The 72,089-nt window shown below is 38.6% G+C and overlaps 1 long non-coding RNA gene and 1 other non-coding gene across 2 annotated transcripts; both read left to right on the forward strand.

Annotated features, from left to right (window-relative positions):
• The first annotated feature begins 3,636 nt into the window (after positions 1 to 3,636).
• LOC113781817 lies at positions 3,637 to 3,743 on the forward strand. Its single transcript, XR_003469721.1, has one exon. It is a non-coding gene; the product is annotated as a small nucleolar RNA R71 (small nucleolar RNA).
• Positions 3,744 to 19,124: 15,381 nt separating this feature from the next.
• LOC113781096 lies at positions 19,125 to 35,918 on the forward strand. The gene is made up of 2 exons (XR_003469553.1): positions 19,125 to 19,264; positions 35,707 to 35,918. It is a non-coding gene; the product is annotated as an uncharacterized LOC113781096 (long non-coding RNA).
• The last annotated feature ends 36,171 nt before the right edge of the window (positions 35,919 to 72,089 follow it).

Below are 72,089 nucleotides of genomic sequence, written 5' to 3' on the forward strand. Positions count from 1 at the left end.
TAAATTGCATATTGTTGACAGCTACGGAATTTTTCACAGCCACTGCCACCACCACCTCGTCTGAATCCAGCACTGCCGCTTGCAGATGCCGTAAGTCATCCTTTTTCATTTGCATTTCAGTTTTCCCTAAAGTGCAGGCTCTTTGGAACTCTTCAGAAAACATGGCTTCCGTGCCTTTGTTCAGTGTTATTTTCTTGTTGATTGTTCATGGATTTCAGAATATACATGCTTTGTGTGTCGATTGGGTTGACTTACTTGTTGTTTCTGATGATTTTTGGGCTGATCATTACACCATTTGAGCAGAGAAATTGCTGAATTTGTAATGCCCAGTAGCTGTTCGATTAAGTGCCTAATTGAAAGTTCTATTTGAAAGACGATTCATCTGCAATTTAACGTGTGAAGGAAAATGAACATTCAGTTTGCTCAGTTGCTCATCCGAACGTAATAACCAATTTTTTCATGGGAAAAGATAGTGTTGGTCCGTTTGTACCTTTTCTGTTTCTTTTTTTTTATATATTTCCTTATGCTTGAATCCGAATTGATGTGATAAGAGGAAGTGTTATGAGTTTCAATGTTTTGTTGGGAATGATGTGATTTGAAACCAATTTCTGGTGCTGCTAACCGAAGAGGGAGCTGAAATGGCAGCGAACGTTGAGCCAATTTGGAGAAGAAGATTACTTGATTAAATTCATGATTCCAGTCCCTCAATTTCCCTTTCCATTATGATTTAACCCCAAAATTTTAGGACTTCATAATTTTGCCTCCAACACCTTCATAAGTCCTTCAATTAGGTCCCTGCTCTTGTTGCATTTGAACCCCTCAAGCTTCCCCAAATTCACCGTGGCCCAAAATCTGAAAAAATCGAACTAATTTCACCCTTTTAAGCTTAATCCTCTGTTTGCGTATTTTCCGTGACTTTTTGGATAGATTAATTCTGGAATTTAGTCCATAGTTGTGGCTTAATATTTTTTGTTAATTTGTTTATGTTGTTGGGTTTAGTATTATGGTTTAAGCTTTTGGGTAATTATATTTGGTTGGGTTTGTCAATGTGGATTTGGTTTATATTCTTTTGGGGTTTTGGTTTGGGTTATAAAGTCAAGGCCCATCAGTTTGGTTGGCAAATTTTGGATTAAAAAACAATCAGGCTAGCCCATCTGTTTTCTTGGGTTTCGATTGGGCTGGGGAAGGTCTTGGCCCAAGTAAATAAATAAAATAGCCCAGTGGCTTGATCCATTAAGAAATCAGAGAACGAATTTGCAGATCAGTCCCTGCACTTTTCTTTAATTTCACTGTGGCCCTACAAACTTTCAATGCTTTCAATTGGGTCCCTAGCTTAATTGCAAATAGGTCCCTAAATTTTATTTCTCTTTAATTTTGACCCCAGAGCTTTGTTAATTTTTGCAATCAAGTCCTTTTTTCTTTTGACTTCTTGCTTATATGATTTAATTGATTCAATTTCACAATTCATTTTTATCTTTTATGAATATTTGTTAATTAAAGTGATGCCTTGACCTTTTCTTTGTATTTTGGAGGGTAAATAAGTGATTTCATTTCATTGGGCCCCAATTCAAGGGAGGTACACCCTAATCCCTTATTTTTACTTTATTTGACCCTACGTGCTCCTATGTGTTATGTGTGAATATGCATGCTTTAATTTGCTTTCCATTTTTGATTTAATTGCCTATTTTGCTTTCTTTTCATTTAGCCTTTTTAATTGGCAAGTCATTTGAAAGGCACTTGAATGCCAAATTTGTAATAGTTAGGTATTTATTATTTATTTCCCCTTTTTAGATTGTAGTAGGCTTTCCCCAAATGTAATAGTTAGGGCTTTATTTGCTTTATTTGTCTTATGTGCGTTTTACATGCCTACGTGTTATGTGTTACTTGCTTTCCTAGGGCCTTGCATCTAGATACCATGCTTATGTGTTATGTGTTATATGTGATTTATGTGTTTATTTGCTTTATTAGGTTTTACATGAGTTTATTTGATTGTAATGAATGTGTGACGTTACCACACTAGTCCAACGCTAGTCGTGGCCCCCCTTTCCCGTCACCACACTAGTCCAACGCTAGTTGTGGCCCTTCATTCCGATTTTCCACTAGTCCAATGCTAGTAGGAATTCATAGATATGGGCTAGTCCAATACTAGACCCTTAGGGATCTCCCTCGCTAGTTCATAATCGCATGTCTCACTACATTTCATGCATTTTTCTTAGTTTTCTAGCATTTGGCATGCTCCTCCAATCCTTTCCCCTTCATCCTAGGTTTTTGCATCTTCATGCTAGTTATAGGGTACATTTGCTTGAGAGTCCCCTTTCGATAAGGGAAACGAGCGAGTGTGGCTCCAAAATAGCCTTAGCACGCTAGTTCTTCCTTCTAATCAAAGGGAAAATTAAAGTCGTGAAGTTAGGAGTCATTCCCGTACCCGACTTGATGCATTCCTCTAGGTTCATACACTCATTTTTATCATATCACTTCCTTACCTCTTTTATCCACATTTTTTCACTACTTATATTTTTCTCACTTCACATGCCATGTTTGCACATTTTATTTCTTTTTCTATCACTTATTTATTTTTCTACCTCACAAATTGCACCCAATTGCATTTTTACATTTACTACCATTATACCTTATTTTCATCCACTTGCACACAAACACCTTTATTTTGTCAATTTGCACACATGCACTTGTCTTACGTTTGCACACATGCACGTTTTCATACATTTTCACACTTGCACTCATACTTGAGTCTTCATTTGCATCATTCGCGACCTCTAAATGGACTTTCCTTATTGGCCACCACAACTCATGTGGTTGGGACCAAAAAGCCTCATAAGAGACATTTTAGATTTAGGATTGCATTTCTTTTCCATGTCCATTAGTCGCATCCAACATGCAACGCATATTTTGGGTAGAAGAGTTAGGAAAAGTGGGGCTAAGTCACGCAACTAGCTTTGGCTAGGGTAAGGGAGTGCCTTAGGCTTTGCCTTTGCCTTCTCCCTTATCAAATGTGACTCCCGATCCCTTTCTTTGGTTACGTAGACCTAAAAGTTCTTTAAAAGGGTTTGTTTACTTTTTTCTTTCAAAAACAAAAATCATTTTTGGGTGACTTGGTACACCCTAACTCTATACCAAGTGGCGACTCCATTTTCCATTCAAAAAACCCTTTTTTGAACTATATTTTGGCCAAACCGTCGCATTTTACAATCCCACAGCCTTTTATTTTCACTTTCACACACGTTCACATACATATCTCACACACTACTCTCGCACCATTCAAAAAGTGGGGCGCAACAACTAATAAATTGAGTTTGCTCAAGATCAACACACTTATTAAGTTACATGTACATTAGATGAACTTGAACCACATTCGACTTGTCTACTTAACACTTCATTATATTACTTATTTGGGCACTAAATATATTGATAGTATCCATTTCGATCATACCTGCTTGGTACCTTGGATTACCTCTTTCATTAGTCCATTGATAATTATTTGTCGCCATTTCCTCTATCAAACTTTGAGATTCTTGGAGTGATTTTGCCATCAAAACTCCACTTGCAGCTGCATCAATAGTCATTTTAGTAGAAAAGGATAAACTATTATAGAAGATTTGTATGATTAACCAATCGGGAAGTCCATGGTGTGGATATTTTCGAAACAAATCTCTAAACCTTTCACATGTTTCATATAATGATTCTCTCTCCAGTTGACTAAAACTAATAATGTCCATTCTAAACTTAGCCATTTTATCCGGTGAAAAATACTTATTCAAGAATGCTCTAGACAAATCATCCCAAATAGTGAAAATATTAGGAGCATGAAAGTGTAGCCAAATTTTAGCTTTATTTCTTAAAGAAAATGGGAACAACCTTAGCCTTATAACATCCTCACTAATTCTATTCATTTTAATAGTAGCACATATCTTCAAAAATATGGCTAAGTGGCATTTGGATCCTCTACGGCATTAAATCCAAATTGAGATTGTTGAACCATTTGAATTAATGATGATTTAATCTCAAAATTCTTAGCATTTACTGTCGGCCATACTATACTTGTTTGAGATCCTTAGGTTCTCGGTAAAGCAAAATTTCTAAGAGCTCGCTTATTTGCTTCGTTTTCTACTATTTCGTCTTCAAAAGGTAGTTTTATAGCGATTTCCTCTATTTGTTGTTGCACCTCTTCTTTCTCTTGTTGTGGTGTACGCTTTCCTTGTCTACGCAATGTCCTTTCAATTTTCAGATCAAATGGTGCGACTACCCGTAAAATTCGGTGCATACACACTACAAACAAAAAGAAAATAAGAAAGTTAGTAATTTTACACTAAAAAGTGACTCAAACAAAAATCTATACAAAGACCATACAAAAATTTTAACTACAATTAAAAGAAAGTGTCTAAATTAATAAAACTTGCTTGGTCCTAATATTGCCGCTCCCCGACATTGGCGCCAAAAATTTGCTGAATTTTTTATATAAGTACAAGTTTAATGTCACGCCCCATTTTTGGAAAAAAAAAAAATTGTTTTGAAATCATAATGTGTAGTGTGTGTGAAATATGTGAAGGGTGTGAATGTGAGAAATAAAGGAAAAGGCCATGGGACTTTTAAATGCGACAGTTTGGCCAAAATAATAATCTAAAAAGGTTTTTAAACGGAAAAGCAGGAGTCGCCACTTGGTATTGAGTTGGGGTGTACCAAGTCACCCAAAAAGTGGTTTTTGAAAAAGTGAAGTAAAAAAACCTTTTTAGATGACTCCTAGCCTACAAAAATCAGAGAGACGAGTTCGGGGGTCATGGTTGATAAAAGGGAAGGCAAAGACAAAGTCTAAGGCACCCTTTTACCCTAGCCTAAGCTAGTTGCATGATTTAGTCATAATTTTCCTTAATTTCACCAAAAGATGTATTGCATTTGGATGCGTCTAACATTAATGCGAACCTAAATCTAATGAGTGGTTCGAATGGGACAAAATGTCTCTTTTGAGGCTCGATTGGTCCTAATCACATGAATTGTGATAGCCAATGGTGAACCCTCAAAGAGGTCACGAATAAATGCAAATGAATGCTCGAGTCAATAATGAGAAAAAGAGAGTGTGCGGCAATGTCTTTGAGTGTAAAAATGAGTGCCAGATGTAAGTGTGCAAAGTGCAAGTGCGCCAATGGGTGTGTAAAGTGCAAGGGTGCAAATGAGTATGTAAAAGTGCACGTGTACAAATGTGAGAGAGTATAAAGTGATAGTGTGAAGAGTGAGAATGTATAAAGTGATAGTGTGTGAAGTGAGAATGTGTAGGATGAGAGTGTGTAAGGTGAGAGTGTAAAGTGATAGTGGGTAAGGTGATAGTGCACAAATGGTAACGTGCCTTAGAAATGCATGAGGCCTAGAGGAATGCGAGCAAGACGGGTACGGGGAGACCCTAAATCGTGACTTTTGATTTGCCTTTTGGTTAGAAAGAAAACAAGCGTGCTAAGGTTATGTGTAGCCAAACTCGTCTGTTTCCCTTACCAGAAGGGTGACTCCCTAACCTAATCAAGCAGATGACCCTAATAACTAGAATGAAATGCAAAGTTCTAAAGATAGTGTTCCAAATGCGGAAAAAGGGTAAGGGTTCATGCAAAGTGTAAAATACTAAAAGGAAAAATAAATGTAGTGAAGGCATGCAAGTATGTACTAGCGAAGGACGGCCCTATTGGGTCTAGCATTGGACTAGCCGTCTACTAACGCTCTCTCACAAGCATTGGACTTGTGAGCAATCGGGAATAAATAGCCATGATTAGCATTGGACTAGCCACGGCCATATCGTGCATCTACATCCACCATATACATAACCAATAGGCATAGTTAAAACAAGTAGGCATGTGAGCACGTAATTCACATAACACGTAAGCATGTATATCTAGATGCCAAATCCTAGGAAAGCAATTAAACACATAGGCACACACAAGCACATAGCACATAAGCCCTATCTATTATATTTGGGGGGACCTACTACAATCCAAGGGGTAAGGAATAAGTAAAATGAATACCAAACTATTACATCTTGACATTTGAATGCCCCTTAAATAATCAAATTTGAACAAATTAAAACAAATAAAGCGAATAAATAAATAAATGAAATGAAAACATTCAAAAAGGCATACAATTAAGCACATAAAGTCACGTAGGGGCATATAAAGTCAAGTAGAATCAAGATAAGGGGTAGAGTGTACCTCCCTGGAGTTGAAGCTCTAATGAGGAAAAATTAGTTTCAAAACAATAAAAAGGTCAAGACGCCACTTTAATTAACAAATAATCATATGAAATGAGAATAAGCATGAAATTGCATCAATCAAAGGCACTTAAAAGAAGGCAAACAACCCATGCCTAAGAAATTAAAACAAGTAGGGGCTTAATTTGCAAAAATTGAAGAAATTTGGGGATCCATTTGATTGATTTTTCCAATTGTTTTGGCCATAGCAGTATAAGAGGAAACTTGTGAGGCCAAAGTGCAGTTTTCAGGAATTATTTTCATGCATGCTACGAAGCAATCTTTCAGCTGCAACATGCCTTCGCAATTTGCTGCAACTTTACAAGCTTCTCTAACAAGATCATTCGCAAACTCAAATAGAAAAAGCTATACATTTGTCAACCCAAATACCACAAGAACTTCATCCCATTTTGATTAACGTAATCTAAACAAATCGTTTGAGTATCCAAACAGAAATCTCACAGCAGCAGAAAATAAAACAAAAGCCAGCATCTGGTAGCTTACGATGGAAACGTTAAGGGCCAACATTCACTTAACCCAACCCCAGAACCATTGAACATTGATCCATCCTAATCTTTTGACGAATTCAAGCCACAAAAGACAGCTTTTCCGCAATATCAGAAGCCAATAAAACCCAAGGGAAACAATTCATTCAAGGAAAAGAGAAAAGCTCACGCAATAATTCTGAAACTTCATGAAAGATTCAGCCAAAGGAAACTATCTCCATCTATAAACAATAAGGGACGTAATCTAGTATAGGAGAAGCTCAGAAACGATCACCAGAATTGCTGGGGCCAAAGCAAGAGTTTCTGCTGCGTTTTCGTTCGAAGACGAAACTGGTGCAGTAGAGGCAGAGCAGCTCCTTCACGGCCAGATTCGGCGATCTTCCAGTTGTTTTTCCTTCAAGATATCTGAACAAAAATCCCTCCTTTCACTTTGTAGATTGAGTAGAAATCAAGATCTTCTTGAAAGAAGCTAAGCTGGCAGAGAAAAACCCCTTGAAATGGAGCCCGGAAGTCAGCTTTGTCCCAGAAATTGCAACCAGCAATTCTTCTTTTTCTCGTCGATTTTCTTCTTTCTTTTCTCTATTTCTGATCTCTCGCTTGTCCCTTAGCTTTCTTACAACTCCAGCCGCAAAGCTCCCCCTTTTTCTCTTAGTTTCTTCCCCAGCTCTCTTCGTTTTCCTTGCTCCTTGCCTGTTCCCAGAACCTTCTTTCTTTTTCGTCGAGAACTCCCCTTCTCCTTTCAACCCCGTAGCTGTCTTTTTCTTTTCCGCCGTCAAACTTCACTCTAAGCTGCCCCTCTCACTTTTCACTCTTGCTTTCTAACCCTAGCCGCCATCCCGATTCTATGCTTCCTCCTCCTTCCGCTGTTATCTCCTCCTACTCCGCCGCCAACTCTATTTTCCTCTTGTTTTTTGTCTCTCATTCTCTCCCCCAACCCTAGCCGCCACTCCAATCTTCCCCTCTGTCTTTTTTCTCTCGCGAAGCTCCTTCGACCTTCCCCGAAACTTCCCCAGCCTTCCCCCGCGCTTTTTTTTTTCCTTTTCCTTGGTCAGTTTTTCCTTTTATCCCAAGCCCTCTTTTTTTTCCGTGGCTTTTTCTTCTTTTTTTTTTTTCAGCCGGCCATCCCCATTTCCTTTTGAGCGAATTGCGCGAAATGTCACTAAACTATTTCAAAGTGCCGGTTCTGGTCACTAAACTTTTTTATTAGCGCGAAATGTCACTGAACTAGTAAATCTGTACCGTTTTGGTCACTCCGTGTATTTGTGCCGTTAGGAGAGACGGAAATCAACTTTTTGAGGGGCAAATTCATCTGCACAGCCTTTTCTTTGAAGCTTTTACATAATCAATGGTTCCGTATTCGGCAAAGACATAAAGGAGATGGCCAATCTGAATGGCGGCACTGTCAAACTTCAACCAAAAAATGCAGGCACTATTTTTCAATTGGAAATTGGTCTCTGACTCTCTGCCTCTTTCAGTTACCCACTGCCCAGCTTTGATTTCTGTATTCTTTCACCATTTGTAACAAAACCACAAAGCACCAGCTCCAAACGGTAAAAATTGGAAATTGGGATCTGGGATATGGGGACTGGCTTCTTTTAGATTTTAGATACTCTTGATTCATTTTCCTTTTTTTCCCCTTTTTAACGTTTGGGAAGGGGATTGCCTTCCTCGTGTCTTTATTTTCCCTTTTGTCATACACCAGAACTTATTCAACCTAATTACTTCTTGGGAAATAATTTTTATCCCATTATGCAGAAAAGAAGAAAACCCTTTTTCTTATTTAAGGGTTTAACATGGTGGGTTTGAAGTTTAACTTCGGAATCTGCTTCTATGCGGAAGTACAAAAGCTCCCTAGATGCATTTGCTCAGATCTTGAAGAATGAGGGTGCAAGGTCTCTCTTCAAGGAAGCTGGTGCAAACATCTTACTGATTTTGAAGAATGAGAGTTCAAGAGTTGGTTTTCTACCTCAAGATTTCAAAGATTAGGCAATGAGAAAATCTCCCATCTCAGAGAAGTTTCAACCTATCCAACAAATCAGAGATTCCAAAATAGTTGGTAAACCCATCTCAGATTTGGGCACAAAATCACAAGAGTCTGATGGAAAGTTCAACTTTGAACATGAAATATGCATCTGTTAGAATATTGAGTACCTTCTACAGCAGTTGTGTCAATCCTGAATCTGTTAGGTGAAATGCTAACTGGACTTATTTATTGCATTGGTCAACACGGGAAAGACGAGAAGGAGACCTTTGTTAGTGGAAGCATAGTTTACTCGTATGGAAATGCCCAGGCAGTCATTTTCCAGATTATGCCAAGGTCCCCACCATGAAGACTGGCTTTCCATCTCATGCTTTATTTACGGTTGGGAAAGGTAAGTAATGATAAAGGGTGTTCTTTGTTACAAATGGTGGAAGAGGGAGGAGGAGGAAGAAGAAAGAAAAAGGGAGAGGAAGGAGAGTGGAGGTGGAGGTGATGGCGGTGGGTGGCAATGTAGGTGATGGGTGGTTGTGGGTGAAGAAAAATGAGGGCATAAATTTTTTAACAGTTGTGTAGACAAAATTACCCCTTAAAAAGTGATTTTCCGTCTCTTCTAACGACACAAATACACGGAGTGACCAAAACGGTACATATTTACTAGTTCAGTGACATTTCGCGCTAATAAAAAAGTTTAGTGACCAGAACCGGCACTTTGAAATAGTTTAGTGACATTTCGCGCAATTCGTTCTTTCCTTTTTGTTATTTTTTTCTTCAAATCTTGGGCCTCCAAGTGTCTAACACCTAACCCCTTAGGTGCCTTATTGTCCAATACACAAAGGGATACTTGTCCCCATTACATGCCCCCACTTGTCATTTTTATTTTTTTCCTCTTTTTTTTCTTTTTTTCTTTTTTTCTTTTCTTCTTTTTTCTTTTCTGAAATTTAGTAGATAAAAAAATGCTTTTAACCCTAAATAAAATAAAATTGAAAACTAATAAAGCCAAAATTAAATTAATTAAACAACTAAAGTTTAAAATAAAAAATTTGGTGTCTACATTTAATTCTAAATTACACTCGTTTTACTGCAAGTATATAGGCAAGTTAGTAGTTTAGGGCATATATAGGGTCAATCCCACAGGGAACAACTTAACAAGTACTAAGACCTTACTTACTCTATTATTTAGACTAATAATCAATTAAAGCAGGAAAAGTTATAATTACTAGTATCTAACTAGTCTTAACTAGATAACTTGCAAGGTAACAATGGAGTCAATTCACTAAATACTTGAGTCGGGAGATGTAGAGTCCACTTATGGCATAAAAGATACAAGTAAATAGATTTACCTCTTATTACAACTCTTGTTTAATTAGAGATTCATTTCCAATATTACCAATTCCCATTTTCATGTGGAAATGGCCTAAACTAGACTAGTTTTCCCTATTCTCATGGTGAATAACTAGATTTACTCTTGTTTCCTTCATGAAATGCAAGAGTAATCCACTTAAGTGTATCTCCATTCTCACGAGTCTACTATTTAACCTCTATTATGTTGTTCCATAATTATTGCCAACCTTCATTGAATAATAACAACTAATAACTTGTTATTGGCAATCAAGCAACAACAAGTGATAAGCATGCATAATAGACAAGTTAATACAAGGTGTAACAAGTGTAAATTATATTCAATTCATATCAAATAATCATAAGTTTCATCTACTCCTTAGATTTAGAAATTTAGCTACTCATATGATATATGACAAAAAAGAATATTGTTTCATTCCATGAACACATATTGGATCACAAATAAAAGATAGATAAAGAAAATTTAGCCAAAATGTGAAGAAGCTCCCAATGATCTTCTATTTTTTCAACAAAATGAGTTGTACAATGAAGTTTCTAATTGTTCTCACAATATTCTAACTAGAGAGAACAAGACAAAACTAAAACTAAGTTTCAATGCTAAAATCTGATGATAACTCCTCGAAAATCTCCTTTCTCCCTTTTTAATGATTTTTATATTCTCTAGTGTTAAGAGAGTCAAAAAGTTGTTAATGACAAAACATAAAACTCCTATTCTCTTCCCAAAATGTCCCTTGAACATGTGCAGTCGAAATTCTTGTCTGGAGTAGAGTTTGAAAGTAGTGTAAAAACATAGCAAGTGACTGAGTAAGTTGCAAAATTTTGACTACAATATGCGACCTCAGGAATACTCGACTTAAGGTCACTATTGACAGCTCGCGTATTCACCTCTGCGAATTTAGTACCACTTCAACTGATATTTTCTCAGTAATGGAAGCTAAACTAGCTCTTGTGCAAAACATGAAAGTTGTATCCCTTCGTGTTAGCTTTCCAATGCTTTAATAATCATCCAATTTGGAGTTCTATGGACCGAGAAATAACTAAAATAATGCACTTCTGTATTTTGCCTTTTTGACAATGAAAACGACTGAACTGGACTTTGATATCTTCATACCAAATGTAGATTTATCTCTTAACTTCAAAATAGTATAAGAATCACCTCAATCCAATGCGTGTAGCTCAAGCTATAACCAAAACACCAAAAGGTATCAAAACTATTTACCTTGCATTTCATCCTTTGAGTATTTTGCACTTCATGTTTTCTTTATATCACTTCAAATCATCATCAATCATCCAATTATCTTTTCAAATCATGCCATTTGATGATTGAATCATTAAACTTATAAAAATATGAAATTTTCATCATTAAAATCCATAGAAATGCAATTTTTATCACTTAAACCACAAAATGTATATTTTCACTAAAAACTTAGTTAATTAGCTAAAAGCATGACTAAAACACACTAAAAACACGTAAACTATGCACTTATCAAGTCTCATCCCCAAAATTGAGTCTCCTACTGGAGTGAGTCAGTATAGGCCTATCAGACTCTGTAATGTGGTGTATAAGATAATTGCAAAAATCCTTATTAACAGATTTAAACCTATACTGAGTGTTTGTACAAGCTAGAACCAGTCCGCTTTTGACCCTCAAAGACAAATCCTTGACAATGTTCTAATAGCTCATGAAAGTATTCATTTCCTAAATTGTAAAAGATTTGGAAAGGAAAGATTCATGGCTATTAAGTTAGATATGCCAAAGGCATATGATCGTATAGAATGGAGCTATCTTATAAGTATTATGAGAAGAATGGGATTTAGTGAGCTATGGCTAACTTGGGCGTTACAATGTATCTCCACTATTTCATATTCTGTAAATTTCAATGGAGAAAAAGTGGGTTTCATTAGACCTACTAGGGATATTAAACAAAGGGACCCACTATCCCCACATTTGCTCGTTTTGTGTACAGAAGGATTGTCAAATTTGTTGAAATAAGCTATATCCTAAGGAAGGTTGTCTAGCTTCAAAATTGCAAAGGATTGCCCGGTGGTCTCCCATTTGTTTTTAGTAGATGATGTTTTAATCTTTTGCAAAGCACAGGGGCAAGAAGCTGAAGAACTTTGGATAATATTGGAGATTTATGGGAAAACATCACGGCAGATGATCAACACTAATAAATCATCCGTGTTTTTTAGCAAGAATGTGGGGGAAGATCACAAAAACATGATGCTTCAGAAGCTGAATCATATGAGGAGTGTAACTCAAAGTAAATATCTGGGACTACCAGTGGTTATTGGAAGATCAAAATTACAAGTGTTCCAGTATATAAAAGATATATTATGCGGAAAGTTGAATGATTGGAAAGGTAAGCTATTGAGCAAAAAAAGGAAGGAAGGAATTAATGTTGAAGTCTATGGCTATGGCACTTCCATCCTATGCCATGTCAGTATGTAAGCTGCCAAAGAAGCTATGCCAGGAAATAAGTAAAGAGATGGCAAGATACTGGTGGGGAGCTACAAAGGAGGAAAAAAAGATTCATTGGACAAGGTAGGATGACTTGGCAGAAGTAAAGGAAAAGGGAGGGCTAGGCTTCAGGGATTTACAAGATTTCAATCAGGCATATTTGCTAATCAGCTATGGAGAGTAATCACAAAGCCTAATTTGTTGATGAGTAAGGTATGAAAGCAAGGTACTTTTCAAGAGCACCAATATGGACCATGAGAAAGAAACCAAATGATTCATGGATGTGGCAAAGTATCTTGCAATCAAGGGAACTACTGAAGAAAGGATTGAGGGAAAGGATAGGAGATGGTAAAACAGTACATATGTGGAAGGACAAATGGTTGCTTGGGAAGGGTAGTGGGCTGATAAGACCAAGGAGAGATAACGAGGAAATTGTGGAGAGGGTAAGTGAAGTCATTGTAGATGGGAAATGGAATAAGGAGCTACTAGAAAAGGTATGCAATGAAGAGGATGTGAAAGAAATTTTGAAGATACCTTTGAGCCTTGAAGGGGGCAAAGATAGAATATATTGGTGTCACTCATCCACAGAAGTATACACAGTTAAGTTAGGGTATATGGTAGCTAGAGGGCAAAATAAGGAAAAGAAGAGAAGGAATAAGGAGAAGGCAAGTAACAGCAGCCGAAACGAAGAGCAAACAAGAATATGGAGAATGTTGTGAGGCATGAATATTAAACATAAGCTAAAGCATTTCATATGGAAGAGCCTGAAGAGGATACTACCTGTAAATGAGGTCATTAGAAGGAGGACAGAAATAGGAGATCCAATGTGCAAAGTGTGTGGAAATCAAGTGCAAATGCTAGAACACATGATGTTTTTCTGTGAAAATGCCAAAGAAATATGGAGGAGAGCTCCAATAAGTTGGTATGGCTTGGAATGTTTTCAGGAGAATTTCTGGTTGTGGTAGGAGGAGCTGATAAAAGTGACCAAAAAAGCTGAAGGAAAGGAGCATATAGACTTAACTGTGAACATACTATGGCAAATTTGGAAGTCAAGGAATGAAACATAGTTCTAAAACAGTAGAAAGAGTCCAATGAGGGCAATCAACAAGACTCTTATGGAATGGAATGAGTACCAACAAGCCCAAGAAGAAATTGAAAAGCAGCCAGAGAATGAGGAGAAGAAGGAGAAAGACAAAAAATGGTGCCTATGAGAGGACAACAAATTAAAATCAACACCAATGCAGCTTTATAGGGGTACTACAGGCGAGCAGGGTGGGGAATTGTGGCAAGGAACAATGAAGGCAAGCTAGTCCAATCATGGGCTTTACCACAAAAAAGTTGCACGGAACCAAAACTGGAGGAAGCATTAGCAATTTAAAGAGCACTCTAGGTAGCAATACAGGAGGGATGGTAGGAAATTGAAGTACAATCGGATTGCCAAAATATCATAAAGAAGCTACAGCAGGAAGATGTTGAGGGCAGCACATGTTCGACTGTGTTGGAGGATATATGAAGATTGAAGAAGCAGTTTAAGTCCTGTACTTTTTCATTTATTAGAAAAGCAGGCAATGTAGTGGGCCACAAGTTGCAAAATTTGCCTTAAATTGTTTGCTTAGATGTAATCTGGAAAGGTGACTTTCCCCCTGGCTAGTCAATGCTGCAAGGGATGATTTAACAGAGCAGTTGCTCTGAGTGGAAATATTGACAGTTAATGAAATGCAATTATCGTTTGGGAAAAAAAGGCATTGTCAAGCACAGGATTTGAATTTTGAATCTAACCATAAACGTAACGGCGAGGAAACTATAAGAGCTATCTCATAGCTATTAGGCCGATAACAATGGTTTAAGTAATACAATGTTTTTATACCCCAACAATTGATAAATAAGTCTAGTCCCTTGGCATAATCACAGATTCCATATACAACTATACTTGTTCTTTATGTCTTCCCCATTATAGTAACTTTCTAAACTCAAAAAAAAAAGAAGCCTTGCTAGCGAATGTAATGCGTCTTTATTTGTGCGGACAAAATACATTAATTTAAGGTTGTTGAGCAAAGCATGAAACTGGTCCTATTACATTTGAAGACAGTGTAAAGACTAAAGCACGTTCAAAATTATTTTTGAAACAAGAAAGAAAATAAGTTATTCTGATAACTAGAACGATAATTGGAAACTCAAACAAGCCTTTTTCTTTTCTTTTTTTTTTTGAAAGTACACAAGTCTATATTCGAACATACTACTAGCATGCAACATTAAGATAGTGGTCTCTCAAATTGATTTTCTTTAGTTCACCCCATTTGATATTGTGACGACCCCACCTCCCCCTAGGGCGTACCCTAGGGTTTAGCGGTCCGCCTGTCCAACTCTCGCCAGGACTCACTCACTCACTTCAAATAAAATAGGTTACAACCTCAAGAGTAAAGGAACTAACAGTTCCCAAACTTGGAACGTATATGTACATTCATTTCTATTCCAAACATTCGTATAATCCCAATTATAACAAAAGATATGAATCCCAAATACATTCAACCCTAACCGAGCACTAGCGCGAGTACAATCGCAAAATTTTCAAAAACTAGACTATGCTAGCCTATACCAGTCTCACGCCCTCGCTCGTATCCCCTGTAAGGAAAACAAATTTAACGGAATAGGGTGAACTAAAGTTCAATAAGGTTCCAAATAGCAAGTTGACCATTATTTAAAAGTGCACGTATCAAAGTAGCAAAGTAGTGAGCATAACAAGTTCATAAAAGTGAGCAATCACACTTCAAGTAGCAAATCTCAAAATGAGCGAGTGTAAAATTCTTTTTCTAAAAAAAACAATAACACTACGAATAACAATCAAAGTGTAAGAATACAGATGGCTCTCAGGAGCCAAATTCCCGTTGTTACACCAGAACATGATCCAGTATTAGTTGACACTCCGTCAACTTTTAAGTAAAGTAACCAATCTAGTAGTGCTTCGCTTCACACCAATCTGTCCACCATTCAACCCCCTTACCGGGCCCGAACACCAACTAAACACTGGTGGTAATACTCGAGCATATCGATTAGTCGAGGAGGTATCACTCCACTCGACAAAACAAGAGACCCATGGTTCGTTATCTAATCTACCAAATCTTTGCCAGCTCGACTCAATTAACTAGCCAGTGGGGTTTGGGTTCCCAAGTAGTCACTATAGTCAATGACCAATCGACTTAGTCAAGAGAAAAGTACAGAGACGGGAATGAGAGGTACCTCCCACTCGTATCGAGTGTGGTACATACTGCCGCTCAACACTTACAAATCAAGCACAATTACAAATACAAGTATATGTCAATGCAAATCAAGTCACTTGTACAAGCATGAATAAGATATCAAGTGATTAGTTGAGTTAGGTCAAGTGAGATAAAGTACACACTTGCCCGATCAAACCAAGCAAATCTTATCCGATCACGTTGGTAAAGAATTTAATCAAGTATCAAGTTCAATCATGTATTTAGAAGCACTCACCAAAGGTCTAGTGCTTTTCAAAATCACGTTCAGGTCCAACTCCTTGGTTGGAGTCCAAATCTACGATAAAATATCATTTAAGAATATAAAACTCTCTAGAGTTTGAAACATAGGAGTTTCGCTTCAAAAAGTCAAATAAATAAAACTCATTTAAGTAGGACTCATTTTGCTTATCACACCCTAAAAAAACTCATGCTCGCTCTATTGGTGTTGCTAAAGAAGCAACTAAAACTTTGGAATTCGCATTTGAGTCTAGAAGACGAGAAAAACATATTCCGAGTGGTCACTACTTTCAGTTTTTCAAGGGTACGAGTTTCGACCAAATTTCAGCTTATATACCTCTACGAAAGAAGACTCGAATACCATAGACAATCTAAGTTCAATTTGACCTCAAATCTTCGCTCAAGTCACGAGTACACACGCTTAACACTCGAGTAAAAATTTGGGCGGCATGCCCTTTGTATTTAGCTATTTTTCCAGCCATTTATGGCTTCATTATATTTCTCAATTCATCCCCAAAGTCACACACAAATAACCTTATCACAATAGCTTTTCACTAGACTCAATGTGATTCAATTACAGAATAATGCTTGCAATGCGACCGAAACTAATGTTCAAGACAAATATCACAATAATAGGTTTGACGTCTCTTGGCGTTTCGATCACAACCGAAGCTACGCCTATCGGTTTGGGGTACACTTTATACCATTTCAAAGATAAGACAGAGAACTACAAGTCTTATGAATATATTGATAGCCATTTCATTCATTTTCAAGGTCAAAAGGTGCAATCTCAGAGAAAACAGAAAACTGTCTGTGAAACAGTACATTTGGCGGTCAAGGGTATTTTTATAATTTCACATATTACCGTTCTCCGATTGAGTTGAAATTTTTTAGTAAACTTTCTAACACCATTTTCTACAACTTTCATGTTTTGACCTAAGCCTGATTCGGCCTCTAACATGGACGAATTAAACAGGTCAGAAGCAGGACAGATTTCTCTCTAAAGCTGAAAATTTAATGATTCACTGCTTACTAGTCACATTCATGTCTTGCATCACTATCCAAGTCCCTATCCAAGCTCCTCCACATCACATACTATATAAATAACAATAAACACACTGAAAATTCCAAACCCTAGTTCAACAATCCAACATATCATGCCAAACTAACAAATTAACCGTCTCAAACCAAGAATATAAGATTCTATCCAACTTAAACAAGATTAAGGAATAGAAAAAGGATAGGCAGCCATAATACCTTCCAAAAAGTGCTTGTAAGTGAGAACCAAACACCTTTCTTCCAAAAATTTTTCCACACAAAGCTTGCGAAACATCACAAGGTAAGTTTAATCGGTTTAGTTTGTTTGATTTCACTCAAACAAGCTTGATTCAAAGTTGGAAATGAAGTTGGTTTTCTCTCTTTTTTCCTCTCCAAGCCATGGCCAGGACAAGCAAGAAATGAGGAAAAATCAGCCAAGAAGAAAGATAAGAAGGTAGGAATTTGTTTGGTCAAAGTTGACTAATGTTCCAACAAATGTCACACTTTGATTTGAGGTCAATTTTTTTCTTTTCTCTCTTGTTTTTTAGTCCAAAATTTTGACTGCTTTAGAAGATATTTTAGGGCTGATTTTGCTCAATTAATAACAAGGAGGTTAAGGTAATAAAGTAGTGGTCAAGCGGTATATTCAATCGGTAGCGAACGGTGCACGTCGGTTCAAGCCGATTTTCCTTAACTCGCGCGTACTAGGGTTTTAACTTATGATTCACTAACTTATTATTATCACTTCTAATCACACACTTTCTCTTATCTAAAACTCACTCTTAATCATCAAATTGAGTGCACACTCCACACCGATTTATCACACTACCAAAAGACGTAAAAACCCTAGTTTACCTTAACGATGAAAGTAAAGGGAAAATCCTTGGTTCTATGATTAATTGTAACTATTGAGGAAGTGAATGAGTAGTAAAGTTATTGTAAAATAATGGATTCCAAATAAAAGGAAATTTTTAAGAAAATATGAGGGATTTTACAAGTCTTCACAATCACACTACCAAAATGCACACAAAAACACACACCAAAACCCTAGTATGCACAAAACCCTAACTTATGCCCTTCCTTTAGAAAAATCATAACTTGAGTTATAAATATAAAAAATTCATACAACTTAGCTTGTTAAAAACTAGACTTCAAATACTAATAATCTTTAGAAGACCCCTCAAAGAGATTTAGTTCATAAGCTGGTCCAAATTGAGTTATAAACTACTACAACATTCCTATGTTTACTTGTGCAAGGCAGAATTTTCAGTCAACTTTGCCAATTTTCTGGAATTTATAGAGATTGAATCAAACCCTAAATTTTTCACTGTAGGAAGCCCTATGAGTCTAGTTTCAAAAGCAACAAATGGAACTCAATTCCGACTTTCCTATACGAAGTTATAGCCAATTTCCCGAAACTGTGCAACGCCTCCCGTGAAAATTTCTAGATTTTCTAACAACTTGAGATTATGAAATTTTTCTTAGTAAAATTCACTCCTTTGGCTCATATTCAACCAAGAATCTAAGACAAGTAAGTTCAAATAAGAGTTATAAAGATAAGTGAAATTTCGGGGTCTCACAGATACAATTCTTACAATTGTTGGTGTAAACTAATATAACTTTGATGTAATTATGATTTTTCTTTAACATCCATACAATATATAAGAGGCACTTCTTCTTTACTGTACAAGCCATTTTCATCTGCTCGCTTGGGGGTTTTTTCACCATTTTACCTTGCATTGTATTGCTTGTCTTGCTTGCTGTACTACAGTCTTTTGCATGTGTGTTGGTTCAGATTACGGTTTGGCCCATTTGCTTGAGCTTCAATCTTTTCATCTGCCTTCAAGCAGGATATTTTGGTAATTAGGCGACTCTCGTAAAAAGTGTATTGACAATAATAACCCAAAAGATGCCTTTTGTCTGGTGTCTAGACAACCATCTCTAGGCTAGGATCGTCCTTTTAGTCCAAAAGGAAGTTTCCAGCTCTCCAAGGATAATTCTACGCCTCCATATTAGCCTCCACCCCTACATTCTTCTTGTTATTTTCTCTTTCTTCCTTCCCATTTCGTCTTTTCCTTAGCCTCTTTGTTCATCTTTTCTTTTTCCGTTTGAGGGCTATTTAAGATCGTGAAACTTCAATTATGCCAGAAGATTGTTGTGTGCTTCAATGGTGACTTTTTTTTTGTAAGTATCAGCTCTGATGGTGATGTTATGATGTGAGACACGGAAGCTACTTAGGATCTTAGAGGGCACGTTGACGATTTGATGGAGTTGAACCCAAACTTGGACCACTCAAGAGCGAATTCAACGGTAAAGGACGCCACAATCAAGTGTGATCGCTTGATTGATAAGTCAATAAACAACCTAGGATCAACTCTAGGACGTTCAAACTAGCTTTCACAAGCTAAAGGAATTTGCCACAATTAATGGACGAAATTCTGGAATTTTATTGAATAATATCGGAAAACTGAATGTAAAACATCACTTAGAGCTATTTATAGTCTTAACTAAACCCTAATAAAGTTTGGAAAAACAATAAGGAAATTCGGCCAGCCCATGTCTTCTACTTGGCCGAAGTTGGTCCAACAATACATAGACCGTAAGCCTCGGGGGCGTTGCCCCTGAACCCCCACCGGAGGCATCGCTGCCCCCCGGACCCCCCCAGCCGGGGCGCGTCGCCCCCTAGATCCCCGACTCGCTGACCGGTCAGCGAGACCCCCGTACAGCTCAGCGCCCCAATCCGTCGTTTGGAGTTTGAACACTTGCAACTTCAATAGTCAGCAATACTTTAGTAGTCTTGCAAGGATCTTCCAACTCAATTCCTTCAATAGGCGATTTCTGTGAGGCCCCAGTCCGTTCTATGTTAATATATTCATTAGTTGGGCGGTAACGTTTGGTTTCGGGAGTAGTTCGAAAACCCTAAGTAGGGATTTAAGATTTAAACCCTAGTTATGTATTGGTTACAAGTTCGAGTGGTGATTAAAGTTAGTAAGGTTAATGTGTGTCTTAGTGTGGGTAAGAATAGGATTTAATCCATTTGGTATAGATTAATTAAGTTTAAGAAGGTTAGAAACCCTAAGTGAGCAAAATCCCTAATGTTATGATTTATTAGAAGTTTTAAGTGGGTTTAAACCTAATTTTGCCCTTGACAAAAAGGTTATTGTTTAAGTACTTTTATGTGGGATAGAGCATGCTTAAGTGTAAGTGATTAAGATGAGAAAGTGATTAGTGAAATAATTAAGCGTGATTATATGTTTTAGATTAGATTAAGTTATGACTTATGGAGTAAATTGAAAGGTTATCAAATGTTTGAGGGAAAATGTATATGAAAGAGAAAGTTGAAGTGCAAGGGTGAAAACAACAAATAAAGCATTTATGTGATTGGCTAGCCATAAGAAATATCTTCCAAAGCTTTGACTGATATGTTGTCTTACAACTATAAGAGAGACAAGAGAAATAAAACAAAACAAAAACTAAGAGAATAAGAGAGAGTGAGAGCCGTGAGAAGAGAAAGAAAAAAAGAAAAGGAAAGCTTGCTTTGGTGCATCATTTTTGCTCTTCAATCTTGAGTTTGGATCTTGGAGAAACAACTTGAGCACTTGATTGTTGTGGGTGATCATCTACAAAGCTTGAATCAAAGGTAAGAAAGTCTATTTGAAGACTTAAGTTGATTATTGTTTGATGAACTAGTGGTTATTTTGGCATAGGACCTTAGTTGTGCTTGATTGTGGTACCTCTTATGCCTATCACTTGTTTTTATGGAGTACTTTGGTTAATTTTTGGTGATTTATGCTGCTGGAAATTTCGGTCAAGAGAAAGAGAATTAGGGCTTTTTAATGTAATGCTTTCCTTACTTGTTTAGTTGAGAAATGGACTTGTAGTGGTTATGTTTGATGAATTGCCTCACTTGATTTGGTTGGTTACTTGCAAAAATCGGATTTGGGTTAAGAAACCCTAAACTCTATTAGGCTACTTTAGCTTAGCTTATGGTTAGTGAGATAGAGTTTGGTTAGTGAGAGGTTGGATTAAGTTCATTGGTGCAAATGAAATTTGGTTAGGGATTGTGGTTGATGATTGTTAAATTTGGACTGTTTTGGGAAGGGAATTTCGGACCAATTAAGAACTAAGTTACATAAGGTTATTTGGTATCAAAATGGCTGGAAATCTGGTATAAAAATCGTAGGAACGGACCGTGCGACTTCGGCGTGCGATAACGGCAAAACTGGGAAAACAGGACAGTTTAACGACTGAACTTCGGCTTCATTTTTCTTAATGCTATGTACGGATTTATGAATTCCTCAAAACATGAAAGTCGTAGCCCCTTGAGTCCTGAGTATGCCTGCAAAATTTCAGGTCAATCGGATTAGCGTAGCCTGAGTTATCGACGAAATGCTCAAGCCTGTTTTGACCCTCTGATTCTGCGCGTTTTTCTAGTTTCGCTTCTGCCCATGACTTTTCGGTTTTGATTCCCTTCGATCTGGGTGTCGGCTCCTTCATAAGAAGTTTAGATTTTGGTCTCAGCTTCGAAACGGTATAAAGTACGTCAAAAACCGAGTTCCGTAGCTCCGGTTATGATCGAAACGATATCGATCGTCAGAACTGCCCGGTTTTTGGACAGTTCTGACGGGTACTTTGGCACTCGATTTTAGTTCTGTTCTGAATGGATTCAAGTCTTGGCCAAAACATCAAAGTTTTAACCTTATGTCTCAGCTTTCCAACGCCTCTGGAATTTCTTGATTTCGATTTCTGAGCCGTGAGTTACGGCCTTGTAAACAGGGCCTGTTTGGTAACTCGCAATGAAACAGCTGGAACTGTTTTACGCAATTTTCACCTATACCCATTGAGATCTGGGTTCGATGTCTTCATGAAAATTGTAGCCCTTCCTCTTAGCTTCGTAACGGTACCTCATGTACCTTGATCCGATATTCCTAGCCTAAAATTTGACCAAAACGGTTTGAGATGGCCGATTTGGCCATTTCCGTTTGCCGTTCCGCGCGGACGTGTGCGGCCGTTTTGCCGTTCCCGCACTTGCGCGTGCCAATTTTGCCGTTTTGCTTGTTTTAAGTACGTTAGTTGCCGTTTATGATATATTGTGACATAATCTTCGATTTCAGACAGTGGTGAGCTAGGCGGTGCCGGTGGGGCCCACTACTAGCCAACACACAAAGTGAATTCCGCCTTTATACTACTTTTGGTATTTTGAGTAAGTATTCAGGTCGCTCTTATGTGTTAGTTGTTTATGTGTTTCGTTATGCGTAAAAAGGGTACCTAGGCGAGAGTGTACTTTATCGCGCTCGACCTAAACCCTAATTTGCGCGCTTATTTGTACATGACATATGTATATGAGAAATTTTGGAACTAAAACCCTTGAGCTTGTGGCTCGGGGTGACTTTTGAATAATTTTGTGAATTTTGTGAGTTTGAGGTTGAACTCAATACCTAGATGGACTATTCGAGCCGGTTAGGGCTTGGTCGAAGTCAGTCCAACCTGGATTGAGGTCACCAAGTTTGTGACCCGAGCTTGCGACTCAAGCTCAAGTTTGTGATTTCGTTCGCCTGGGCAAGTTTGTGAGGTGACTGGCCAGTGAGGGTGATAAGGTGTCGGTGGGTGTACAAGTGAAGTTCTACGGACCTTATTTATGGTCGACGGAGTGTCGACAGGAGATCAAGCATGGCAAATGAATTGGCTTTGGAGCCACCCGTATCCTTATTATGTGATGTTACTTTTCTGCTTTTGCTTTACTCTTACTGTGTAAATGTTGCTACGTGAAATTTACGCTTTTGCCCCTGTTTACTTACTAAGCTTTTAGCTTACCCCATTCCGTTTGTTTTCCTTAGCAGGGGCCGACGCGGGTACGTTTGGGGCTCATACACTAGTTTAGTAGATTGGCTTGTAATAGTTGAACTTTTAGGATGTTTGTTTTTATTCTGGTGGTTTGTATTAGGACCCTTCTTAGGGTCTCCCTTTTGGTTTTGGTTGTAATTATACGGATGTGATAGTAAGAGCAGGTACTTTTGGAGAATGTAATTATAACTCTTTTGGGATTGTATATAGTATGTATAGTACTCTTTTGGATTTTCTGGCTTTTATTGCTTTAAGTTTTGAGTCCTGGCGCGAGCTAGGCAGGCGGCCCGCCGATACCCTTGGGTTCGCCCTTGGGAGAAGTGGGGTCGTCACAGTTGGTATCAGAGCGCCTAGGTTAGAGGACTTGGGCAATTGTGGGACATACGCGATAGGCATTAGGCATATTGGATTCTTTTAAGTTGAATGATATCTTTTAAGTTGAAATGCCGGTTGACTGACGACTTAATGTTTTGTAGGTATGGACCCAGGCAGTTCGAGTAGGAGGGGCCCAGAGGATCGACCGCTGCGTAAGCGGGCTATCCGTTATCGACAGAGGCTGGGAGAGCCTTACACTTTGTACTCCCCCTTCGGCCAGGTGTCGCGCCGACCCTGCGCGTGTTGGTATACTTACGGCTATCCCGACGAGATAGTCTTAGCATTGGATGATGAGCGTTATCACCTCGACAGGACGGTCGAGACTCTGAGGGAGCAGCTTGAGGAGGCTAGACAGTTTAGCCGCTGGCAGGCGTTACGCGTTAGGGACCTGGAGCGGGACCTCCGGGACACACACCAGCACCTCTTCTCTTTGAAGAGGCAGCTTAGGGAGAGGGCCCGGAGTATCACGTTTGACTGCGGGGTCTTGCTAGATATGGCCGCGGAGGCACCCCCGCGAGCTACTGGGCCAGAGCAGATAGGCGAGATTGGTACTTTAGGTTCCGTTGGGGACCAGGGCCCTAGGGGAGGCGTTTAGGGTCGCTTTCGTCTTTTGATTAGCTGGTAGATTCCTTTTGTTAAAACTGGCATGACCACTTTCTTTCTTTATTTGGTTGGCTTGGAGCCGGAGTGCTCATGTGTACATTGGGTTTTGTACCGACTGGAGGTCGGTAATCTGTAAATCTTTTGGTGTGATTTTGTATATCTATGTATATATTTGAGTAGCATTTTGAATTTATCTTTTGTGTGTCTTTTGTTCGTACGCTTTACGTCCGTACTTTTGCTCATAGTCCGGATAATAAGTTTATGTGTAATGTTCCGATCTATAGACGTTTGCACTTAAATGGCCTCCGGTACTCGAGGTGGAGGTAGAGGGCGAGCACGAAGCCCTGAAAGGGAACAAGGACCAGAGCAAGATCAAGTCGCTACAGCCATCCAGCGGATGGCCGATTTACTAGAGCAAATGACAAATCAACAGGGCCAAGGAAGCGGTATGGGGAATCCTGGACATAATCCGGGACATAATCCAGGCAATCACGAGGGTGAAGACCGTGCCTTGGAGCGATTCCAAAAATTCGCACCCCCAAAGTTTATCGGTGGGGCCGACCCTGACTTAGCGGAGGGTTGGCTAGACCGTATGTTAGACATATTTGCCGCGCTTAGGTATGCAGAGGAGCGGCAGATATCCTTTGCGGTCTTTCAGTTTGAAGGGGCCGCTCGAGCCTGGTGGAATGTAATCAAAGCCAAGTGGGAGCGCGAACAGACTCCTCGGACCTGGATCAACTTCACACGGGAGTTTAATGAAAAATATTTACCACCCATTGTGCAAGAAAAACGGGAAGATGATTTCATCCGCCTACGTCAAGGGGCCTCGAGTGTGGCGGAGTACGAAACTCAGTTCACTAAACTTTCTCGCTTTGCCCCAGAGCTGGTGTTAACGGAGCAGAAACGAATCCGTCGATTCGTTCAAGGTTTAAATGTGGAAATCCAGGAATCGCTAGCAGCGGCTCAGTTGAATACGTTTAGCCAAGCGCTAGAAAAAGCACAGCGAATTGAGACTGCCAGAGGACAGGTTAAAGCCTTCCACGATCGGAAAAGGAGGCAACCTAGCTCAAATGATTCCATGGTCGGACAAAGCTCGCGAAACGAGCCATCTGCCAAGATAAATAAAGGTACGGATGGTCCACGACCTGCAAGGACCCCGAATAGCTTTGGGCGAGGTCAAATAGTGCAAGAGCCTCAGAAGAGTGCTCAGCGTGGAGGGTCAAGTACGGCCGCTAAGCCAACCTGTGGTTTCTGTGGGGGCAACCACACCGATGAGAATTGTTGGAAAAATAGTTCAGTCCGGAAATGCTACAAATGTGGAAGCACCGAACACCTGATTGCCCGGTGCCCTAAAATACAGAAGGATGGACTCAAGTCACCGACTGAAGGGACCACAACTAAGCCGTCAACTGCAGGGGAAAATCGACCCAAAGGGCCAGCAAGAGTCTATGCGATGGGTCAACCTGAGATGACGAATCCTTCGGTGGATTTTGAAGGTACGCTTTGACCAACGAATTAATTTCGAGGACGAAATTGTCCTAAGTGGGGGAGATTGTGAGGCCCCAGTCCGTTCTATGTTAATATATTCATTAGTTGGGCGGTAACGTTTGGTTTCGGGAGTATTTCGAAAACCCTAAGTAGGGATTTAAGATTTAAACCCTAGTTATGTATTGGTTACAAGTTCGAGTGGTGATTAAAGTTAGTAAGGTTAATGTGTGTCTTAGTGTGGGTAAGAATAGGATTTAATCCATTTGGTATAGATTAATTAAGTTTAAGAAGGTTAGAAACCCTAAGTGAGCAAAATCCCTAATGTTATGATTTATTAGAAGTTTTAAGTGGGTTTAAACCTAATTTTGCCCTTGACAAAAAGGTTATTGTTTAAGTACTTTTATGTGGGATAGAGCATGCTTAAGTGTAAGTGATTAAGATGAGAAAGTGATTAGTGAAATAATTAAGCGTGATTATATGTTTTAGATTAGATTAAGTTATGACTTATGGAGTAAATTGAAAGGTTATCAAATGTTTGAGGGAAAATGTATATGAAAGAGAAAGTTGAAGTGCAAGGGTGAAAACAACAAATAAAGCATTTATGTGATTGGCTGGCCATAAGAAATATCTTCCAAAGCTTTGACTAATATGTTGTCTTACAACTATAAGAGAGACAAGAGAAATAAAACAAAACAAAAACTAAGAGAATAAGAGAGAGTGAGAGCCGTGAGAAGAGAAAGAAAAAAAGAAAAGGAAAGCTTGCTTTGGTGCATCATTTTTGCTCTTCAATCTTGAGTTTGGATCTTGGAGAAACAACTTGAGCACTTGATTGTTGTGGGTGATCATCTACAAAGCTTGAATCAAAGGTAAGAAAGTCTATTTGAAGACTTAAGTTGATTATTGTTTGATGAACTAGTGGTTATTTTGGCATAGGACCTTAGTTGTGCTTGATTGTGGTACCTCTTATGCCTATCACTTGTTTTTATGGAGTACTTTGGTTAATTTTTGGTGATTTATGCTGCTGGAAATTTCGGTCAAGAGAAAGAGAATTAGGGCTTTTTAATGTAATGCTTTCCTTACTTGTTTAGTTGAGAAATGGACTTGTAGTGGTTATGTTTGATGAATTGCCTCACTTGATTTGGTTGGTTACTTGCAAAAATCGGATTTGGGTTAAGAAACCCTAAACTCTATTAGGCTACTTTAGCTTAGCTTATGGTTAGTGAGATAGAGTTTGGTTAGTGAGAGGTTGGATTAAGTTCATTGGTGCAAATGAAATTTGGTTAGGGATTGTGGTTGATGATTGTTAAATTTGGACTGTTTTGGGAAGGGAATTTCGGACCAATTAAGAACTAAGTTACATAAGGTTATTTGGTATCAAAATGGCTGGAAATCTGGTATAAAAATCGTAGGAACGGACCGTGCGACTTCGGCGTGCGATAACGGCAAAACTGGGAAAACAGGACAGTTTAACGACTGAACTTCGGCTTCATTTTTCTTAATGCTATGTACGGATTTATGAATTCCTCAAAACATGAAAGTCGTAGCCCCTTGAGTCCTGAGTATGCCTGCAAAATTTCAGGTCAATCGGATTAGCGTAGCCTGAGTTATCGACGAAATGCTCAAGCCTGTTTTGACCCTCTGATTCTGCGCGTTTTTCTAGTTTCGCTTCTGCCCATGACTTTTCGGTTTTGATTCCCTTCGATCTGGGTGTCGGCTCCTTCATAAGAAGTTTAGATTTTGGTCTCAGCTTCGAAACGGTATAAAGTACGTCAAAAACCGAGTTCCGTAGCTCCGGTTATGATCGAAACGATATCGATCGTCAGAACTGCCCGGTTTTTGGACAGTTCTGACGGGTACTTTGGCACTCGATTTTAGTTCTGTTCTGAATGGATTCAAGTCTTGGCCAAAACATCAAAGTTTTAACCTTATGTCTCAGCTTTCCAACGCCTCTGGAATTTCTTGATTTCGATTTCTGAGCCGTGAGTTACGGCCTTGTAAACAGGGCCTGTTTGGTAACTCGCAATGAAACAGCTGGAACTGTTTTACGCAATTTTCACCTATACCCATTGAGATCTGGGTTCGATGTCTTCATGAAAATTGTAGCCCTTCCTCTTAGCTTCGTAACGGTACCTCATGTACCTTGATCCGATATTCCTAGCCTAAAATTTGACCAAAACGGTTTGAGATGGCCGATTTGGCCATTTCCGTTTGCCGTTCCGCGCGGACGTGTGCGGCCGTTTTGCCGTTCCCGCACTTGCGCGTGCCAATTTTGCCGTTTTGCTTGTTTTAAGTACGTTAGTTGCCGTTTATGATATATTGTGACATAATCTTCGATTTCAGACAGTGGTGAGCTAGGCGGTGCCGGTGGGGCCCACTACTAGCCAACACACAAAGTGAATTCCGCCTTTATACTACTTTTGGTATTTTGAGTAAGTATTCAGGTCGCTCTTATGTGTTAGTTGTTTATGTGTTTCGTTATGCGTAAAAAGGGTACCTAGGCGAGAGTGTACTTTATCGCGCTCGACCTAAACCCTAATTTGCGCGCTTATTTGTACATGACATATGTATATGAGAAATTTTGGAACTAAAACCCTTGAGCTTGTGGCTCGGGGTGACTTTTGAATAATTTTGTGAATTTTGTGAGTTTGAGGTTGAACTCAATACCTAGATGGACTATTCGAGCCGGTTAGGGCTTGGTCGAAGTCAGTCCAACCTGGATTGAGGTCACCAAGTTTGTGACCCGAGCTTGCGACTCAAGCTCAAGTTTGTGATTTCGTTCGCCTGGGCAAGTTTGTGAGGTGACTGGCCAGTGAGGGTGATAAGGTGTCGGTGGGTGTACAAGTGAAGTTCTACGGACCTTATTTATGGTCGACGGAGTGTCGACAGGAGATCAAGCATGGCAAATGAATTGGCTTTGGAGCCACCCGTATCCTTATTATGTGATGTTACTTTTCTGCTTTTGCTTTACTCTTACTGTGTAAATGTTGCTACGTGAAATTTACGCTTTTGCCCCTGTTTACTTACTAAGCTTTTAGCTTACCCCATTCCGTTTGTTTTCCTTAGCAGGGGCCGACGCGGGTACGTTTGGGGCTCATACACTAGTTTAGTAGATTGGCTTGTAATAGTTGAACTTTTAGGATGTTTGTTTTTATTCTGGTGGTTTGTATTAGGACCCTTCTTAGGGTCTCCCTTTTGGTTTTGGTTGTAATTATACGGATGTGATAGTAAGAGCAGGTACTTTTGGAGAATGTAATTATAACTCTTTTGGGATTGTATATAGTATGTATAGTACTCTTTTGGATTTTCTGGCTTTTATTGCTTTAAGTTTTGAGTCCTGGCGCGAGCTAGGCAGGCGGCCCGCCGATACCCTTGGGTTCGCCCTTGGGAGAAGTGGGGTCGTCACAGTTGGTATCAGAGCGCCCAGGTTTGAGGACTTGGGCAATTGTGGGACATACGCGATAGGCATTAGGCATATTGGATTCTTTTAAGTTGAATGATATCTTTTAAGTTGAAATGCCGGTTGACTGACGACTTAATGTTTTGTAGGTATGGACCCAGGCAGTTCGAGTAGGAGGGGCCCAGAGGATCGACCGCTGCGTAAGCGGGCTATCCGTTATCGACAGAGGCTGGGAGAGCCTTACACTTTGTACTCCCCCTTCGGCCAGGTGTCGCGCCGACCCTGCGCGTGTTGGTATACTTACGGCTATCCCGACGAGATAGTCTTAGCATTGGATGATGAGCGTTATCACCTCGACAGGACGGTCGAGACTCTGAGGGAGCAGCTTGAGGAGGCTAGACAGTTTAGCCGCTGGCAGGCGTTACGCGTTAGGGACCTGGAGCGGGACCTCCGGGACACACACCAGCACCTCTTCTCTTTGAAGAGGCAGCTTAGGGAGAGGGCCCGGAGTATCACGTTTGACTGCGGGGTCTTGCTAGATATGGCCGCGGAGGCACCCCCGCGAGCTACTGGGCCAGAGCAGATAGGCGAGATTGGTACTTTAGGTTCCGTTGGGGACCAGGGCCCTAGGGGAGGCGTTTAGGGTCGCTTTCGTCTTTTGATTAGCTGGTAGATTCCTTTTGTTAAAACTGGCATGACCACTTTCTTTCTTTATTTGGTTGGCTTGGAGCCGGAGTGCTCATGTGTACATTGGGTTTTGTACCGACTGGAGGTCGGTAATCTGTAAATCTTTTGGTGTGATTTTGTATATCTATGTATATATTTGAGTAGCATTTTGAATTTATCCTTTGTGTGTCTTTTGTTCGTACGCTTTACGTCCGTACTTTTGCTCATAGTCCGGATAATAAGTTTATGTGTAATGTTCCGATCTATAGACGTTTGCACTTAAATGGCCTCCGGTACTCGAGGTGGAGGTAGAGGGCGAGCACGAAGCCCTGAAAGGGAACAAGGACCAGAGCAAGATCAAGTCGCTACAGCCATCCAGCGGATGGCCGATTTACTAGAGCAAATGACAAATCAACAGGGCCAAGGAAGCGGTATGGGGAATCCTGGACATAATCCGGGACATAATCCAGGCAATCACGAGGGTGAAGACCGTGCCTTGGAGCGATTCCAAAAATTCGCACCCCCAAAGTTTATCGGTGGGGCCGACCCTGACTTAGCGGGGTTGGCTAGACCGTATGTTAGACATATTTGCCGCGCTTAGGTATGCAGAGGAGCGGCAGATATCCTTTGCGGTCTTTCAGTTTGAAGGGGCCGCTCGAGCCTGGTGGAATGTAATCAAAGCCAAGTGGGAGCGCGAACAGACTCCTCGGACCTGGATCAACTTCACACGGGAGTTTAATGAAAAATATTTACCACCCATTGTGCAAGAAAAACGGGAAGATGATTTCATCCGCCTACGTCAAGGGGCCTCGAGTGTGGCGGAGTACGAAACTCAGTTCACTAAACTTTCTCGCTTTGCCCCAGAGCTGGTGTTAACGGAGCAGAAACGAATCCGTCGATTCGTTCAAGGTTTAAATGTGGAAATCCAGGAATCGCTAGCAGCGGCTCAGTTGAATACGTTTAGCCAAGCGCTAGAAAAAGCACAGCGAATTGAGACTGCCAGAGGACAGGTTAAAGCCTTCCACGATCGGAAAAGGAGGCAACCTAGCTCAAATGATTCCATGGTCGGACAAAGCTCGCGAAACGAGCCATCTGCCAAGATAAATAAAGGTACGGATGGTCCACGACCTGCAAGGACCCCGAATAGCTTTGGGCGAGGTCAAATAGTGCAAGAGCCTCAGAAGAGTGCTCAGCGTGGAGGGTCAAGTACGGCCGCTAAGCCAACCTGTGGTTTCTGTGGGGGCAACCACACCGATGAGAATTGTTGGAAAAATAGTTCAGTCCGGAAATGCTACAAATGTGGAAGCACCGAACACCTGATTGCCCGGTGCCCTAAAATACAGAAGGATGGACTCAAGTCACCGACTGAAGGGACCACAACTAAGCCGTCAACTGCAGGGGAAAATCGACCCAAAGGGCCAGCAAGAGTCTATGCGATGGGTCAACCTGAGATGACGAATCCTTCGGTGGATTTTGAAGGTACGCTTTGACCAACGAATTAATTTCGAGGACGAAATTGTCCTAAGTGGGGGAGATTGTGAGGCCCCAGTCCGTTCTATGTTAATATATTCATTAGTTGGGCGGTAACGTTTGGTTTCGGGAGTAGTTCGAAAACCCTAAGTAGGGATTTAAGATTTAAACCCTAGTTATGTATTGGTTACAAGTTCGAGTGGTGATTAAAGTTAGTAAGGTTAATGTGTGTCTTAGTGTGGGTAAGAATAGGATTTAATCCATTTGGTATAGATTAATTAAGTTTAAGAAGGTTAGAAACCCTAAGTGAGCAAAATCCCTAATGTTATGATTTATTAGAAGTTTTAAGTGGGTTTAAACCTAATTTTGCCCTTGACAAAAAGGTTATTGTTTAAGTACTTTTATGTGGGATAGAGCATGCTTAAGTGTAAGTGATTAAGATGAGAAAGTGATTAGTGAAATAATTAAGCGTGATTATATGTTTTAGATTAGATTAAGTTATGACTTATGGAGTAAATTGAAAGGTTATCAAATGTTTGAGGGAAAATGTATATGAAAGAGAAAGTTGAAGTGCAAGGGTGAAAACAACAAATAAAGCATTTATGTGATTGGCTGGCCATAAGAAATATCTTCCAAAGCTTTGACTAATATGTTGTCTTACAACTATAAGAGAGACAAGAGAAATAAAACAAAACAAAAACTAAGAGAATAAGAGAGAGTGAGAGCCGTGAGAAGAGAAAGAAAAAAAGAAAAGGAAAGCTTGCTTTGGTGCATCATTTTTGCTCTTCAATCTTGAGTTTGGATCTTGGAGAAACAACTTGATCACTTGATTGTTGTGGGTGATCATCTACAAAGCTTGAATCAAAGGTAAGAAAGTCTATTTGAAGACTTAAGTTGATTATTGTTTGATGAACTAGTGGTTATTTTGGCATAGGACCTTAGTTGTGCTTGATTGTGGTACCTCTTATGCCTATCACTTGTTTTTATGGAGTACTTTGGTTAATTTTTGGTGATTTATGCTGCTGGAAATTTCGGTCAAGAGAAAGAGAATTAGGGCTTTTTAATGTAATGCTTTCCTTACTTGTTTAGTTGAGAAATGGACTTGTAGTGGTTATGTTTGATGAATTGCCTCACTTGATTTGGTTGGTTACTTGCAAAAATCGGATTTGGGTTAAGAAACCCTAAACTCTATTAGGCTACTTTAGCTTAGCTTATGGTTAGTGAGATAGAGTTTGGTTAGTGAGAGGTTGGATTAAGTTCATTGGTGCAAATGAAATTTGGTTAGGGATTGTGGTTGATGATTGTTAAATTTGGACTGTTTTGGGAAGGGAATTTCGGACCAATTAAGAACTAAGTTACATAAGGTTATTTGGTATCAAAATGGCTGGAAATCTGGTATAAAAATCGTAGGAACGGACCGTGCGACTTCGGCGTGCGATAACGGCAAAACTGGGAAAACAGGACAGTTTAACGACTGAACTTCGGCTTCATTTTTCTTAATGCTATGTACGGATTTATGAATTCCTCAAAACATGAAAGTCGTAGCCCCTTGAGTCCTGAGTATGCCTGCAAAATTTCAGGTCAATCGGATTAGCGTAGCCTGAGTTATCGACGAAATGCTCAAGCCTGTTTTGACCCTCTGATTCTGCGCGTTTTTCTAGTTTCGCTTCTGCCCATGACTTTTCGGTTTTGATTCCCTTCGATCTGGGTGTCGGCTCCTTCATAAGAAGTTTAGATTTTGGTCTCAGCTTCGAAACGGTATAAAGTACGTCAAAAACCGAGTTCCGTAGCTCCGGTTATGATCGAAACGATATCGATCGTCAGAACTGCCCGGTTTTTGGACAGTTCTGACGGGTACTTTGGCACTCGATTTTAGTTCTGTTCTGAATGGATTCAAGTCTTGGCCAAAACATCAAAGTTTTAACCTTATGTCTCAGCTTTCCAACGCCTCTGGAATTTCTTGATTTCGATTTCTGAGCCGTGAGTTACGGCCTTGTAAACAGGGCCTGTTTGGTAACTCGCAATGAAACAGCTGGAACTGTTTTACGCAATTTTCACCTATACCCATTGAGATCTGGGTTCGATGTCTTCATGAAAATTGTAGCCCTTCCTCTTAGCTTCGTAACGGTACCTCATGTACCTTGATCCGATATTCCTAGCCTAAAATTTGACCAAAACGGTTTGAGATGGCCGATTTGGCCATTTCCGTTTGCCGTTCCGCGCGGACGTGTGCGGCCGTTTTGCCGTTCCCGCACTTGCGCGTGCCAATTTTGCCGTTTTGCTTGTTTTAAGTACGTTAGTTGCCGTTTATGATATATTGTGACATAATCTTCGATTTCAGACAGTGGTGAGCTAGGCGGTGCCGGTGGGGCCCACTACTAGCCAACACACAAAGTGAATTCCGCCTTTATACTACTTTTGGTATTTTGAGTAAGTATTCAGGTCGCTCTTATGTGTTAGTTGTTTATGTGTTTCGTTATGCGTAAAAAGGGTACCTAGGCGAGAGTGTACTTTATCGCGCTCGACCTAAACCCTAATTTGCGCGCTTATTTGTACATGACATATGTATATGAGAAATTTTGGAACTAAAACCCTTGAGCTTGTGGCTCGGGGTGACTTTTGAATAATTTTGTGAATTTTGTGAGTTTGAGGTTGAACTCAATACCTGGATGGACTATTCGAGCCGGTTAGGGCTTGGTCGAAGTCAGTCCAACCTGGATTGAGGTCACCAAGTTTGTGACCCGAGCTTGCGACTCAAGCTCAAGTTTGTGATTTCGTTCGCCTGGGCAAGTTTGTGAGGTGACTGGCCAGTGAGGGTGATAAGGTGTCGGTGGGTGTACAAGTGAAGTTCTACGGACCTTATTTATGGTCGACGGAGTGTCGACAGGAGATCACGCATGGCAAATGACTTGGCTTTGGAGCCACCCGTATCCTTATTATGTGATGTTACTTTTCTGCTTTTGCTTTACTCTTACTGTGTAATTGATGTTACGTGAAATTTACGCTTTTGCCCCTGTTTACTTACTAAGCTTTTAGCTTACCCCATTCCGTTTGTTTTCCTTAGCAGGGGCCGACGCGGGTACGTTTGGGGCTCATACACTAGTTTAGTAGATTGGCTTGTAATAGTTGAACTTTTAGGATGTTTGTTTTTATTCTGGTGGTTTGTATTAGGACCCTTCTTAGGGTCTCCCTTTTGGTTTTGGTTGTAATTATACGGATGTGATAGTAAGAGCAGGTACTTTTGGAGAATGTAATTATAACTCTTTTGGGATTGTATATAGTATGTATAGTACTCTTTTGGATTTTCTGGCTTTTATTGCTTTAAGTTTTGAGTCCTGGCGCGAGCTAGGCAGGCGGCCCGCCGATACCCTTGGGTTCGCCCTTGGGAGAAGTGGGGTCGTCACAATTTCTCTTGGATTTGGACGGCATGAACCAAGGCTTGAAGCGACTCCTTGAATCTCTTGGCTCGTGCTCGTGTCACTGGGCCTTGGGGCACCTTCACAGGGTCTACTTGAGCACCATAAGCCCCGCGCTCAACCGCATCATGTTAATTTTTAGCTTTTTAAATCAAATTAGGTTATTTTACTTACCTCGTGTCAATGGGCGATTTAGAAAGATCTCTATTTCGTAATCAATTATTGGCTGAATGATTTGCAGTACTCTCCATATGGTAAAATTGATGTGTCGATTATTTCCTTTACTGAGAGGTAAGCTTTATTTCCTTTTCATTTTTGTTGTTAGATTTTTCAAATATTTTCCTTTAACCATTGCATTGTTGATGATTATAATATCTTTCCCTTTTGAATTTTATGTGTATTCTTATTTTATGTCCTCTCAATATCCTCAGTTTTCAATTAATTTTTTTAATAAAAAAGAAAAAACTCTAATTAACTTTGGCTTCTTTTGTGGTTTTAAAGTTTTCAGCTATTGATGTAATTGGCTTGGTTAGGTTTTACTGCATGAGGTATGTGCTCCTTAGTTGTTGATTTACATGGTTTTTTTACTTTATGTTTCATGCCTTCTTGTAATTTTTTTGTATTTTACTTTGATTTTTCCTGCATATTATTTGTTGTATCTACAGGTGTTCAATAAGTTTTAAAGGTAACATTTTTAGTAGCTTATTTAATATGCCTTTTTATTATTTAGAAAATCTGGATATTATACTCCAATGTTTCCTACTCTTTTGGGGCTTCTACAGGAAATTTGTGTTTGATTGTTGATAAGAAGATAAGATGTTCTCACTGAATAGAAACAAATCTAATTTTTTGCAATATTTAAGTATCTTTAAATTTAGTTTGGCCTACTGGTTGTAGTGTGCAATCATACTGCTTAAAAAATTGCAGTTTATTGATCCTCTAATCTTTCTTATTGGTAGAGACAGTGCTAAAATTCTTGTTGATCCTCTGATTCTTATCCATTATGTTAAAAAAGAGCTCATGCTGATAGGTAGTTCATTTCTATCTACTAACAAATTATTGCTGCTTCAAGCTCATTTGGGAAAAACATAGTACCTTGCGCAGAGCTACTCTTTTAGACATTTCCTCAGTCACTGATGTCACTGAAATTAGTGAATCTAATACTTTTGTCAGGTAAAATTTCTCATGGCTATTCATGGTGATTTGTTTCTTCTCTTTAAAACAATTTCTAACTATACAAATCTATTTTGATTTTATACTACTGCTTTGCTTAAGTGGTTTCAAGCTCAAGTGAGGCACATTTTATTAGTATGATGAATTCCAGTATCTTTGCAATCTAGAAAAGACTTATAATTGTTGTTTTGCAGAATGATCTTCAGGTAAAATATGGTGTTTGTTTCTTGGGGATATTTTGTTCCCCACACAACTGAAGAAGACATTTACACCATTCCTTGGATGTCATCAAGCATCTATGATGATATTTCAAATCTTTGTGTCTAATTGTAAAAACAATTATTCACAATTTCATTTGGATGAAAACTCTAGCACTATTGGTTATTTATATTTTTATTCTGTCTAATATTTATTCGTCTGCGTGACAGTACAACAACTGGTTCAATCTGGGGTTACAAATCACGTGACACGCCAAACTTTCGACCTGTAGAATCCATGAATAAACCAAATGGAACAAACCGTAAACTCAAAAAATGCACTCTTTTACCTTTACCACTAGCTTATTGCAAACTCAGGTCACAATTGAAATAGTTCGCATTCGGAGTAAACAAAATAAAAAAAATTTACAACCAAACAAATTAAGGTAACAAGTATGATGCATCCTGTGTACAACAATAAAAAAAAAATTAGTAACGGGGCAACACCAAAAAAAAATAGGCACCTTGCCCGCGCCTCGCGTGGGGAAGGGAACTTGCTCTTTCAGCGTTCCCTTGCATTTTCATCTGCACCTCGAGGCATTTTTCTGGAAGCCTGAGATGAATTTTGCACCATGCTATCGCACCTTTCTGGGAGGATTACAGATATTTTAGGGGGCAAAGTGACATTTACAGGCCCTGTGTGTCTTGTGTATCCTTTATAATGGTTTTTCTCTCTCGCGTCCTTCAAAGAACTATTTCCCATGGCCTATTAGACATGAATTAGAGGATTTGTTGGTCAATTCACTTGATTAGATTGCTCAGTCCTGTCACTAAACAGTAATTATATCACCTAATTTACCCACATAACCCTTGAAGATGCTTTTTACTTGGACTATACTGCCTTAAATGGGGCTAAAATGGGAAAGTGACATTTGTTTTTTCCCATTTGCTTGGTCAGCTATCTTCGGATATAGTGCACTGCAGTTCCACTGTCCGACTCATTGATCATAGAATTGCATTTTGCTTGTTCTCTTCCTGTTCATCTGCTTTCTTTGCTGAGCTTCAGTCTGTCCTTCAGCTTTCCCTTCCAGGACCAGTAAATTTGACTCATCCATGTTTATCCATCTAACTTCTGCATTATCCTCTCAATAATTTACTGTCGTTTTGTAACTACAATTACTTTTACCATTTATGTTTTGAACCAAAGTGTTTTGCATGCATCTGTTAATTCTGCATTTATCATTTCCATGCATTAGCTCGCTATAGCTGTCAAGACTTTCCTTTGAAGTATTGGCAAGTTAAAATTTGTTCCTCCACATAACAAAAAATACTCGTACCAGGCACCACACCGCGCCTCGCGCGGTGAAGTTCCCCTAGTAGTCACATAAGTTGACAAACTCAAGTTTACATGAAAATTGTACTAATTTACATCAAATGTTATGAAAATTATATAACTGGACAGAAATCGCCAACAATTCAACTTGGCAGGCTCGGATCTACAACATTCATATATGTCTACATTCTTACAAGGCTTTTTTAATTTTGTGCCCATAATATAAAAATATTCTTTTGAACCCTAAATTTGTGTATAATTTTGCACAGAAAATTTAAACTTTTATTGACAAAAAATAGTAGCCCTATATTTTTGTCGTCTGCCATTCGGACAGAAATAGAAAGACCTTTCCCATTTTTTATCCTGTAAACTCAAAAGTGATTAGAGGTTTCAGCACAGGTCATCCTTAGGTCAAGGTAAATGTTTGATGAATAATTTTGAAGTATTTTCATGATCGATAGGTCCAGTCTTCACCAAACATTTGTTGAAGTGAAAATTCTTGGAAACAACTTGAGTAGAATTTATTCTTGACTATCTAGATAAAAAAGAAGAATATTTTCTTGACTGACCTGATGATGGCGATGGCATGACAATTGTGAAGAAGATTTGACAATTTTATTTTTGAGATTTATATGTGACGTTACAGAATAGGAACATTAATTGCATATGATTAGAAGTTACAAGTGGTAACAGTTGGCAAAGTTTTCTGACCAAGCTGAATAATAATGAACTCGAATCCATATTTTTTACTGCAGTTGTTTATGAACTCAAAATCTCTGCTCGTATTAAATTAAAGCATGAAGTCATATGTCAAGTAGAAGAAAGAAATAAGTGGCTTTAAGAAAATAAAGTGTTGATTATTTTTAGAATATCATTTATGTGTCTTTGTGTCACGCCCCCAAAACCAGGACAGAACATCACCTTGTTTAGAATCAAAATCAAATAATTAAAACTTTGTACCTACTGACTTCTAAATCTTCCTACCATGTACATCTGTAGCAATTGGCATGACCCAAAATTCAACATTCCATACAAAATATAACCATTTACTGCCATCATCTAATTCTATATACAAAAGTTACCAAACAAAACAGCCAAAGTAAGACTGATCTAAACAAGTCTTTAGTCCTCCCTAGAAGCTCCCATACCTGATCATACATCATCTCGTAAAATCCATCCTTCAATGAAAATATTAACAAATGGAGTGAGCAAATCACTTGCCCAATAAGTAGGTCACGTACTCATCTATCAACACGAGTAAGTGAATATCATAATAAATTTTAAAACACAATTGTCATAGGAGTACATAATTATACAAATTCAATAATTAACAATATATCACAATAAGCTCAAGAACTCTCAGTCTCTATCAATAATCGAATATCTAATCCTGACTATTTGTCCTGTCAGGTAGGCCAGACAAAAGGTTCCTACTTATTTGTCCCGCTAGGTAGGTCAAACAGACGGATGTGGTGGAACTAGTTCCAAAGATAGTAACCAAGAAACTACGAGCTCATATTGCAGAACATACATTGCATTCAGAATTCAGAACAAATCATATTCATCTTTATCATAATTCTTCGCATGTCAAAAGTAGTAAATGTATTCTCACCCATGCCGAATTTCATATTAACATAAACAGTTGAAACCATTTTCATTCATAAAACTTGAGTTGGAAATGCAGTGAGTACCAAAACCACTTACCTTAACCAAACAAACCAATACCCAACTCAATTCAAGTAATCCTAGTAGTGCCAATTTCCAAGCATTGCGCTTAGGAAGGAGAGATTCCCTCTCAATCCATCTTTACTAGATTCCCTTCAAGCAAGGCTAACTTCATTTAATGCTGAAAAGCAGAGTTTCATTGGCGCTTAATAGCATGTAGCAGACGGTATCCCCTTCCCTCTAGGCTAACTGAACTTCCCGGAGAGAAGAAAGATATGACTGACAGCCAAAGGCATATCTGCTTATTTATCTAGGATCAAGGGCTCTCCTTTCTTCTACGGATTCATCTACTTAAGACTAAAGAACTTCCCCGAGCTTGTGTAGCCTATGCGAAGACTGTTCAAGGCACGTACATGTCCTCTCCACCTATAAACAATTCCAAATTACTCAACTTGAGAACTATGAAACGAGAAATATAGAAAAATACTTCCCACACCTATAATATGAGAACTTAGTTCAAAGCAGCTTTATTACGTATGATTTCCACCTTTGGCAAGGCTTAGTTAAACAAACATAACTTAAACTATACACATCAAAAAACTACAAAATTAGTACCGTTGGAAACTAAACTCTTAATGTTAATAATGCGTTCAAGACACCATTCCGTGATTCGAAATACAAACTGGCCTATTATCATTCAAAAGTCTTGACATTTCTAGTACTACTGTACAGTGCAGAGTCAGAATTTCAGTCAACTTCCCGAATTTTCTGGTATCAATAGGGAAAGAATCAGGATCGAAATTTCATATCGTTGAAAAGTATATGAATCTAGTTTCAAATGCAACCAAAATCACTCAATTCTGAAATTTCTACACCAACTTATGACCAATTTTCCAAAGTTGTGCAGGGCTTACTGTTATCGCAGAAATAATGAAATTCAACTTTTCCTTAACTATGTATTACCTAGTATCCCCTCTATTTGTTATGTTTAATCCTTAATTATTAGTTCAATACCAAGATATACAAGAGATTATTCCAATCCAAAACCATTCAACCTTAATTTCCATTTCCCAACCAAGTTCCACATGCAAAATGAGTAAACATAATCCAAGGTCAACAAACCCATGATCTAATTACCACTAGCTCTACAACTACATACTTGACCCATAACTTAATTCTACCAATCACAATAACATCAAAGTTCTAGGAGAAATGTCAACACATAAGAGATAAATTATCCCAACCAAATCAAGAATCAATATAATCCATTATAACAATAATGAATAAAAATCAAACGAAATAGTTCATCTAACCAAACCATAAATAAAGTTCAAAGTATTGAAACTTACATTGATAAGTTGGCTCGATAAGATCTCCATGCTCCTCCCAACTCAATTGACCTTCATTCCTCAAGGTTAAACATAATCAAAAAGAAAGAAAGAAGAAAGGAGGAAGAACTTCGGTTGAGAGAAGGAAAGAAAGCATTGGGAAAGTACCTCAATAGTGAAACTCCACTACACTAATATATTCTTTCATTTAATCCTTATTTACATAATGGTCCCTCAATTTTCTGTGTCTTCAAGTTTCATCCCTAATATCTCTGTCTTCTCTAAAACTCCCAACTCGGAACTTGGCTATCACACTTTGTATTACGATTTCTCACATAAATCCCAATTTTTTTTTCGCTTTCATATTGATTGTGCAGAGAATTTGAAATGGGAATCTTTGTACGAATTCAAACAGATAAGTGGGCACTTTATTAACTAATTTGGTTTAACAAGTGCTCTAATTTGCTAATCATCATTTTCATTATTTTTTTGCTTAGAATATATTCCAAGTCCGAGTGGCCATAGACTTATTACTAAATGATGCCCACCCACACGTATGCTGTGAAAGTGACCTTGCGTATACTTCATTACCTGAATAAATTACGCAATACTTTTTAGTCCAAGTCTTCTTAAAGCAATGAATTCATGGGCGCTGTCTAGTCCACTTTTATTAATTGCGCAAACAATTGGGGTGATTTAAAAAACTTTTGATAAATTTAAAGTGCAAAGTGTCTATAGTAAATATGGAAATGGCACAATGATTGCAACTTGTATGCTGGCTTTTTAAGTAACAGAAAAATATACATAAACTAAATATATTTTTGCGATTGTAATATCTTATACATTAAACAATTTTACTGCTTGAAGATACAAAGCATTTTTTGGCAGTAAATGCTCTTTTTATTTAAGAAAACTGGAACAAAATATGCTAATTTTATTTTTAATAGAGTTACTTTGCGAATATTCACTTCGAGTGACAATCTGTGTGTATGTGTGGAGTTTAGGAGAAAAATCAGCTATTGGACTACAAATTCTTGGTGGTGCATCTTCTTTTACTAATACAATCTGTACAAGTAGAGCCGATTTTATTTCTAATTTGGTTAGAAAAAGGAGTTCTTTTAAATGACAAAACTGACTAGTTTTATGAGTTCTGACAGTTAAAATTACGATCTTGGCTGATGATCAACTATTTCTAAATCATGACTCAATTTTCCTATCTAGCAGTAGAAAATTGCTTCTTGACTCTAAATTATCTTAGTTTACTTCATGTTTTGCACTTTAAAATTGCATTTGTCCTCTACATTTTATTTCTTTCCTTTTAGTTTTGGTACATGAAAATTCAAGAGAAAGCTAGAAAGGGAGGTCACCACAATTCAAATTAAGCCAGAGTAAATCAGCTACTCCCTTGACAACTTATAGGTGTTCTTAGATATGGTGTATCATTAAGCAACTGCTAGGAGTGTGTTTGAATATGAGTTTCGTTTAGGCAAATGGTACAAATCTTAACAGCTGAGAAAACCTTCATTGGCTGCATTTTATTATGACATATGTTAGAATTTTGAGTTATTTTGATTTAATTAAGTTGTCAGGGTAAAGAAAACCCTATACATATAAGGGTCGTTGCAGTATCACTTTGACTTCTTGTGTTCAAATGAGCAAAGATCCTTTAGGTCTATGAAGTTTGAGCTGGTGATCATAATAGGAGTATATCGCTTTATATATATATAGAGATCATGCAGACTAAATGATTAAATGATTTTTTGTTTTTTTCTATTGAAAAAAAAGTTATGGTAACATTGTTTCATCATGTTGTAGAATTTTATTAGTTTTCCTCTCTTCATTTACTTCTTTTTCAAATTTCATCAGAATATTGTATAAAATATTTGCTTTTAAGGGAAAAAGAAAAAAAAAGATGAAGATGAAGATGATGTAATGTTTACAAGTTTAAAGAAAAAGAATGGAGTATTATACATGCAACTTCTTCACAAAATACTTAATATTTTCATACCACAATTGTTCAAACAACAAATCAGTAAAGAAAAAAGCTTTTAACTTTCTGATTTTTACTTTTCTAGCTTTATACTTCCACTATTATCTTGCTCAACATTTAAGAAAAATTTGTTACAACCTTTTCCAAATAATACCCCCTCCATGTAAATTCCGTGCCTTTATATAACCGTTATGCTGACACTAAATTTATCAAGCAAGAATGAAGAGACAAATAACATTTTTTAGTGCTTTACTTTTCTTCTTTCTATTGCAACCTCAAGAAGTGATCAGTTTCACTTTCTTGGGAGATCATTTGTGCTGTCACGATGATGCTGTTGCACTGCTTTTTTTTATTATTATTGACATTATTGCACTGCTTCAATTCGAAGAAATGTTTAGCATTACAGGTTATGCTTCTCAAGATTGTGATGAAATGGGTTAGCATCCATATTCAAAGACAACACATTGGAAAGCAGAGACAGATTATTGCAATTGGGCTGGCGTCACATGCCACAACTTCACTACTCGTGTAATTGGGCTGGATCTCAGTTGCGGCCTGCTTTACGGAGTCATCCATCCAAACACTAGCCTTTTCCATCTTTCTCATCTCCGCCGCCTCAACTTTGCTTTCAACGATTTCACCGATTCACGAATCCATCCAAACACTAGCCTTTTCCATCTTTCTCATCTCCGCCGCCTCAACTTTGCTTTCAACGATTTCACCGATTCACGAATTTCACGTCGATTTGGCTCCCTAAAAATTTTGACCCACCTCAATCTTTCAAGTTCAAATTTCGAAGGTGAAATTAATTCAGAAATATCACACTAGTCCAACCTAATTCACTTGATCACTCTTTTATTCTCACGTGTAATTCTATAGGTTGTTACTTGATAAATGTGTATTTTGTGTATTTTAAGTGTGTTTTATTATTTGATTTTTGTGCATTTTATTTATTTTCTATAGTTAATGAACTAGGTTTCTAGTGAAGATTGACATTTTTATGGTTAAATTGAAAAAATTACATTTTTATGGATTTTAATGGTAAAAACTTCATGTTTTTGTAGGTTTAATGATTCAATCATCAAATGGAGTGAATTGAGAAGATATTTGGATGATTATTGATGATTTGAAGTGATTTAAAGAAAACATAAAATGCAAAATGTTCAAAGGATTAAATACAAGTTAAGATAGTTTTGATATCTTGTGGTATTTTGGCTATATTTTGAGCTACACGCATTGAATTGAGATGATTCTTAAATCATTTTGAAACTAAGAGATAGATCTACATTTCTTGTGAGACCTCAAAGTTCGGTTCAGTCATTTTCATTATCAAAAAGTCAAAATACAGTCGATCATGTTTGTTGTCAAAAGTTGGAACAGGGGATTAATCAGTCAAGGGTACTTTGGTTATTTCTCAGTCTACAGAGCTCCAAATTGGATAATTCTTGAGGAATTGGAAAGCTAACTCAAAGACTACAACTTGGATGTTTTGTACAAGAGTTAGTTCAGCCTCCATCATCGAGATAATATTAGTGGAAGTTGGTATAAAAATAGAGCAAGGATGAAGATTGACAAGAAATGAGCAAACCTGTAAAAAAGGCAAAATGTAGGGTTAATACGCGACCTCAGGTCCCGTTTTCAAGATCACATATTCTTCAATTGTGGTTGAAACTTGTTCTACAACTTGTTCTCTATTCACACAAGTTTTTGACCAATTTATCTGCAAGAAATTCAACTGAAAATAAGCAAGCCAGTGGGGAATCTTGTAGAAACAGCTTTTGGAAGTTTAAAGAGGCAAATTTGTCAACTAGAAACAACTCATTTTAAGCTTTAATTTCTCTATAAATAGGGCCTTTGGAGAGCTTATTTTGCAACTTTGGAAGGATAGAGAAACTCCACAAAAATGTAGTCTTAACTAGAATTTCCTTGGTTCATTAGTTAGGGTAGATTAGCATAGTTAGTGTAGTTTATCCTTCTTGTACTTGTAGCTAAACTTGGATGAAGATTAAGGAGTAAGATGAAGAGTTTGATCTCATGTGACAAGAGTGATATCTCTTTTAGTACTTTATATCTTATATTTGATTTCATGTTTAGTTATTATATAAGTTTGGATTTGTGTTTCTTCATGTTTTGCTAAAGTTTATGCCTAGAGTTATGGATGAACTTTCTATATCTTGTTAGTGATATTTACTTGATTATTTGGTGATATTATTTTAACCAAATTCTTTATCACTTTTGCTTAGCTAATCATGGTTAACCGGCGATTAATTGTGATAATGTTAAGGTGTTAAATTTGCAATGAAAATTGAAATTTAACACTAATTTAAGGAAGTGAAATTTTATTTATAGGAGTAGTTAGGAATTTCATACCTCTAGGAGTTTTTTATTATTATTTGTATTACTTGTATCTCATGTTTATAGTGTATATTTAATTTCTTATACTTATGATAGTCTAAATAATAAAGAATTTCGAAAAACATCGATAATTGGCAATCTTCGTTATGGGTCGACCCTAAATACCCTATACTCAATCACGACTCGTATACATGCGAAAAATCACATGTGGGGTATTTAGCATTGTATAGACATAAAACTTGGCAGTGAATGAGCTAATTGTTAGATGTATACCTTGCGCTCATCAAGTTTTTGGTGTCTTTGTCGGAAAAGATTTTAGTCAATATCGGTGCTAAAAATAACTTTATTAATTTAGACACTTTTACTTTCTTTTCTTGTCTTTGTGGTATTAAGTGTCTTATTTGTTACGTTTAGTGTTTTGTTGAGTCGTTTGTTTTGTGTTTAATGTCCTGTTTTTGTATGTGTCGAGCCACCTATTCTTCTTGACTGAGCAACTTTGAAAGCACGTTTAGGCACTCAAGGAGAGTAGGAAACATGGGCAAACAATGCCTAAGAAGTAAAACAATACTTAAGAAGTGGAAGATCGATAATGAATTGTTACCAAGTACAAAACTCCTTAGATAGAGGTAACCAAAATGTATCCGAAGATACGTCTTTTGAAGACGGGTTTAAGGAGTTTAAAGATTAAACTTCATGTTATAACATTAAAAGTTCAATTGGACACCATTACAAACATGCTTGAACAAAAGAGGAATGTTAATACTTTCAATTCTTATCTTGTGATTTGTGACTTGTATGGAGGTTATCATGCCACTCATACATAAAATGTAGATTATTTTGATGAATTTGGACATTACAATTCTTATTTTGATCAATATGGTGCTAATTGGGGTAATTCGCATGCTTATGGTTGTGATAATTAATATACTTATAGTGATTCTTAATGTTATCATATGATTACCTACCCGAATGTGTCTAATATGAATCTAAACCACCCTGAGAATTGGCAATAGAAAGGTTAGCTAATAGATCTTTACCTTGGAAATTAGAAAGTGAACCATTAGCTATCCATCTTGAGAGCTAGCCATAGAAAAATCTTCTAATCAATTTGATTTAGTTATAGAAAAACTAGCTAATGCAACCTCTGATCGTTTTGCTTGGGTTGAAGATAGGTTAGATGAATTAGCTTCTAATTTTGGTAGAATTCATGACCAATTGCATGTTTTGTGTGAAATTATTTTTTGTAATGCTATGAAAAATGACTCTAGCATGGATGGTGAGCATGTTGCATATGAAAATGGATTGCATTTTGATAAAAATTATGCATCTAATATGTGTTTCAATGAGAAAATGCCCATTTCACATGATAATATCTTTGGAACTAATGTTGAACCTCAAGAGATAAGCATGCATGATTCATATTTAAACCCTCTTGAGAAGTGTTTTGAACGAGTAGGTTCTAAAGATATCATCACCCAAGTAGGTTATATGGACATTCCTTTGGTGAGTACTCAAGTGACACACATTCAAGATAATATCTATGAATCATTTGAGTTAGGTAAGCCACTTCCATCTCTCATATCATTAGAACATGTGATTTTTATTATTAAGCCACTTTTTAATGATCCACCACGACCTAAAATGGTGGATTACTCATTGACAAAACCTCCTCGAAAAATGAGATGAAATAGTCAAGTTAAATACTATAAAAAAATGCTTATTGGGAAGCAACCCAATGTTTGTTTAAGTTTATGTTAATTTAAGTGTGATTTTAGGGTTAAAGTAAGTATTTATGTTATTTTGTTGTATTTGTTTTGTAGGATTTGGAAATAGAAGCAACGGTGGTCAAATGAGAAAAAATTGGTGAAGTTTGATCAATGATCTCAATACCTCAAATTGAGTAATTGTAGTTTTTGATGCGTTAAAGAGGATTAGAACGCATGTTTAGATCATTTTACATATGCATATATTATTTATTTTGATAAAAGAATGATCTAGGATATATTTTAGAAAAATGGGTCATGCATGTAATTTAAAAAAAAAATTGCAGAATTTCTACACTAAAAGTGTAGAATTGTAAAAACGCATCCATGAAAACGCAGACAATACCCGCGTTTTCATTGTTCTTCAAACGCTTTTGCTAAAACCCAGGTAAAAATGCAGGTCTTCTCATGTTTTACCCCATGTTTTTCGCCTACACAACAAAACTGAAAACATGGGTAAGAAAATGTGAGTAGAGCCGCATTTTCTTTACCTGCGTATTGGATTGTACAAAATCATTTAAAGGAATCACATCCCATAAAATGCGACCCAGGGCCTTGTTTTTTACCCTTGTTTTCTCCTTTTTCTTTTAAAAAACGAAAACATAGCTTCATTCTTTTCTTGTTCATCTTTCTTCCAGTCGCTTTTTACACATACTCACACACACTTTCACAAAATCTCATTTTTACTCCATTTCGTAACAAATCATCAACACAACATCTTTTAACCTTCATAGAACCTTTTTAACCGATTAAAATCTAAGAAAAACATCTCAAAATCGGTTTTAAAGAAGATTGTAGGCTAGGGTTTTAGCTTTTTGTCCAAGCAATTGGGGGTCAATTAGAAGGTGTTTCATAGGGTTTTTTTTTTTTGCATCATTAGCATTACCAAACATTCTTCTACATGATTGAGATAAATTTCTTCATCAAATTTTTGTATTTTAGAAGTTGGTATTTCTCACTTTCCTGAGCTTTCTGACATCTTCTAATTTTGAATTTTTAATGATGTTTGTTGATATTTTTGGCCTCCAATATATTTGTTAAGGTTGTTTAAACATGTTTACATGTTCAAATGTAGCAATTTGATACTTTCCTAGTTGTTAAAATTTTAAATTTGTTCAATTTCGATAAAATTGAAAAAGTGGATTAGATTGTTATTTGAGTCTTTTGATTGTTGATTATGACTAAAAACGGTTGGTTGATTATATTTTAGCATGTGCATTGTGTATAGAGAGTAATTTTAATGAATTTTGTGATTTTTGGGATAATGTTTACTTAATTATGTTTATGACTAAATGTGAATTGTTGCTAATTAGTGTTTGTGATAAACTTGGTTATTGCAAAATCCTCGGCTGTTAAACACAATCCACCCGCATTGGTTAGGATTATCGATAGAGCAAAAGCAACAAGATGATCGATCCCAGCAACAGCAGAATGAGACGAAGCAACCTGCTCAGGTCCCTCTTCATGTGCAGCAGCACCCACCCGCAGAGCAGTCGCAGGATTCCAGTCTGTCACCCGCAGGTGATGGGTTGACTATAAGGCCGCTTAAGCTACCCTTCTGTGATGACAGCAAACGCTATCAGAGACGATCTTGGAAGAACAGTCAGACCATTTGCAACTTGGCTGCTTTCGACTGTGTTTTTGATTTGAATGAGCCACACTCCCTAACGACCCGTCTCACTAATCTGCACAGTTTTAAAATCCAACTGGATGCTAGGCTACCCCCACTTCAGGGTCGAGAATTGGCAGAACAACCTCCCCACTGGCAAGCTCCTAGAACAAGGAAGAAACGGTACTTGCGGCTGCCGAAGCCCATGCGTACTCGCCAAGCTAGTAAAGTTTCTCAAGTTCAATCCGTCTCCTTGTTTAATGATTAAGTCACTTATATGGAATGCACGGGGGGTGGCCAATCGGGCAATGTCTCGCAGGCTTCGGAAATTACTTAAACTTCACTCGATTAGCTTCTTGGTTATTCTTGAACCAATGGTTGATGCATCTGTGCTGTCAGATTTTGTGGCAAAGTTTGGTTTCCATCTTGGCTTATTTAATACTTCGAATAAGATATGGGTTTGCTGGTCAAAGTCCTTTGCGGTGAATGTCCTCAGTAATGGGGATCAATATCTTTATCTGGCGATCACTCATGAGTCCATACCAACAATCTTCTATAGCACCTTTGTATATGCGAAGTGCACCAGACATAAGCGCCATGAGCTATGGTCAGCCATATAGGGGATAAGTGGTTCGATTGGCCGCCGTCCCTGGCTTTTGGGAGGAGATTTCAATGTCATAACCTCCCTGGAGGAGTACTCTGGCGCCTCCCCTCAGGATATGGGTGCGATAGCGGATTTCAACTCATGCCTTCACACTTGCCTGCTTAAACAAGCACGAGCGGTAGGAAGTAAGTTCACTTGGACGGGGGGTCCGCAATGGACGGAGAATTTGGAAAAAGCTGGACCATGTTTTGTATAACAACGAATGGGAGCAACACTTCCCGCAACTGTCCGTCCATCATCTCAATCATACGTTGTCGGATCAGTCACCTCTATTGTGCTTGATTGATTATCCCTCTCGGCCATCTCAGGCTTCCTTTAGGTTTCAACATATGTGGGTTCGGCATTCGACCTTCATGGATGTCGTTCGACAAAATTGGAGCTTACCGGTTGAGGAATATAGGATGTTTGCCCTGACTGGTAGGTTAAAGCGACTGAAGTAGTTGTCGCGCCCCACTTTTCGATGGTGGTGTGTGGTGTGAAAGTGTGTAGTGGAATGTGAACGTGTGTAAATGAAAAGTAAAAGGCCATGGGACTTGAGAATGCGACGATTTGGCCAGACAAAGTTCAAAAGGGGGTTTTTAATGAAAAATGGAGTCGCCACTTGGTATAGAGTTAGGGTGTACCAAGTCACCCAAAAAGAAATTTTCTAAAGGAAAGATAGAAAGAAACCCCTTTTAAACGACTCCTAGTCCACGTAAACCAACGAAAAAGGTTCGGGAGTCACATTTGACGAAGGGGAAGGCAAGGATAAAAATCCAAGGCACCCCTTCGACCTAGCCAAGGCTAGTTGCGTGATTTAGCCCCACCTTTCCTAATTTTTCTACCCAAGGTATGTATTGCGTGTTGGATATGACTATATGAATGCAAAAACCTAGACCTAGGGGGACATGGGGGAAATTTCTCTTCAAAGGTTGAGTGGTGCCAATCACATTAATTGTGAAGCCCAATAATGATCCTTTGGAGAGGTCACACATAATCCTAAATGACGTAAAAATGAGTGGAATGCATGCCATGTGAAAATGTGAGTTTGTGTGAAGTGAGAAAAGTGATAAAGATAATAGGATGTAAGTGGAGGTGTGCAAATGTATTTACAAGGTAAGGTGAGTAAAGAATGATAATATGAAAATAACATAAAGTGCATGTGTGCGAGTGATATCGTATGAAGTGTGAGTAGTTAAGTGAAAACGTCCAAAAGTAGTGTGAAGTGAGAATGTGGAAAAAGGGATAGAATATAAAGTAGAAGTGTATAGGATAGCGAATAAATGAAATGCATGAATCCTATAGGAATGCAAGCAAGACGGGTACGGGGACTCCTAACTTTGTGACTTTAATTTACCCTTTGATTAGAAGGGAGAACTAGCGTGCTAAGGCTATTTTGAAGCCACACTCGCTCGTTTCCCTTATCGAAAGGGGACTCTTCAAACAAATGTATCCTATAACTAGCATGAGGTGCAAAAATCCTAAAATGAGGGGAAAAGGGGTTCGAGGAGCATGCCAAATGATAAAAACTAAGAAAAATGCATGAAATGTAGTGAACATCCAAGTATGCACTAACGAAAGGGGGACGGCCTATTGGGTCTAGCGTTGGACTAGCCCTTTCTATGAATTCCTAACGGAATAATGAGCCACAACTAGCGTTGGACTACTGTGGTGACGGGAAAGGGGGCCACAACTAGCATTGGACCAGTGTGGTGACGTCCATTCATCCATCACATTCATTCATGACTATAAAAAGCGAGTAGACATGCGAATCACTTATAAACACGTAGCACATAACACTTAGCATGCTCGACTAGATGCAAGAGCCTAATAAAGCACTTAACACATAACACATAGGCATTCAACCAAGCTAATGAATCTATTACATTTGCTAACTAAAACAAAAGGGGAAGGGGAAAATGGACCAAATTGCTCGCCAAACCCTATCTATTACAAGCCAAGAGGTGTACACATACCCCATAATGAATAACTTAAATAAAAGTAAAAATAAATGAAATAAATGCAAGGAATTAAAGAAAGGCAAGGAAAGCAAAGTAGACATGCAATTTTCACTTAGCACGTTGGGTCACGTAGGAGAGACAAAAAGAAAAGACAAAAGAAATTATACCTCCCTCGCGATTGTAGTCAAATGAAGTAAAAATAGCTTCAAAACAATAAAAATGTCAAGGTACCACTTTATTTAAGAAAAATTAAAAGAAATGTGCAAAGCAAAGCTCACTTGATCATAAAGTCCCTAAAGTCATGACTTAAGCGTAATTGAAACAAAGCATGGTAGTTAATTGAAGCAAACAAGCAATGAAGTTGCACAAATTAAAATTACCAAGGACCAAATTGATGAAATTATTTAATTGATTGGGTCTTAGTGGAACAAGGAGAGACTTGGGGGGTTGGAATGCAATTTTTAGAGAATTATTTCATGCAAAATCATGCAAGCTACGTGAGACTTGTTTCTGCAACCAAACATGAAGGCTACTGCAAACTACCATTCCCGCAAGTGCATATCAACTTCAACACCAATCTTGATCAAAAAACCTTTCAACCAAACCTCCAAAACTAATCTAAATATCATAACACACAATTTCAGCCTTCAAACAAACCAAACATAGAAGAAAAATCATGCCAAGGCTGGAAAACTCTGTGCAAAATGTTCGGCAAGCCTGGCTTGCTCTTTTCCAGCAAGCACTTGAGCATGCTTCACACCTTTCAGCCCCTAAACATACACACCCAACACCCCCTGATCCGATTCCTTTCAACCAGCACTCCAACACCCCAAACATGCAAACCCAGCTAGCAAAAATGGATGGCCGAAACGTTAATCAGAAAATGCAGGTAAAAGAAAACAGCAAGGCATGAGATGCAGCAAAATTTCAGCAAGCTAGGAAGCTTTCGGCAACCGAGAATGAATCAGGATTTTTCAACCAAGCATCAAAAGCTTTGGATTAAACAACGGCTACCTAAAACCGCAAGCCCAAACAAGGAAAAAACTTAGGAAAGCTATCATGCAAATCTGGAAAAAGAGAAGCTTTATTGCAGTTTTCAGTCGTGACTTCCTATCCATTTCACCATGCAAGCGAGTTCAGCAAATACCAAAGCTTCAAACTATCGACTAAATGAAATGCATGCTCTTGTTGCAGAATTGAAGCCAAACATTTAAGTTGTCCAACAGCAAGGGAAAAGGGAATTTTTTTATGCAAGTTTCATGCAGTCACGTAGCAGTTTTCTGCAATAAAGAAGCAAACAAGACTGCTGCATTTTTGTTTCATTGGCAAACTCCAACTTCAGCTTTAACCGCATGCCTTAACCAAAGCTTCCTTGATTCATCATCCAAACCTCTAAACTAAACAACACAAACATAACTTGGACATCCAACCCAGCAAAGACACAGGCATCAAAAGGCATCAAGAGCACACTTAAACACAAAGCAAAATGACATAAAAGGAAAAGCATTCTGCAGCTCTTCCTGAGTTCATCTCCAACAGGAGCACGCCTATTGCTTTGTCAGAATCCAGGCCCAAATACACGAAACACAAGCATCCAAACACAATCTCAACATCCAGGCAAGTAAAAGATAGCCATTTTCTAAACTTTTCATGCAGATGCTACGAGAAAAATTGCTGCAATAAAAAGGAAGGCTTGCTGCAATTTCAGTCATCCTAAACGTAGTCATGCGAAGGAGCCCGCAGTTCTAATGGAGTTAGCAACTCAAATCCGAAACTGGAAGAACTTGGGATAAGGGGAAGGAGGATAAATGCAGCATTGCAACATGAAACATAGCAGGGAAGGATTAGAACCTGCGCTCCCTTGAGTTGCAGAAAGACGGCGTCGGGATGGAGGAACCACGAATCTCAGCGCAAGCAGAACAAAACTGGGAAAAGCTTCATCTTTTTGCTGCGACGATTCTCCAGATTCTGCATCACCTCTCCTCTCGTTGGGTCGCCCGTTTCTTTTACTCGGTAGTTTCTCTCTCGGCTCTTTCCCTTCTTCTTTTTCTTTGCAGCCTAGCCGTCCATCCCTTTCTGTTTTTCTCTTCCAGTCGCTCTCCCTCTTGCTCCAGTCTCTTTTGCTCACCAGATTTCTCCTTTCCAAACTCTCAGCCCATTACTCCTAGCCCCCCTTTTTCCTTAGCCGTCTCTTTCTCTCGTCTTTTCCAGATTTTTTTAGCCGTCAAACTCTCTGTTTTTTTCTTTTTCTGCTCTCCCCAAAACCCTTCCCAGCCGTCACTAGCCTTTCCAGATTTTTCCGCCGTCCTCCCCCTTTGCGGCTACTGCCCTCTTTCTATTTCTTGACTTCCTTTCTTTTTATACCGGGCCTCTACCCTAAACCCTCAACCATCCTTTCTATATTTGCAGCCAAGGGCCGCCCGACCTTCTTTGCAAGCTGCGAAAAAACGCAGCTTGCTGTCGCGTATTTTTCCTTTTTTTTTTTTGAGATTAATTTAAACAAATTTTGATAATAAAAATAAATAACAAAAATAATTTAATTAACATTGGATAAAAATAAATAAACTAGAAACAACAGAGTGCAAACTCCATTTTCTTTTCTTTTTTTTCCTTTTCCTTTTTCATCCTTTCTTTTCTTACAAATTTTATGCTAAAATGTCTAAAAACCAAACTAAAATAAAAATCAATAAAACTAATAATGAAAAAAATAAAGTCAAAAATTTGGTGTCTACAGCAGTGCCTGCAAGCTTGGAACAGAACCACTTTTGGGAACGTGTTTGATAACGTGGCACAGGCAGAGGAACTTGTTCATCAGAAGGAGATTTGCGTGGAGCAGGCGGACACGACAACAGCTCGTCTGGAATGGAGCCGCACCCAAGCGTAACTTCTCCAAGCATTGGCAAATGAGGAGATTTTTTGGAAACAAAAGGCAAGGGTCAAGTGGCTTAAAGAAGGGGACTCTAATACAAAATTTTTCCATGCGTACGTGCAAGACAAGAGGGAGAGACTGCACATCAATCGCATCAAGACCTCTGGCGGAGAGTGGATCGATGATTTAGAAGCCATAGCAGATGAAGGGGTTGCATTCTTTAAAGCATTGCTCTCCCAATCCACGGAAGCCACAACGGGGGAGCAAGCGGCACAGCACCTATTGCAAACTATTCCATCGCTGGTTTCTCCACAGCAAAATGCAAGACTTATACAAATGATGACTCTAGAGGAGGTCAGGGATGCGGTGTTCGGTCTGGATAGCGATAGTGCGGCGGGCCCGGATGGATTCTCGGGATTGTTTTTCAGGCACTGCTAGGATATTGTGGCAACAGACGTCCTTCAGGCGGTCCAGGAGTTCCTTCTTGGGGTTCTCATCCCTAAATTTATTTCAAGCACGCTTGTTATCCTAGTCCCGAAGAAGGATGTTTGTAGCTCTTTTGAAGATTATAGGCCAACAAACTTGAGTAACTTCATTAATAAAGTTTTTAGCAAAGTGCTCTGTAATCGTTTGAAGCCTTTGCTGCCGTTACTAGTCTCAAAGGAGCAATCAAGCTTTGTCCAAGGCCGTGACATTATGGATAACCTTTTATTGGCACGGGAGTTGGTGAGTTCCTTGGATAAGAAGGTACGTGGCAATAATGTTATCTTTAAATTAGATATGATGAACGCCTTCGATAGGGTCTCCTAGTCATTTTTTTCTAAAGTGTTGCAAGCATTTGGTTTTCACTCTCGTTTTGTTGCATTGATCTTGAGCAACTTGACTACGAGCCGATTTTCACTACTCATCGCCGGGAAACCCTGTGGTTTCTTCCACGCCTCGCTGGGGCTTAAGCAAGGGGACCCACTATCACCATACCTCTTTATCCTAGGGGCAGAGGCACTAAGCAGAGGCCTCAACAAGCTCTTTGAGAGAGAGGCTATCGCTAGATATGTGCTACCTCGTGGGTGTCCGCCAATCTCCCACCTAAGTTTTGCTGATGATATTATGGTTTTTGGGCGGGCAGATAGGATATCGCTTAAGGGATTGATGGAGTTTCTAACGTTCTATGAGCTTGGGTCAAGCCAGAAGGTGAATACGATGAAGAGTTTCTATGTCCTGCCTCGTAGAAGCACTACGGCTCATCATCACCTGGTCTCTTCTATCACTGGAATGAAGTGTCAACAGCTTCCCATAGATTATTTAGGCTGCAAGCTATTCAAAGGGAAGGCAAAGTCGTCTTATTTCCAGCCTCTAATTGACAAGCTCCAACGGCGTCTTGCGGGGTGGAAAGGTAAACTTCTGAGTCCTGGAGGTAGGTTGATACTTATCAAGCATGTGTTGGCCGCTATCCCACTCTACACGTTATTTATGCTCGATCCTCCGCAGCAAGTGTTAAAACGATCGGAACAATTGATGTCTGCCTTCTTCTGGGGGGCGGTGGATAAGACTGCCAAGAGGCATTGGCTCTCCTGGGACAAGTTATGCTACCCTAAGGAAAAGAATGGCCTCGGTTTACGGAGGCTAGGGGAGGTCCAATAGGCGTTTGGATGCAAGCTTTGGTGGAAATTTCAAAGGGGCTCTTTCCTATGGGCTGACTTTATGGAGGCAAAGTACACGAGGGACATTGCTCATGCCTCCCTAAGCACCCATCGGCGCTCTGATTCACCAGTTTGGAGACGAATGTTATGCTCCAAAGATGTCGTGATTGAAAACACTCGCCTACTGGTCCGTGATGAATCCTCCTCTTTTTGGTTTGAGAATTGGCTGGGCGAGGGGCCACTTGCAAATGACCAGGCTACAGTCCCAACTCCAGGGGCATGAATCTCAGACTTCTACAGCGCTGGTACTTGAAATTTGGAGGCGCTGTCATTTTTCATTTCCAACGGTCAGCGGGACCATATACGACAGTTTTCTTTGACTACTGAGCTTAGGGATGAGCTAGTGTGGTGTCCCACTCCCTCAGGCCGCTTCTCCATCTCATCTGTCTTTAGCATTATTCGCCAGAGGTAGCCACCTATGGTCTCCAGGAGATACATTTGGAGCTCCCGCATCCCACTGCGGGTATCAATTTTCATGTGGCGACTTCTGAATCAAACTATCCCCCTGACGGATGTCCTGGAAGGGTTAGGGTTTAATATGCCCTCCAAGTGCTCCTTCTGTAGTAGCTGTGAAACTGTAGATCATTTGTTCTCCCAATGCCCTCTAGCTGAGGAGGTTTGGAATTTTTTTGGAAGCCTGTTGGATGTTCCAGTAGTACGCCGCATGGATGTTCTTTCCCGTCTTCTAGGATTTTGGGGGCGAGCTACCGCCTCTTCAGCAACTGGCTGCCTTTTAACCATCTTGCCATCCATAGTCTGTTGGGGGATTTGGAAAGCACGAAACCTTCAATTTTTTGAAGGCACTGTGCTGTTCGCTTTCTAGGTTTGCAGGCGAATTCTAGCTGATATCTATGCCATTACCATTGCTAGCCCCTTGACACATATGGTGGCGGCTGACTTGAGGCTCCTCTCAACGAGGGTGATTCCATATCTCAAATCGAGGATCCCCCACAAAGTTACTGTCCTAACCTGGCAGGCACCAGTATTTCCATTTCTCAAGCTTAATGTGGATGGCTCTTCGTTGGGAAACTCGGGGCACTCAGGTGGGGGAGGAATCCTTAGAGACTACTTGGGACAGGTGATTACTACTTTTTCTACGTATTACGGCCATAGCACTTGTCTGGAGGCGGAGGCGCAGGCTCTGTTGGAGGCCCTCAAGACTTGCATTGCGCTTGGTCATACCAGAGTGGTGGTTGAGATGGACTCCAAGTCCCTACTTGAGGCGGTTAGTCAATGAACACGCTGCCCATGGCGCATTGATGCTTTAGTTCGGCAGATCTGGAATAAAGTTTGGAACGGGCACTTTCAGCTACAACACAACTACAGGGAGGTGAATTCTGCAACCGATGCCCTAGCTCGTCAAGCAAGCGTAGCTCATTCATCGGTCACTTACTGCCCTCGGAGTTTGCCAGGCCGAGTTAGAGGCTTTGTTGGGCTGGATAGGATGAATTTCCCTTACCTCAGAGTTTAATTGCTATGTACACCTACATTTTCTAGTGAATAAAAATGGATGGTTTTTTTTAAAAAAATAAATAAATAAACTTGGTTGTTGCCAAATTTAATAATTGGAACATATTCATTGTGTATTTTAATAAATTGTTGATTTTGATAATTTTTTGTAATTTTTTGACAATTTTAATGCCATGTCTCTTATGTTATAATATTGGGTATTGTTGAATATTTAATTAATTCTTTATGACATGAAGATGCGAATTTGTGGTTATTTGAACCAATTTTAATCCCTAATACATGAATGATAATTCTATAAAATATCTACAGTTACTATAAGTGAAAAGATTCTTTTTCTAGGTGTTTTGTAGGAATTAATTCTTGTACAATGTGTGAATGTGTGATATTTTAGCTAGGTTGTATGAGCAATTTAAAGATTTTTTCTTTTTAGATACCATGATAAGAAAATGACGAACTATTATTCGTGAATCTTATACTGAAGAAAGTGTTGAGAGGACATGTGAGACTCCGAAATTTTACTTGATTTTATAACCCTTATGTGAATTTACTTGCCTTAGATTCTTGGTTGAATGTGAGCCAAGGGACTGAATTTTGGTAAAAAAAGTTTCATAATATCAAGTTATTAGAAAATCTAGAAATTTTGGCAAGAGGCTTTGCGCAGCTTTGAAAAATTGGCTATAACTTCGTATAGGAAAGTCAGAATTGAGTTCCGTTTATTGCTTTTGAAACTAGACACATAGATCTTCCTACGATGTAAAATTCAGAATTTGATTCAATCTCTATAAATTTCAAAAAAATTGGCAAATTTGACTGAAAATTCTACCCTGTACAAGTAAACATAAGAATGTTGTAGTAGTTTATGACTCAATTTGGACCAACTTATGAGCTGAATTTCTTTGAGGTGTCTTCTAAAGATTATTAGTATTTGAAGTCTAGTTTGTAACATGCCAAGTTGTATGCATTTTTGACATTTATAGCTCAAGTTATGATTTTTCTAAAGGAAGGGCAAAAGTTAGGGTTTTTTTGTGCATATTAGGGTTTGTCGCGTATTTTGGCCGTGTGATCACTTGATGAGATATGTGTACTAAATTCGGTGGTTAAAAGTGAGTTTTAGATAAGAGAACGTATGTGATTAGAAGTGTTAATAATAAGTGAGTGGATCATAAGTTAAAACCCTAGTACGTGCGAAATAAGGAAAAACGGGTTGAACCGATGTGTACCGTTCGTTACCGATTGAGTGCACCACTTGAACACTACTTTATTACCTTAATCCTCTTGTTATTATTGCAGAAATATCAGCCCTTAATTATCCTAGAGAGGACCGAAATTATTGACCAAAAACAAAGAAAAATTAAAGACTTAATCTTGGAGTGACAAGTGGCAACCATCCAAGGGTTGTTTGACCAACAAATTTTCTTCATTTTTATCACCAAATTCACGTCTTTTCCTCTTCATTTCTGCACATTCTAGTCGAGCATCAAGAGAGAAAAACACAAGAGAGAAACTAGCAACCTTCACCTTGAATCCATCCTTGTTTGAGTGCAAGCAACTGAACTAAACCGATTAACCTCTCTTTTTGGTGCTTGGAAGCCTTGGGGTGCTGAAAATTTGGGAAGAAAGTGTTGTGTTTCTCACTTACAAGGGACCTTTGGAAGGTATCATGGCTGCCTTTTCTTTTCCTCTTCCTTAATCTTGTTTAAATTTGGATAGAAACTCATATTCTTGGATTATAACGGTTAATTAGTGAGTTTTGCATGATAGGTTGGAATGTTTAATTAGGGTTTGATATTTTCAGTTGTGTTTATAGTTTTTATATAGCATCTAATGTTGATAAGCTTGGATAGGGACTTGGGGTATTGATTCAAGATATAAATGTGAATTTCAACCATTGAATCATCAAATTCCAGAAAGTTGAGACCAATCTGTCCTATTTCTGACCTGTTTAATTCGTCCATATTAGAGGTCGAATCAGGCCTAAGTCAAAACATGAAAGTTGTAAGGAATAGAGTTATATAGCTTCCTATAAAATTTCAACTCAATCGGAGTACTATAGCTTGTGAAATGACAAATTACCCCTGACTACCAAATGCCCTATTTCGCGAATAGTTTTGAGATTTCACATTTTTGGCTTCATTTTTCACTTTGATCTGTATCAAATCAGCACTTGGTCATAATACAAAAATGTTAGTTCTATATTTTATCTTTCCAACGCATCTAAAAACGCCTCCATCGGACTTTTATAGCTTGAGTTATTGCCATTTGAATCCAGTGCTGACAACCAGACTGACAATGAAATTTTAGTTTCGTAATATGCAAATTCGACCTAGATAAACTATGAACTGGGTTGACTTGTTTTCATGAAATTTGTAGCCCTTTGTCTTAGGTTCGAAATGCTATCTAGTACACCTTGATCTAATAACCACAGCTCCAGTTATGATCAAAACCGTGCAACCCATTTTCGTACCATTTTCCGTTACGCGCATCGTTTTCATTTTAGCACGCGCGCATGCATTTCTTAGCCGTTTTTGCTGTTTTGGCCGTTTTAGGCCTTATTTCCATTATGATGGTTGTTTGACTAATAGTTAAGTATAATCTTTTATCACAGGCAGTGACGACCCGGGCGGAGTCGGTGGACCCGTATAACTTACCTTGATTTGCATGCTAGTTGTTTTTGGTGAGTAATTGGATTTGTTTATATGATGAATTGTCAAAGTGCTTTGTATACGTTAAATGGGTACTTAGGCGAGGGTATACTTTATCTCACTCGACCTAAATCCATTATCTGTTCTTGATTTGATATGTGAGAATTCATGCCTTGTGTTGAGTATCACCTCTTGTGCTGTTGGGGTGATTACGTGACTTGAGTATTTTGATGAGTACTTTGTTGAGAGGTATCCTTTGTTGAGAGATTGGATATCTTAGGGCTTGGTTCCAACCCGGTTCCAAGGGTAGATGGACTATTCGAGCCGGCCGGGGTTTGGTCGAAATTAGTTGTATGCTAACCTTGGGATTTTGTTATTTGTTAAAGCTAAGTACTTTTGTTTTACTCGAGCTGCTGTGTGCTGTTGACTAGCTAGCGGGGGTTGATAAGGTGAACGGGGAAGTAAGTGGAGTCTACGGACTACGAGCATTTTGGTTGACGGAGTGTCAACAGGTGGTCAAGCGGGGAATTGAACTGGTTTTGAAGCCATTTGTATCCTACCATTGTGATGTTACATTTCTATTTATTGATGCGAAAAATCTTGGTTTACATGTTTATTTGGATGTGATTTTACGTTTTTACCCCCGATTATTCACTAAGCATATAGTTTACCCCATTCCATTTGTTTTCCTTAGCAGAGACCGACGCGGGGATCGCTCGGGAAAGTGTATAGACTTTTGGTTTATAGAATAGTTGATTTTGCCCTAGTACTTGTTATAAGTTGACTGGTAAGATGTATATATTTGTTATGGTGGTTATAGTTAGTAGCTTCTTTAGGATTTACTTTTTGGTACTAGTGGTATGTATGGCTTGATGTAATAGTTTATACAATTTTTGAAAATGTAATAGTGTAAATGGAACTCTCTGTTGCGTGAAGTCTATTTTCTTATGTTTAAGTATTGAGTTCTGGCGTGAGTTAGGCAGACGATCCGCTAAGCCCTTTGGTACGCCTCTGGGTACAGTAGGGTCGTCACAGGTGGTATCAGAGCGTCTAGGTTAGAGGACTTGGGCAGTTGAAAAATGTGTTATAGAACATATAAGTATTTGATTGCCTTTAAATTAAATCGTATCTATTAAGATGAAATGCCGGATGACTGATTAAGTAATGTTTTGTTGTGTAGGTATGGAGGCTAGTGAACTTAACGATACGGGTGGACCTAACGATGCCAGAGTAAGAGCCAATAGTGTAGGTGGACCGGTGAACCAGGTGGTGGACCGACGAGTCCTTAGATATCAGAGGAGGGTCGGGAAACCCTATAGGCTGTATTCTCTCTTCGGTCGGATGAATCGATCATGTGAGTGTCGACATACCTATGGATACCCTGACAAAGTTGTCATGGCTATAGATGACGAGTGTCATCACCTAGGTAAGGCGGTTCACACTCTGAGGACACAGTTGGAGGAGACCAAAGAAGTGGGCCATGGACAGGCCATGCGCCTGCGTGATCTCGAGGTGGGGTTACGAGTTGAAGAGGAGCAGACGTATACTCTCGGTCGTCAACTTGAGAAGACCCACCGCCACCTCTTCGCTTTGAAGGGGCAGATGAGAGAGAGAACCCGGGGTATTATGCGAGACTGTAAGGTTCTCTTGGATGTGGCTGCAGAGACGCCACCTAGGGCCGGCTGTGCGGGGCCAATGGATGCGATAAACTCTATAGGTTCTGTAGGGGATTTCCGCTAGGGCTGTTACTCTGATTTATTTTGTTGACTCTTTTTGGAACCGGTGTGCTCATGAACTAACAAATTTTGTACTTGTTGGATGTTGGCTGTTATGTGGACTGATATGTGTATATTTTTTACGTGAATTGTATATATATGTATATAGTTTAGTGTATAATATTTTGATATTTTGATTATTTTATGCATTTTATAATTTTCATTGCTTTGAACTCGTACCATATTTTGTTCCAATTATAGAAGTTATAAAATAATCAAATAGAGACCCGTGGTGGAGGTGGGAATAGAGGATGAGGAAAAGGAATCGAAGGGATAACAAATGAAAATGCAAATAGTCAAGCCGAGACCCAAGTAGCTACGGCCATACAGCGAATGGCTGATTTGTTAAAACAAATTGTCAATTAACAGGGTCAAGGCCAGGTGCAACATCCCGAAAATCATGAGGAAGAGAATCGTGCCTTAGAACGGTTCCAGAAGTTTCTACCGCCAAAATTTTTGGGTGGACCTAACCCTGATATAGCGGAGAGTTGGTTAGATTGAATGTTAGATATTTTCACTGCGTTAAGATACCCAGAGGAACGGCAGATAGCTTTCGCCATTTTTCAGTTTGAGGGGGCGGCTCGAGCTTAGTGGAATATGATTCGATCCAAATGAGATAGAGAGCAGACCCCATGGACATGGGTTAACTTTACCCGTGAGTTTAATAAGAAGTACTTACCGCCACTTGTTCAAGAAAGGCGGGAGGATGAGTTTATATGACTGCGTCAAGGAACTATGAGTGTGGCGGAGTACGAGACGCAGTTTACCAAACTCTCTCATTTTGCTCCAGAGTTAGTACTGACATATCAGAAGAGAATTCGTCGGTTTGTCCAAAGATTGAATGTGGAAATTTAAAAGGCGCTAGTGGCTGCTCAATTGGAGACATATAGTCAAGCTATTGAAAATACTAAGAGTCAAGTAAAGATTTTTCATGATAGGAAAAAAAGACAATCTGACATAAGTAGTTACATTGAGGGACAGAGCTCGAGGAGCGAGCCACCATCTAAGATGGGCCGAGGAGTCGGTGATCCACAATCAGCAGGAAGCCCGAATCAGGGAAATTTTGAGAAAGGTCAGGCAGGAAGAGAGACCCAGAGGGGTACTTCACGTGGAGGTCTGACATCAGGACCCAGAATGACGTGTGGGCTTTGTAGGGCTACTAACCACATGAAAGATAATTGTTGAAAAAAAGGAAAAGATCGGAAATGCTACCGATGTGGTAATGCTGAGCACCTGATTGCTCAGTGCCCTAATTTGTCAAAAGAAAGAAATTTTCCAAGGGCAGAAGGGAGCACTTCTAAGCCGACCAATACAGCGGGTAATCGACCGAAAGTGCTGGTAAGGGCCTATGCAATAGGGTATCAAGAGGTGACTCACCCATTGGCAGTCATCAAAGGTACACTCCCTATCTCCTATCGTATTGAGGTTTCTTTCTAATTGTTTTGAACGATTACTAGCAATAAGGCCGAGTACAACGGAATTATTATGGTGTTAAGATCTTATAGAATTCGATCTACGAGACATTTAAAATTCATTGAGAATACGTACAGATCATTGAGACTTTAAGATAAGAATTACATGGTTGGTTCTTGGATTGGAATACATAGAGTGACAAACTTCTTGAGGTGATCTTTACTATTAATGATGAACTCGTTAATAAGATATTAGAGTATTCCAACCCTTAACTCGTGAAAAGATTAAAAATGCACGATTTGCATGATATCAAGTCTGGAACAGATTTTTTAATAAAAAAGAACAGAATGGAGAAGGGATATCGGGAATGTTTGAAGTAAAGGTTAGAATTTAGAGAACAAAATTCTTTTAAGAGGGAGAGAGTGTGAGACCCCGAAATTTTACTTGACTTTATAACCCTTATGTGAACTTACTTGCCTTAGATTCTTGGTTGAATATGAGTCAAGAGAGTGAATTTTGGTAAGAAAAGTTTTATAATATCAAGTTATTAGAAAATCTAGAAATTTTCGCAGGAGGCTTTGCGCAGCTTTGAAAAATTGGCTATAACTCAGTATAGGAAAGTCGGAATTGAGTTCCGTTTCTTGCGTCTGAAATTAAACTCATAGATCTTTCTATGATGTAAAATTCAGAATTTGATTCAATCTCTATAAATTTCTGAAAAATTGGCAAAATTGATTGAAAATTCTGCCCTATACAACTAAACATAAGAATGTTGTAGTAGCTTATGCCTCAATTTGGACCAACTTATGAGCTGAATTTCTTTGAGATGTCTTCTAAAGATTATTAGTATTTGAAGTCTAGTTTGTAACATGCCAAGTTGTATGAATTTTTGACATTTATAACTCAAGTTATGATTTTCTAAATGAAGGCATAAGTTAGGGTTTTTTTGTGCATATAAGGGTTTGTCGCGTATTTTGGCCGTGTGATCACTTGGTGAGGTGTGTGTACTAAATTTGATGGTTAAGAGTGAGTTTTAGATAAGAGAAAGTATGTGATTAGAAGTGTCAATAATAAGTGAGTGGATCATAAGTTAAAACCCTAGTACGTGCGAAATAAGGAAAAATCGGGTTGAACCGATGTGTACCGTTCGTTACCGATTGAGTGCACCACTTGAACACTACTTTATTACCTTAATTCTCTTGTTATTATTGCAGAAATATCAGCACTTAATTATCCTAGGGAGGACCGAAATTATTGACCAAAAACAAAGAAAAATTGAAGACTTAATCATGGAGTGACAAGTGGCAACCATCCAAGGGTTGTTTGACCAACAAATTTTCTTCATTTTTATCACCAAATTCACTTCTTTTCCTCTTCATTTCTGCACATTCCAGCCGAGCTTCAAGAGAGAAAAACATAAGAGAGAAACTAGCAACCTTCACCTTGAATCCATCCTTATTTGAGTGCAAGCAACCGAACTAAACCGATTAACCTCTTCTTTTGGTGCTTGGAAGCCTTGGGCTGAAAATTTGGGAAGAAAGTGGTGTGTTTCTCACTTACAAGGGACCTTTGGAAGGTATCATGGCTGCCTTTTCTTTTCCTCTTCCTTAATTACAAGGGACCTTTGGAAGGTATCATGGCTGCCTTTTCTTTTCCTCTTCCTTAATCTTGTTTAAATTTGGATAGAAACTCATATTCTTGGATTATGACGGTTAATTAGTGAGTTTTGCATGATAGGTTGGAATGTTTAGTGAGGGTTTGATATTTTCAGTTGTGTTTATGGTTTTTATATAGAATCTGATGTTGATAAGCTTGGATAGGGACTTGGGGTATTGATTCAAGATATAAATGTGAATTTCAACCATTGAATCATCAAATTCCAGAAAGTTGAGACCAATTTGTCTTGTTTCTGACCTGTTTAATTCGTCCATGTTAGAGGCCGAATCAGGCCTAGGTCAAAACATAAAAGTTGTAGGGAATGGAGTTATATAACTGCCTATAAAATTTCAAATCAATCAGAGCATTATATCTTGTGAAATGACAAACTTACCCCTGACTACCAAATGCCCTATTTCGCGGACAGTTTTGAGATTTCACATTTTTGGCTTCATTTTTCACTTTGATCCGTATCAAATCAGTATTTGGTCAAAACATGAAAATTTTAGTTCTATATTTCAGCTTTCCAACGCATCTAAAAACGCCTCAATTGAACTTTTGTAGCCTAAATTATTGCCATTTGAATCTAGTGCTAACAATCAGATTGACAATGAAATTCTGGCTCTGTAATCTGCAAATTCGACCTGGATCAACTGTGAACTGGGTTGATTTGTCTTCATGAAAGTTGTAACCCTTTGTCTTAGTTTCGAAATGCTACCTAGTACACCTTGATCCAATAACTACAGCTCCAGTTATTTCCAAAACTATGCAACATTTTTATACCATTTTCCTTCGTGCGCACCGTTTTCATTTCCGCACGCACGCTCATGCATTTCTTGGTCGTTTTTGCTATTTTGGCCATTTTAGGCCTTATTTCCATTATGATAGTTGTTTGACTAATAGTTAAGTATAATATTTTATCACAGACACGGACGACCCGGGCAGAGTCGGTGGACCCGTATAACTTAGCTTGATTTGCGTGCTAGTTATTTTGAGTGAGTAATTGGATTTGTTTATATGATGAATTGTCAAAATGCTTTGTATATGTTTAATGGGTATTTAGGTGAGGGTGTACTTTATCTTACTCGACCTAAACCCATTCTTTGTTCTTGATTTGATATGTGAGAATTCATGCCTTGTGTTGAGTATCACCCCTTGTGCCGTGTGCTACTCCGGTGATTACGTGACTTGAGTATTTTAATGAGTACTTTGTTGAAAGGTATCCTTTGTTGAAAGATTGGATATCTCAGGACTTGATTTCAATCCGGTTCTAAGGGTAGATGGACTATTCGAGTCGGTTGGAACTTGGTCGAAGTTAGTTCTATGCTAACCTTGGGATTTCATTTTTTGTTAAAGTTAAGTGCTTTTGTTTTGCTCGAGCTACTGTGTGCTATTGACTGGCCAGCAGGGGTTGATAAGGTGAACGGGGAAGTAAGTGGAGTCTACGGACTACAAGGAGTTTGGTTGATGGAGTGTCAACAGGTGGTCAAGCGGGGAATTGAACTGGGTTTGAAGCCACTTGTAGCCTACCATTGTGATGTTACATTTCTGTTCATTGATGTAAAAAATCTTGATTAATATGTTAATTTGGATGTGATTTTACGTTTTTACCTCCAATTATTCACTAAGCATATAGCTTACCCCATTCTATTTGTTTTTCTTAGCAGGGGCCGACGCGGGGATCGCTCGGAAAAGTGTATAGACTTTTGGTTTATAGCATAGTTGATTTTACCCTAGTACTTGTTGTAAGTTGACAGGTAAGATATATATATATATTTGTCATGGTTATAGTTAGTAGTTTTTCTAGAATTTACTTTCTGGTACTAGTGGTATGTATGGTTTGATGTAATAGTGTATACAATTTTTGAAGATATAATAGTGTAAATGGAACTCTCTTTTGCGTGAAGTCTATTTTCTTATGTATAAGTATCGAGTTTTGGTGCGAGTTAGGCAGACAATCCGCTAAACCCTTTGATACACCTCTGGGTACGGTGGGGTCATCACAGGCCACCATCTTTGATACCCCAACAAAGGAGATTACGAAGAATCTCATATAGGCGTCCATCAGTTTTGAACTATGATATCGAGCGATTTACGTCCAAAGATAATTAAGATTGATTCGAGGAGTGTGAGCACATGGAGTTCATATATGAGATGCACTTAACTCCAAAGATTGATGTCATAAATTGCATTATGGAAGCTTTTGAGTTATTAGAATGGGCACCTATTCTTTCTCTCCCTCACCACATATATCCAAATTTGGTCTGAGAATTCTATGCCAACATTCATAATAAAAAGGGTCATAGTGGAGAAGAAATTCAATCTTTTGTTCGAGGTAGACAATTGATCATCACTAGAGTCACAATTGCTCAAATTCTTAAGTGCAATAATCAAGGATCGGTCATTAATTTAAAGAAGGTCATATATAATAATGAGATTTGATCTACAATATCAACCATTTCGTTTATCTAGGAAAGAGACCATGTGACGATCTCACCTCCTCCTAAGTCGTACCCCAGGGTTTAGCGGACCGCCTGCCCAACTTTCGCCAGGACTCCCTCACTCAATTTAAATAAAATAGGTTACAACCTCAAAAGTAAAGGAAATAACAGTTTCCAAACTTGGAACGTACATGTACATTCATTTCTATTCCAAACATTCGTACAATTCCAATTATAACAAAAGATATGAATCTCAGATACATCCAACTCTAACCGAGCACTAGCGCGAGTACAATCGTAAAAATTTTAAAAAAACTAGACTATGTTAGTCTGTACCAGTCTCACGGCCTCGCTCGTACCCCCTATAAAGAAAATAAATTTTACAGAATAGGGTGAGCTAAAGCTCAGTGAGGTTCCAAATAGTAAGTTGACCATTAATTAAAAGTGCACGTATCAAAGTAGCAAAGTAGCGAGCATAACAAGTCCATAAAAATGAGCAATAACACTTCAACTAGCAAATCTCAAAATGAGTGAATGTAAAATTCTTTTTTTCTAAAAGAAACAATAACACTACAAATAACAATCAAAGTATAAGGATACAGATAGCTCTCAAGAGCCAAATTCCTGTTGCTTCACCAGAACTTGATCAAGTAGTAGTTGACACTCCGTCAACTTTCAAGTAAAGTAACCAATCCAATAGTGTTTCGCTTAACACCAACCCGTCCACCATTCAACCCCCTTACCGGACCCCGAACACCAACTAAACACTGGTGGTAATACTCGAGCATATCGATTAGTCGAGGAGGTGTCACTCTACTCGACAAAACAAGAGACCCATGGTTCGTTATCTAATCGACCAAACTCTTTCCTGACTCGACTCAATTAACTAGCCAGTGGGGTTTGGGTTTCCAAGTAGTCAACATAGTCGATGACCAATCGACTTAGTCAAGAGAAAAAGTACGGAGATGGGAATGAGAGGCATCTCCCACTCGAATAGAGTGTGCTACATACTGCCGCTCAGCACTTACAAGTCAAGTACAAGTACAAATACAAGTACAGATCAATGCCAATCAAGTTACTTGTACAAGCATGAATGATATATCAAGTGTTTAGTTGAGTTAGATCAAGTGCGATAAAGTACACACTTGCCCGACCAAACCAAGCAAATCTTATCCGATCACATCGGTAAAGAATTTAAATCAAGTATCAAGTTCAATCATGTATTTGGAAACACTCACCAAAGGTCTAGTGCTTTTCAAAATCACGCTCAGGTCCAACTCTTTGGTTGGAGTCCAAATCTGTGATAAAATATCATTTAAGAATGTAAAACTCTCTAGAGTTCGAAACATAAGAGTTTCGCTTCAAGAAAATCAAATAAATGAAATTCATTTAAATAGTATTCATTTTGCTTATCACACCCTAGAAAACTCATGCTCGCTCTTTTAGTTTTGGTAAGGAAGCGGTTGAAACATTTAAACTTGTAAAGTGGGCTAAAAGACAAGGAAAACATATTCCGAGTGGTCGCTACTTTCATTTTTCCAAAGGTACGAGTTTCGGCAAAATTTCAGCTTATATACCTCTACAAAAGAAGACTCGAATACCATAGACAACCCAATTCCAATTTGACCTCAAATCTTCGCTCAAGTCGCGAGTACACACGCCTAAGTCTCGAGTGAAAATCTGCGTGGCATGCCCTTTGTATTTAGCTATTTTCCAGTCATTTATGGCTTCATTATTTTTCTCAACTCAGCCCAAATTCATGCATAAGCACTCTTAACACAATAGCCCTTCAACTAGGCTCAATATCATCCAAATACAAGGCAATTCTAGCAATGCAACCATCAAAATTAAAGTTGGAAACCAGTTTTAAAGACGAATGGCTAAGTAGCAGGTTTGACATCTTTTGGTGTTTTGGTCACAACTGAAGTTACGCTTATCGGATTGGGGCAACTTTTATGGTGTTTCAAAATTAAGACAGAGATCTACATTTTCTATGAAAACATCGACATCCAGTTCGTGCATTTTCAAGGTCAAAATGTAAAATTTCAGTGAAAACAAAAAGCTGCCCGTGAAATAGGGCATTTGGACAGTCAGAGATATTTTAGTCATTTCACAAGTTACAGTGCTCCAATTGAGCTGAAAATATTTAGGTAGATAGTTAACCTCATTCCCTACAACTTTCATGTTTTGAGCAAGAACTAATTCGGCCTTTATCATGGACGAATATGCAAGTCAGTTTGGTTCTAAAACAGGGCAGAATTACTACTAAGTGCTGGAAAATCATACATAGAAGCTAGAAATATCATTCCAAAGTTTATAAATTCATCCAACCTCATAACAAGGCTAAACCATTCATAGCAAGGCTGTCCAATACTTTTCAAAGCTGAAAATTATAAGCTAATAAGAAAGACCATGTGTTGCTTAAATTGCAAAATAAGAAAGAAAAAGAGAGGTTTCTAGTATAATACCTCAAAACCCCAAAATAAGTTGTAATACAAGAATTTTTTTCCTCCCAAAAGTTTCACCAAACTCACCTCTAAGCTTTCCCAAAGATTGATCGGAGTGGATTCAAGTTTCACGTTAATTTTCTCAAGAATCAAGCAAAATATCAAGTTGAAAAAATTGAAAATTTTTCTCTCTTCTCCTCTCCCTAGAGTTCAGCCAACATGAAGAAAATGAAGAAGAAATGAAGCCAAGAGAAGGATAAGAAGATAGGAAATTGGTTTGGTCAAAATTGGATGGATTGTCGCCAAGTGTCGTCGCATGATTAAATCTCAAAATTTTCTTCTTTTCCTCTTTTCTTTTGGTCCAAAATTTTGGCTGACTTGAGGGATATTTTGGGCTGATTTTTCTGAAATAAAAGTAAGGAAATTAAGGTAATAAAGTAGTGTTCAAGTGGTGTATTCAATCGGTAGCAAACGGCGCACGTCAGTTCATACCGATTTTCCTTAACTCGCGCGTACTTGTGTTTTTACTTATGATTCACTCACTTATTATTAACGCTTCTAATCACACACTTTTTCTTACTCAATACTCATTCTTATCTACCAAATTTAGTACACACACCTCACCAAGTGATCACACTACTAAAATGCATCAAAAACACTCTAAAAACCATAGTATGCACAAAAAAAACCTAACTTATGCCCTTCTTTTAGAAAAATCATAACTTGAGTTATAAATGTCAAACATTCATACAAATTAGCCTGTTAAAAACTAGATTTCAAATACTAATAATCTTTAGAAGACATCTCAAAGAGATTCAGTTCATAAGTTGGTCCAAATTGAACCATAACCTACTACAACATTCCTATTGTTTACTTGTGCAAGGCAGAATTTTCACTCAAATTTGGCAATTTTCTAGAATTTATAGAGATTGAATCAAATTCTGAATTTTACACCGTAGGAAGCCCTATGAGTTTAGTTTCAAACACAACAATTGGAACTCAATTCTGACTTTCCTATACGAAATTATAATCAATTTCCCAAAGCTGTGCAGAGCCTCCTGCGAAAATTTCTAGATTTTCTAACAACTTGAGATTATGAAACTTTTCTTAACAAAATTCACTCTCTTGGCTCATATTCAATCAAGGATCTAAGGCAAGTAAGTTCAAATAAGAGCTATAAAGACAAGTAAAATTTCGGAGCCTCACACTCATTTCCCCTTAAAAAAATTTCATCCTCGAAATTCATACATTTATCCGTAATTAGCTCAGGGTATTTTCCTTGCATGTCATTCTCTAACTCCCAGGTCTCACGATTAGCAAAACTTTTAGCCAGACAATGGAAAACATGAATCATACCTTGGTGGTCTAAGGCATACACTTTGGCTGGCACTCTGGGTTTATCTCTTCCTACATTTGGTTGCTTAGGGTTTGATTTGTCAGCCGACTGAGCATCACTAATCAGGGCGCAATTGGCGATCTGATGCTCAGTACTTCCACACCTTAAACACTTTCGAGTTTTTCTCTAGCAGTTATCCTCAGTATGGTTAGATTTCCCACAGTACTCGCAAGTTGCTCAAGGGGCTGAGGTCTAACCTCCCTACGAGGCACCTCTTACTTGTCCCCTTCCACTTGGGGCTCCTCTTGCAGTAACTTCCTTAGGTGTCCCCGAAATTTGCTCACCACTATCTCCTCGACCAACTTTAGAGGATGACATACCTTGATCACCTTGTTCCTACCCTTGACTTCCACCAAATGCATCTCTCTTTTTTGCATAAAAAACCCTTACTTGTGCCCTGACAATTTCTATTCTATGGGCTTTCTCCAGAACCTCCATAAAAGTATTAATTTGTGCCGCCGCCAAGGCCTCCTGTATTTCCACATTTAGTCCCTGTACAAACCTCTTTACCCTCCTTTGCTCTGTAGCTATTAATTCTGGAGCAAACTTGGATAGTTTAGTGAACTACGTCTTATACTCAGATGCACTTAGGGTTTCCTGACGGAGTTTAATAAAATCATCCTCCCTCTTCTCCTGGACTATCGGTGGAAGATACTTTTCATTAAACTCCCTTACGAAATTCAACCAGGTCCATGCAGTCCTCTCTCTCTCCCATTTAACCCGAATTATGTTCCATCAGACTCTAGTTGGTCCCTCAAACTGAAATACAGCGAAATTCACTTGCCTATCCTCTATATAGTTTAAGGCAGCAAAAATATTGATCATCGTCTCTAACTACCTCTCAATTACCTCAGGGTCCGGTCCTCCAAGAAATTTAGGAGGAGAAAACTTTTGGAATCTCTCTAGAGCCCTATCTTGCCCCATTTCAGGATCCCTGGGTTGATTAACAGGGGTTTGACCCTGCTGCTCTACCAGTCGAGCAAATATATTGGCCATTTGCTAAATTGCCGTTGCTACCTGTTCCTCCTTTAGCTCGGGGTCCAAGTTATGGCTCAACCGTTTCACCTCTCTCTTTTCTCGATTCGCATACTAGTTCTTGTGCCTGTCTAACCCCACGGCCATGGTTAGAACCACGTCCTTGGATAATTCCATGTCCTTGACTTCGCCTACCCTCCATACCTTTTTTGGACAATAGCCTATATAAGTATAAGCAAAATAAAATAGTTATAAAGTTCGATAAAAGCATTTTCAAATCATAAAAAAAAATAATAGAACACATTGAAAATAACATGCTTTTTTTATATACATATCATAACAATTCACATATCCTATGGGACATTAACCCTAGGTATTGCTCAATCACTATACTTAATCAAAACTTGAAAAAGTATAACTAAGTACATACATTTGAATAATAAGGGTCCCAAATTTCACTAATATCTTCAATATCTCCCAACTCCAAACTATTCGCATTCTCCCGCGCCTTAGCTTTTACCCTCCAAACTTATTATAAAGGTATCACTCTTTGGTACTCGGGTACAAGAATCCGAAAATATGATAATTCATCACTCAAACTGGCCAGGCTCAAGAGGAAATCAACCACTTTTGAGATTCCTACCCAACATACCTATCTAATATTCCCAACAATAGATAATTGTTCTACATTTGACAAGCCAATTCCTACAGTTCGCGAACCCTCTCCTGGCACGAGCTCGATACGAGTTCTGATACCATTTGTGACAACTCCACCTTTCCCTAGGACGTACCCTAGGGTTTAGCGGACCGTCTGCCCAACTCTCACCAGGACTCCCTCACTCAATTTAAATAAAATAGGTTACAACCTCAAGAGTAAAGGAAATAACAGTTCCCAAACTTGGAACATACATATACATTCATTTCTACTCCAAACATTCATACAATCCCA

This window comes from Coffea eugenioides, chromosome 8, assembly GCF_003713205.1.
Source record: "Coffea eugenioides isolate CCC68of chromosome 8, Ceug_1.0, whole genome shotgun sequence".
NCBI classification, from domain to species: domain Eukaryota; kingdom Viridiplantae; phylum Streptophyta; class Magnoliopsida; order Gentianales; family Rubiaceae; genus Coffea; species Coffea eugenioides.